The 72,089-nt window shown below is 33.1% G+C and overlaps 2 protein-coding genes and 1 long non-coding RNA gene across 3 annotated transcripts; 1 reads left to right on the top strand and 2 right to left on the bottom strand.

The window, feature by feature from the left end:
- Positions 1–15,665: 15,665 nt before the first annotated feature.
- Positions 15,666–16,198, bottom strand: LOC127149612 (uncharacterized). The gene is made up of 2 exons (XR_007821286.1): positions 16,071–16,198; positions 15,666–15,920 (listed from the first exon to the last, which is right to left on the bottom strand). It is a non-coding gene; the product is annotated as an uncharacterized LOC127149612 (long non-coding RNA).
- On the top strand, positions 16,042–17,423 carry LOC103493034 (zinc finger protein CONSTANS-LIKE 5-like). The gene is made up of 2 exons (XM_008453655.3): positions 16,042–16,809; positions 16,934–17,423. Exons 1-2 carry the CDS (start codon positions 16,186–16,188, stop codon positions 17,276–17,278), a joined length of 969 nt encoding a protein of 322 aa, XP_008451877.1. The 5' UTR covers positions 16,042–16,185; the 3' UTR covers positions 17,279–17,423.
- A 22,119-nt stretch (positions 17,424–39,542) lies between these two features.
- Positions 39,543–40,634, bottom strand: LOC127149587 (uncharacterized). The gene is made up of 2 exons (XM_051085360.1): positions 40,519–40,634; positions 39,543–40,077 (listed from the first exon to the last, which is right to left on the bottom strand). The coding sequence occupies exons 1-2, from the start codon at positions 40,632–40,634 to the stop codon at positions 39,543–39,545; spliced, it is 651 nt and encodes a 216-aa protein (XP_050941317.1).
- Between the last annotated feature and the right edge of the window lie 31,455 nt (positions 40,635–72,089).

Genomic DNA, 72,089 nt, shown 5'->3' with positions numbered 1-72,089 from the left:
GAACATTCTATTATTATTGGTGTAAGACCACATTATGTAAAATAAGTTAAAAATATCTATAAAAGCCAAAAAGATTGATACCTTAGTTTGACAACATTTGTTAAAGCATATATACATATCTTATTAATGCAAAAATATTGCTTTACATTCTCGAAAAAATTTGAAAGAATGAATTGAGAAAAAAAATACACAACAAACAAATAATTAACATAAATAATAAAAAAATTAACAAAAATAAATTAAGATTTAAAAAAAAAATAGTAGAAGATAGCACTTTATATATAGTTAGGTGTTGGTATAGCTCTTGAAATTTTGTTATTAAATATAATTAAATGTAAAATCATTAATTATTTAATTAATATTTATAAACTTAAAAAAAACTTTATGCATTCTATTATTTCATCTTTCAACATTTCTATTTTTTTTTAATAACTTTATACCACTTATTTTAAATATTATTTTTATTAATTTAAACGGACATAATTTTGAAATTCCGTTATTAAATATAATTAAATATAAAATCATTAAGTATTTAATTAATATCTAAAAATTCAAACAAATTTTTTTATATGTATTTCATATTCTAATCTTTCTACTTCTTTTATTTTTATTAAATAATGACAAATTTCACTAATTAATTATAAATACAATAAAATGATATGAAATGAAAATGTCAATTAATTATGTAACTAAGCAAATTCAACTTTAAAAAAAAAGAAAAAATGGAGAAAATTTTGTTTTTTTTCCCTATAATCACATTTATATATAGTATAGATTATAAATGGAAGTGGGCATGGTTGTGATTGTGAAGGTTGAGTTGACTATGTTGATTTGATGAAAACCAACTATCTTTTTGCATCAACATGAACAAAACCCACATATTCAAAACATTCGGCTAACCTAATTTATTTTCACCTACTTGTGTCAAATTCCATTGTTCAAACTAAACTACCTTCTTTGACAAAGATTTGGTCTTTCATCCTCCTCCACAATAAAAAGAAAATAAATAAAATAAAAGGTTCTATACATCCATATATATATCTAACTTAATTGATTCTGATAGATTGTATAGAATATCGGTATTTCATTAATATCTATTGATTATAATCAAATATTACAGCCCTATATATAACTATATTAAAACACAATAAAAGAAAGAATATACAAGAATAATATAATATTTCCTAAGAATAATATTTCTCAAAAATACTAAGATTCATTTTTCCATTTGTACTCTTGATTCCTAATTCCTCTTTTTATTATGTTTCATGGAGTATCTAACTTATTTCTTTAATTTACCAATTTTTCTTTATTCTCTTTTCTTTTTAAATTTATTCATTATTGCAACTTACAACTTACAACTACGTAATTAATAGTTATTACTATCAATTAATAATGTTGTGTTTCTTTTATCCTATAATTTTATTATTTTAAAAGTCTTAGGCAAAAAATTTCATTCACTTCCTTCCTCATGTCATCTATAATATTCTCCATATGGTGAACAATAAATTTTATTTTAAAAAAACTAAAGTTACTTATAACATATATTTTGGTCCTTTACATTAGGATTCTATTAACTTTTTAGCATAACGATGATGTGGCTTTTACATGTAGATGACTAGGTTGTCAAATAAGATAATCACTTCTTAATATTATTTTACATTATAACGAATGTTAACACCAATATGACAGTTCTATATTTTTTACTTGATGTTATTTTGATTTGCAACAATACTCCAATTTGAAAAAAATAAAAAATAATAAAAGGTAAGAGATCCTGGGCGTGAATGTATAAGAGATTTGTGTTTTGAAGAAAAAATAACAAAATAGTTATTAGGTTTATTTAATAAATGTGTTGATTATGTTTTTATGTTTGTATGCATGAAAGATTTATAGAACAAAATTAGCAAGATTTTTGGGTTATTTATCAATTTAAGTAAATATGATAAATCTAGATATTAATCATTTATAAACATAGAAGTTAACATAATCTTAACGGCACCTTTTTTTTTTTTTAATTTGGAAACTAAAATAAACTGTTTTTAAAAGTCTAAGGAGTAAAATAGAACTATATATAAAATTTAAGTACTAAATAGGATTTTAACCAACCAATAATAAAAATGGCCCCTTTTTCCAAACTTAATAAAATAAAAATTAGTGCACTGATATTATTTTGAACTTAGTTGATTTGCAACCTTAAAGAATATGTTTTATTTTTCAAATTTATCAAACTTTATAAAAATCTCTCTCATTGTTTAGTTAGAAAAAAAAAAAAAAAAAAAAAAAAAAAAAGAATCATGGAATTGAAATTAAAAAAGTTTGATCAGGTTGGGCTTCTCATTTGAATAAGCATTTATGTGTTAGGCTTACTATTCATGAAAGCCCAAAATCTTGTGCTAACTTTTTATGTCTCTCTGGATTTTAGCCCAAGTTAACCTTTTCTGAATTAGCCCAAGTTTGGTGTGAGAGTTGCTGAAGTGTTGAAAATTCTCTAATGGAAGGATATTGTTCCCTTTGCATGGTACAAGTAGAACTTATTGCTCAAACCACTGTAAATTGTTTTTTCTTTTTTTTCTTTTCTTTTTTGTTGTTCCTACTTCTCTGTTTTCATTTATATTATACGGAATAATGTTTTGATATATGTAGAAGATTATATTGATTTTGTTATATAAATTAGCAGCGAGTTATGTGATTTTGGAGTTGGGGTTGATAAATCAAGCAATGGCAGTGATTTTCATTTATGAAAATCTAAGTTTCAGTTGATGTGTTCAGTAGTTTATGAGTATTTTGTACCTCAACTCTATTTTTTTGTTTTTCTTTTTTGGTTGTTTTGGTCTATGCTCTCGTAAATCCTTTTTGGGTGGCCTTATTTAAAATTAATTCAATTGGTAGATTAATTTTTACCTTAAATTGACTATTTTATAATTTTGTGATTAGCTACTTTTTTTTTTTTAAATGTTGTTTAACTACTTTTAAGTTTTATAGGTAGTTTGGTTAGAGTAACTAAACCATTTAGTTAGGATAATTAAGGTGGGTGGAGAAATACTAAATATGGCAACTCTTTAAATTGGGTTTTGTTGCCAAAAGATTCCATGCCCTTTTGACGTGTAAACCAAACATGATATTATTTCAAATTCAAAAAAAATCCCACAATTTTGAATTTTTTTTTAGTCATTTGAAGAAATGATTTTTGTTATAAATAATCTCTTCTTCTTCATCCAGAAACAACATAAAGAAAAGACCACAAAAAAAAAAAAAAAAAAAAACTTAGAAATTTTTACAACCTTCCCATCCTCTCTTCTTCATCTAAATCTCTAACCTTCATACTTCCTACTTCTTTTAACCTTCATATCTTCTTAAAAAAAAAACCAAAAAATCTATAACATCCATTTTATCTCTCTTCTAGCAACCCCTAAATCTTCATCTTATTCTCTTACAATACCAAGAATCCAACACAACAAAAAACTCTAACTTAGTTGGAGGTGTATGGTAAGATTTTGATCCCAATGATCCACAACTCAACCACAAGTGAGTTTAGTGTGTTGAGATTTCAACATTTCTTTCTTTTCTTTTTTCCTCTTCTTCTTATTATTTTGTTTATTTTCCTTCAAAGTTCTTTATTTTTCATTATTTGGTTTATCTTTGTTCAAGCTTCCATAAAAAAGTGCAAAACAAAAAGAGAAAAAAGAAAAGAAAAAGAAAGACTAAATAACTAAATATTTGCTTATTATTCTTGTTCTTATTTCTTTACTTTACTTTCTCTTATAATTATTTATTTATTATCTTGGGAGCTTCTTTTTTATAGTTTTTTTATCATTTATTGTGTATTTATTTATACCTTGTTGTCCATCTATTTTTTTATTTATGATTATGTCTTTCCTTGATTAATTTATTCTTAAGCTTTATTCTCTATATATTGTATCTTTACCTTTCTTTTTAATTAGCATTTTTATTCTTTTTTTTTCTTTTATAATATTATTTATTTTTTCTTTAATATTTTCTCATCTTGATTATTGATTCTTTAATATGCTCTTGTCTTTTATATGTTATTTAATATTTTATCTTTCCCCTCTTTTGTGTCAGTTCAATATGTTATTGCTAATTTGTTTAAGTTTGTTAAAATTTTAAATTATTTTTTCTTTAAAAAAAACATTCGGACGGAATGTAGGAAATTTGAGAGTCCGATTTCTTTGAATTCTTAAGGTGAGGAAATCGATTATTTGGAAGTCCAAGATCGATCTCCAATATGTTTTTATTAACATGTCAATATGTTATTTATTATGATGTTTCTTTAGTCTTGTTTCTACTATATTTAATTTTTCTATTAAGCCTCATTTGTTTTCTATTTAAAATTTTCAACTCTTTCTAATTAAAATTCTCAATGTTTTAAAATCCTTATAATTTAAAATTCTCCAAGATTTAAAATCTTTCATAATCTTTTTAATCATTTAGAATCTTTTCTTTTAAAGTTATAATTTTTGTTTTATGTTTTTCAAACGTTCAAAATTTAATCTATGATTTCATAAGGTTTTTTAATCAATCTTTTCTAATAAATTATACCTTTTTTCTCGAACAAAATCCTACATTGGAATATAAAAAATTTGGGAATCTGATTTTCTAGAATTTTTGAGGTGAGGGATCACATCTTTGGGAGTCCAAGATTTGATCCCAAGAAAAAATGATTTTAATTAATATTTTTTAAAAAGTTTCTTTATTAGAAGGCTATTCGTATGACAAACTTTGAGAAATTGTACTAATTTCTCACTTTCTTGAGGTGAGAAGATTTTCTTCAATATAGTCTAATTGATTGAATGCTCTCCGCTTATTTTATGAGATCATTGCTTCAAATATTAGAGTAATAAGGAGTAAAATAAGACATTAGTTTTAAAATAAATTAAAGAATATTTTCAATTCAAGTTTTGAAATTTGGTCACAGTTTTCTAAATGTGTGTTATGAGGTGCTAATACCTTCCTCATACACAAATGACTCACGAACTCAATTTAAGTTTTCACAGACTATTTGTTTCATGATTTTATTTAAAAAGTGTTTACTCTGTTTCGGTGTCCAATCACACCGTAAAAAAGATTGGTGTCGACTCGTATTTTGTTTTAAAAACTAAACCTTTTTAAGGACGTTGGTCGCTCCGCGTCGTCTCGAGCACGTGACGAAAATTTTAAATAGCTAACTTTTGCCATGTTGGTTGGACTGGTCTAAAATTTTTGGTTGGGAATGATTTGTATATGTTTTATGGCTTGATCTGAAATTTTTGTTAGACTGGTTTCGTTGTCTAGGTTAATCTAAAAGTTGTGTTTTTGGTAGGTTTTTAATTTTTCTATGTGTTATGTTGATACAATCCGATCAAAATTCAAATTAGAAAGATTTGATGAAAAGAGAAGATTTTAGTGCTTCTGAATAAGATTGTTATCATAACGCTTAAATGATAGCACTTAAAACGAGTAAATGATAGTGCCTAAAATGTGTTATCATAACCCACTAAACTCAAGATTGCTCATGTATTTTATGCATTTAGGTTATTCCAAACATCAAAGATGTAGAATTATGGACGTAAGGGAGAAACTGAAGCTTAAAATAGATGAACCCGAAACAATTAGCTCAAAAGAATAAAGTGACTAGGCGTTTGGTTCGCGTTGTGGGTCGTGCTAAAAATAGTAGCAGAAGTTTGGACCGATTATAAAAGCAAAAATCTAGGTTTTAGCTATAGGCCATATATTTTAGTTCTGGTGGCTATTTTGAGCAAATGACTACTCGTTTTCTTTGTTTTTTTGTTTTTTTGTTTTTTTGTTTTTGTTTTTGTTTTTTTTTGTCCCCTACCATCTACAACAATAATTTTTAGGAGTTTAGCTTTCTTATCTCAATGAAAGGTAAAGCTAAAATTGGGTAATTATAATGGGTAGCAATTTTAGGAATAATAATTAAGTATATATAAATATTATTTTTTTAAAAATTGCAAATATAGCAAAATCTATCGGTAATAGACTTCTATATTGTTGATAGACTCTTATGGTTTATGAGTGATAGACCAATATTTGCAACATGATCTATCAGTGATAAACTTCTATCATTAATAGACTTTGATAGTTTTTGCTATATTTGCATTTTTTTTAAAATGTCGTTATATACTTAAGTATTTTGAATCTAATTGCTATATTTGCAACTATATCTCTAAAAAAATTTAGCTTTTGAGGTTTTCTCCCATTGTAACCTTGTTGGCTTGTGCTAAATTCTAAATCTTGATTTGTTTCTATTTTGTCTGTAGATTTTCATTTTGAAATTATATTTATAGTCGTGTTTTTTTATAGATTGTTTGGCAAACTAGTCACAATTGCACGATTGATTGTTATAGATCTAGTACATAATTGTTAGGTTCTTAGATCGTCATAATTAATGACACCCTTATAATGACATACCAATAATAAAACACCAACAATGACACTTAGGCTACTACTATAACTTAGTAAAGTTCTTTTTAACTCTTATTTGAACCACTATTTCAACTACTTGTTTCATTGGAAGACTTAGAAATGCTACAATCCAAGGTTTACAATTTCTTTCCTCCTTAAGAATTTTTGTCCTTGAAATTCAGTAAGCCTTTGCTCAAAAGTGTTGAGTACTTTCTCTTTATCTAATCCTCAAATTAACCAAAAACATACTAGAATTGAAAAATAAATGTGTAGTAGTATAAAAACTTTAGCAGTAATTACTTCCATTGCATCCTTTGCCTTCTTTTGAGTCATCGCAAAAACCTTACCTTGTTGTGGAGGCCGACCAACTATGCCCTTTTGTTTCGTATCCCTGGATCTCTCTACTCCAACTAATTGAGAATCATCCCTCTAATTTCCTTACAAATCTATCTTCATCTGTAGACACTCTCTTCTAAGGTATCCTGGTTATCTACGGTAGTAACATTCCTCTATCTTTACCAAGCACGATCCTGTGTGGAATCTACCACAATCTCTGCAAGCAGGTCTATCATGGTTACTTGTCAATGATTTCTTTCTTGTTCGAGACACTATTATTGCTCTAGTCGGTTGATCGCTTGGGTCAACGCACTCTCTACACACTAACTTGTATGAAAGTATGTTCACTATATCAGGTTTTAAAATCTTGTTTACCCGACCACCAGGTGGAAACCAATGTTGCTCTCATCCTTTGAAATTACTAGTTGGTAAATTCCCTTGACTTGTTTCTACCATTGGTTTAACTTTCAAGAAACTCTGCTCCACTCATAACACAGTCTAGACTAACTGAGAGAAATCAATCCATTTGTCTGTTAAAGTAACAAAGGCAAGAATTTCTTGTATTAACCTTCTTTGGAATCTTCTGCATCTGCTGCTTTCTAATGCCACTAACACCTTAGCATATCTTAATAGTTCGATAAACTTTCTCTCATATTCGAATACCGAAAGCGAGCCTTGCTCCAATCTAAAAAAAATCATCTCTCTTTAACTCAAAATAAGTACTAGGATAGTACTTATCCTAAAAAATGCTCTAGCATCACTATGCCTAACCTCGATTGACCCCCACTAACTCTTTGCTTCTTTCTAAAGTGGGAATGTGGCCACTTTAACCTTCAGCTATTCAAAACAATCCAATGACCTTGAAACACTTTTCCAACATCATCAACCATAACTCAGCATCTGTTAGATCCATTGAAACCTCAAACACCATAGCTTCTAAACTATTTTCCCCCTCGATGCTAAACTTTTTCTCAAGATCACCAGATGTTGATCTCATTGTTTGCATAAACTTTAGTGCAAATCTCAAGTACTTCTCATCCTTGGTCTCAATCTATGCCCTTGAGCTACTAGATTTCCCTTTAAACTGTCCTTGGGTAGAATCTAGAGCCCCATCCAGATCCTAGCTACGTTGTCTGTTAAGTCATGTTGGCATGACTTCTATAACAATTCAACTCATTAAACATGTCATAGATGGCAATGACTCAAATGCATAATACTAAACTTTCTAACTCAAACCTAACTCTGGCTAACTCTTATCTTACCCTTTTAACTTTCTTAGGTAAACTCTAATTAAGACTCATATACTTGACTTCGATTAACTCTAGTATACAAAACAAACTTGTCCCCTAGTTCTTCATGAACTTACTCTATCCTCAGGTTTCCCTTAAAGAACTCACACTTGCTCTGTTCCCAAAGAACTAACTGCTCGGATACCAAACTGGCCAAAAGTCGTACATGGCAATGACTAACTTAAGTGAGAATTTTTCGCATGCCTACACGAGAGCGTAAGCTCCACGAAGGTTAACACTACTTCATCCTCAATTCCAATCCTATGAGGTAAAGCCTAGGTTGGAGGCTTATGATTGTGTGTACAATAATAAAATTCATAATAACTTCACACAATAAATTTAAAATAAAATTAAAGAATAAAATAATTCAAGATAAAGAAGAAAATGTCCAAAACCTCAAGGTAGAGCCTTATGCCCCTAATAGAGTCTCCAAGCTGTCAGCACGCGTCTGAGACAACGTGAAGCAACCGACGTCTTAAGAAGGGTCAGCTTCAAAACAAAATAAAAAAGGAGTCACCATCTATCATTTTTACAGTGTGATTGGACACCGAAATAAAGTAAACGATTTTTAAATAAAATCATAAAAATGATCTGCACAAACTAGAGTTGAGTTCGGGAGTCATTTGTATATGAGGAAGGTGTTAGAACCCTACAACAACTGTTTAGAAAATGGTAACCAAATTTCAAATCTTGAGTTGAAAATATTCTTTAATTTTTTTAAAACTAATATCTTATTTTACCCCTTATTATTCCAATATTTGAAGCAATGATCGCATAAAATAAATAGAAAGCATTCCATCAATTAAGTCTATATTGAAGAAAATTTTCTCACCTCAAGAAAGTGAATATTTAGTACAATTTCTCAAAATCCTTCATAGGAATTGCCTACTAATAAAGAAACATTTTTTTTTAAAACATTAATTAAAATCATTTTTCTTGGAATCAAATCTTAGACTCCCAAAGATGTGATCCCCCACCTCAAGAATTCAAGAAAATTGGACTTCCAAATTTTCTAGATCCCGTTCTAGGATTTCTTTAAGGAAAATGATATAAGTTATTAGAAAGATTGATTAGAAAACCTTATGAAATCATAGATCAAATTTGAATGTTTGAAAAACATAGAAAAATTGTAACTTTAAAAGATAAAAATTAAATGATTTTGTTTTCTAAAAAAATGTAGTGAAAGATTTTAAAACTTAGAAAAATTTAAATTAGAAGGATTTTAAGATATTGAAAATTTTAGTTAGATAGATTTATAAATTTTAAATAGAAATGAAAATGAGACTTAATAGGAAAATTAGACAAGTAAAAACAAGAGTAAAGAAGCATCATAATAAATTAAGCAAACATAAAATAGTATATTGAGATTTTAATAGAAACATATTGGAGATCAATGTCGAACTTCCAAAGAATCGATTTACTCACCTAAAAAATTATAGAAAATCAGATTCCCAAATTTCGTAGATTTCGTCATCGGATGTTTTTTTTAAAAGAAAACTAGTTGAAACTATTAAGAAAAGTAAACAACTATTGGAAAGAATATATTAAATGGACCATAAATCAAACACAAACACTTAAATAAGCATATGTACAAGGATAAAAATGTATAAAATAAACAATAATCTATAAGTAAAATAAAATACAAAAAAAGTCACTAGAAAAAGAAAAAGAAAGTAAGAATAAATAATAAGTAAAAAAGGATAAACAAGATATGAAACAACGTACATAAACAAATAAATTTATTATAATAGAAAGGAAAATGTAGCAATAAGATAATAAAGAAATAATTATAAGAGAAGAAAAATGAAAAAAAATAAGAACAAGAAAAATAAACAAATATGGAAAAAAATATATATATATATATATACATATATATATATACATATATATATATATATATATATATATATATATATATATATATATATATATAATATTAAATAACATATAAAAATGAGAAAATACTAAAGAAACTGTAACGCCCCAAAACTTTGAGGTAATTTCTCAACATTATTCATCTTATGTTTTTAAGATTTTCTTTTGATGGGGTCATGTTAATTGTTTTGATCAGAAAGAGAAAAGAGAAAGAAAAGATAATAATAATATAATGTAATATGCTATAATATGCTATGCTATGCTATAATATAATTATATTTTATTATATATTATTACATATTATAATTATTATTAGTATTTTTAAAAGAATCCCCTCATGCCTACCCTTTCCATCTCTTTCTTCTTCTTCTTTTTCGTAACCCCAACCGCATGCCCCCACCCTGTTTCCGATCTTCTCCTTCTGAAGCCGCTGCTGTCGCCAAGGTTCTTTCTCCTCCAGTCGTTTTCGCCCAAGCCCAGTCGTCGTCGTCGTCGTCTCGTTCTCGTCCATGCAAAGCTCGCTTCACCACCCGCATTAGCCTCATTTTCTTCTTCCGCTCAGTTTCGTCGTCGTAGCTGTGACCGGCCGCCATCTCTTCGTTTGTGCAAGCCGCCATCGGTCGCCGTCCTGGTCTGTGAGTCCAGTTCGCCATTGTTGCCGAATTTTAGAACTCATTGTCCTATACTTGTCATTAGATTCAGTTCGTGCGTAGCTTTTGCTCATTATAAGTCTTGTGGTAATGAAAAATCGTGGATTATTTTGATTGTTATGCTTTGTATCTTTTTTCGAATTGCAAGTGTTGCATTAATTGGTTGGTTTGTTTGTTGATCTTTGAAGGTGTCGTTGAGTTACAACGCTCGAATACCTTAAGTTCCAACTAGTTTGATTGAAGTTCAATTCTCCACTACTTTGGCATTTATGTTTACGTGAATTAAACGAGGGACTTTATTGGTGAAAGTGTTTGATTTTCTTACCATCATATTTAGGTTGATTCGTTGGATTTTAGTTTGACAAAGAAACGTAGCTAAACTTCAAGTAAGGGATTTCCTACTACTGGACTCAAATTTGAGATTTGAAACGTAGTAACTGATATAAAAGTTATGTTATAGAGGCTGCATTAGATTTATTGGTATATGTTTATGTAGAAAGCGTTATTGGTATATACTCTTAACTGGTTATAGACGACATGATTGTTAGTGTAGTTTTTATACATTATTGGGTTGTGCTATTGATGAAGTATGGGTGTTTGGCCTGTTATGTGTAGTTCGCTTTGACTGATAGGTCGTGCTGTTGGCTGAATATAGATGATGAGAATGTGACTGATATATGTAATTTTGGTATATTGATGGGTCGTACTATTAGTTGAATATAAATGATGATCTGATTGTCATGTGTAGTTTAAATATATTGATGGATCGCGTTGTTAACCAAATGTAGATGATCTGACCATCAAGGTACTTACATATTGATTGTTTTATTATGGAATTGAATTAGATGGTGTAACTGTGATATATAGTTTAGTTGCATATATTGACTAAGGGTACTATGACTAAACTTAGATTGCTTGACTTATTATGCATAGAGACTGAACTAATGGTTGTGATGTTTTGTATATGACTATCATGGACTATTTAGACTGGACCGAGGGGTAATGTTAGCTTTATCTATAGGGTAGCGTACCTTGCAGGCATGGTGTCCTACGAGATCACCACATGTTGTGTATCCTTCAAGATCACTAGACTGAGATGTGTATCCCTTGGGATCACTAGACTTATATGTGTATCCGACGGGATCACTAGACTGATTGATGCATGCATCCTTCGGGATCACTATATTGTTATGTTGTAGGGTACCATTTAATGGAAGGCTAACTGTTATTACCCCTAATGAAACCAGTAGTGGGTCTCTTACTAGGTATATCTTATACTCACCCTTTTATGTTTAACTTTTTTAAGTAAAGGTAACGTGCAAGGTAGACCGGTGAGAGGCAAGAAGGATTCGTGAATGCCATATGGGGACGTCTTTTTCTTTATGCTTCCGCTAAACGTCTTTAATTTTAATTGTTTTAAGGATTGTTTTGTTTTTGGTTGATTAATGATTTTTAAAAAGGTTTGATAAGTTTTATGTTTGAATAAAGTGTTTTAGTAGTAAAGTAATGACCTCAGCTTAGTTCGAAAAGTTGGGTTGTTACAGAAAAAATAGTCAATGCTATGAGTAGAAAAAAGAATTAAATTAAAAATGCTAATCATAAAGAAATTGAAGATAAATGTATAAATAATAAAGTTAATGAATTAACAAAGGAAAGAAAATAATAATAAAAAAAATACAACAAAATGTGAAGCAATAAAAAAAATATATAAAAATGAAGCTCAGAAGATAATAAAGAATAAATGTAGGAAAAAGGAAAATAGCGAAATAAGAAGAATAATAAGTAAAAACAAAAATAAAAAGGTTAAAATTCAAAACATTAAACTCTCTTGATGTTTGAAGTGTGGATCATTAAGACTTAAGCCCCTTCTATACACCTCTAGCTAAGTATAGTTTTTCTTGTGTTTGATTCTTGGCACTATAGAGAGTTTTCTTTTCTTATTTATTTATTTATTTTTTTTGGAGAAAGATGAAAATTTAAGGGTTGTTAAGGAAGAGAAGATAAAATGAAGGTCGTAGATCTTTTGATTTTTTAATAAAAAAGGTGAAAGCTAAGAGAAGTGAAGGTTATGAAGATTAGAGGTTTGGATGACGAAGAGGGGATGTGGAGGTTGTAAATATATATATATATATATATATATATATATATTGTAACACCCCAAAAATTTGAGTAATTTAATTTTATTATCTTAAGTGTAATTTTGAAAATTTGGGTGTTATTTAAATGTTGAAGTATTTTACTTTATGGAGATTTGATTCTATTGGATAAATTGAAAAATATCTAATCGTGTTAAGTTGGAATTTATGTTTGTTTTGGTTATTTATGTTTTGGTACTATTTGGTTTAAGGAATTAATAATTGTATTATGAAATAATATAGTTATTATGAAAAGATAGTTTGATAAGATAAAGATGATTGGATTGGTTGAGGAGAGAGAACACGTGATTTTATTTAGGAAAAGATAAAAAAAGAGATAAAAAGGGATATTTAATGGGTTTAGATAAAAAAATAGAATAAGTGGTTTTATTTGGAGTAAATTATGGAAAAGATAAAAAGGAAAATAATAATTATTATATTATTATTAATTTTTCTTTAAAAAGGCCATTGGAAAGCGTGAGGCATTATTCACCACTTTCTTCTTCACAAAAGCCCTCATTTTCCTCTCCATCAACAAACCCTAACCCTTGCTCCACCACCGCCACCTCGTTTCTCACCGTCGGCTGCCTCAACCCTACCCAAGCCACGTTAGTCGTCCTCCTCGTCGCATCTTTCTCCGCACTGTTGAAGTCTCCGTCAGCCTTCGTCGTCCCCGTCGCTCGGAACTCACCGATCTCCTCTGTCCGACAGTCGCCGTCAGTCGTCAGCCATCGAGTGGGTTCTTGTCCGAGCCGGTTCGCCAAACCCATGTGAGTTCGCCCGTACGAGTCGTACCCGACCCCCACCGTCGTTTCAATCTTGAGCCGCACGCCATTCGAGCCGCTTTCCACTCCCGAGCCGCGCGCACTTCTTAGCGGAACCGACTAGCCAGTTTTTCCCTCTAGCCGAGCCATTTGAGTTGCCAAGCTTGTTTCCACCCTATTTGACCCATTGTTGGCTTTTACCTATATTTTTTTGGTAAGTTTGAGTGGGTTTTGGTTAGTGCCCAACAAATATTAATTTCAAACTCTAATTAAATAAATTGTTGGATTAAATTGACTAGATTGAGCTGAAAACCGAGCTGGAAATTTGTCCAACTAAGTCTAAATCAAGATCGGCCTCGATTTTTGGGTAAGTTAAATCAACTGGATTTTTGGGTCCTAAATTAACTACAATTTGAGTTATTTTCTTAGCATTTTACCCTTAATGTTTAGGACCTTCCTTGGGAAGCTTGATCTAGCCGTCAGGATTTTATTCCTTGGATTAAGCTAATCTTCATGTAAGAGATTCTACTACTAGACCCTTGAGTTCAATTTAAAGAGACCGCATGTATGAATGGTTATGTAAGGATGATGGCTAGCTACAGAACTTGAGGTTACAAATAGAAACTGATATTGTAAATGTGACTGCTGGATGACTTTATGGTTAGAGCTGATAATGAATTGATGTTATCACCTACGTTTTATTGATACAGTTTTGTGATTGAGGATGATATGACATGATATGATATGATAGGATAGGATATATATGGTATGACATGTTATGGTATGATATGTTATGATATGATTTAATGATGTGTTATATGCATGCTATGGATAGGGTGTATGTTAGCTTTACCTATTAGAGTCGTACCCATAAGAGTGTCCTTCAAGATCACCACTCTTTTTTATGACTGTGTAGTCCGACGGGATCACCAGTCTGACATTGACATAGACATGATTTGAGAGATTCGACGGGATTGCTCACACTTATAACTGCATAGTCCGACGGGACCACCAGTCTGACATTGACATTGACAAGACATGATTTGAGTGATTCGACGAAATCACTCGTAGCCCGATCGTCTTAGGTGTTTCTTTGGGTTCACCAAAAACCAGCTTGTTCCTACATGATCACTGTTTGCACATGTTCGGGAACGTGCCAGTTTAGGGGTACCACTCTTCAGGACTCTAATAGAAGGTTAACGGCACCTAGCGGGACTAGTAGTGAGTCCCTTATTAAGTATATTTTTATACTCACTCTTTCTATTTCTATTTTTCAAGCAGAGACAGATGTAAGAGCAAAGGCAAGCGGCGAATGACCAGAAGTGACCCGAGCCATAGGGATACGTTTGCTTCTGCTTACGTCAAGTGTCAGATTTCAGTGTCGATATTCTTTTCATTTTATTTTATTCTATTTATTTCCTTGTTTTTTTTCCTTAAAAACTAGTAGGACCCGAGATAGGAATTCTGTTTAAATTTATTTTCGTACATTCTACTTATAATTTTACAGTTTTGTTTTATTTTCTATTTACTTTAAATAAATTTTAATTCTTTTCTTTTAAACTAAAGTCCACAACTTAGTATAAGAGGTTGGGTCTTTACATATATATATATTGCCTTTTTTTTTTGTATTGTGCCTCCAATAAATGAAGAAGAATGGATTATTTATAGTAAAAAAAAAGTTTTTTCAAATGGCTAAAAAATTCAAAATTGCTAGATTTTTTTTTAATTTGAAATAATATTATATTTGACATACATCTCATGGCCTGAACCTTTAACAACCAAAACTAATTTTAAAAAGTTATCATATCTAGTATTTCTTCCTTTCCTCTCTCACTAATTGATTTAGTTACTCTAACCAAACTACCCACAAAATTTTAAAATGAGTTAAATAACATCTTTTTTTTCTTTTACAAAAGTTGGTTAATCACAAAATTTATAAAAAGAAATTAAGGAAAAAATGAATATAGCAATTTATGATTTTAAATAGGGCTAGACAAAATTAGATAGCTATCCAAAGGAGGGTATTTTACCATTTTTTTGTTTAATAACATTCACCTATTAATTTTAATCATGTTATTTCTATTTTCTCATCGATGTTTTTACATTTTAATGAGTATAAGAGTAATATAAGAGCTCAATTAGCATTTCCTTGGTGTCTTAAAAAGAATCTACGAAATATAAAAGTAAAAAAAGGAAAACAAACAAAATGTCACTAGATAAATAATAAACATGCTTGATCTAAAAAGCATCAAATAAAGACTTTAAATGTCAACATTGACCTTTTAAATTTTGTTTGTAAACTCGTATATGTGTTTAACAGCGATGGAGGGATTTATCCAAAACCGAAAACAAGAATAGAGCTCTTTATAAATGGCAAAGTACAATCTGTTTAATACCCATAGAAAAATTGCCAATGCTACCCTCTTCAAAAATAACCAAACCGTGACCCTAACCAAAAGGAAAAAAAAAAAGGTTAAATATGTCATACTCATAGCTTTTTATTTAGGTGTTAGAATATATATATATAAAATAAAAAATGAAGATGAAAGAAATTAAAATCCATAGTTGTGGTGTGGCATTCACCACGTACTGTCGTACCACTGGTCGGTGCCTAGATTTTCTTCCATTCTTAAATCCCATAAAGCTTAAATAAACACACAAACTATTTCCCAATTCCACCAATTTCCCATTTCCTCACTCCCAATTCCCGATTATGCACTCCTTCGCCGCCGCCTGGTCCGGCGTTCCCGCCGCTACCAAACCCCTTTGCTATTCCTGCAAGTCCGCCACCGCTGTTCTCTTCTGCCGACACGACACTGCCTTCCTCTGTCTCCGCTGTGATGCTCAAATCCACACCCTCTCCGGCACCCGACACCCACGTGTCTGGCTTTGCGAGGTCTGTGAGCAAGCTCCGGCCACCATCACCTGCAACGCCGACGCCGCTGCTCTCTGCACTTCCTGCGATGCTGACATCCACTCTGTTAATCCCCTCGCTCGTCGCCATGACCGCTCTGCTATTCAACCCTTCTACGATTCGCCTCCGTCTTCCTCTGTCGCTTCTGTCTTTAAGTTCCTTATTCCGACTCAACACCAACACGACGCTGTTCAACCTGATTTGAAATCAGAGGACATTTTCTTCTCCGATATGGATTCGTTGATTGATTTCGATTACCCGACTGCTGGTGATGGTGTTGTTCCTGAACAATCCAATCCAGGAACGGAGTCCACTACGCCACCCACTGATTACTCTACTAGAAATTTATCCGGGTTCCAGCTCTGTAGTACTCGATCTAAACCTGATGCCATGAGCTACCCATCTCAGAATCTTAGCCATAGTGTAATTTTCTTTTCAACCCACTTTTCTTTGAATCTAAAATTCCAATTGATGTATATTCCGTTTTGCTCTGGTGCTCTGTTTTTCTCTGTATTTCTCTGTTTCACTCTGTATTTCTCTGTTTCAGGTTTCTTCATCTTCTTTAGACGTGGGAGTTGTGCCGGATCGGAACACGGCCTCCGACGCGTCGTTTCCGATGGGGCAGCTGGCGGAGAAGGCGGTTCAATTGCGGGGGATGGACCGGGAGGCGAGGGTGTTGAGGTACAGAGAGAAGAAGAAAAATCGGAAATTTGAGAAGACGATTCGTTATGCTTCGAGGAAAGCTTATGCTGAAATTCGGCCGAGGGTTAAAGGGAGGTTCGTTAAACGGAGTGAAACGAACTGTGAAATAGAGAGATTCTACGGCAGCGCCGGCGTGGGGTTCATGGTAGGGGATGGGCAATACGGCGTTGTTCCGAGCCTTAGAGTTTGAGGAGGGAAGTGAGGCCTCTGACGGGAATTTGAGAGATCCTGTTTGTTGGTTTTTATTAAACCTTCAGGGTCTAATTTGGGATTTAATTCCTATGTCATTTTAAATAATTTTCGAATAAAATAATTGATTAAGTGGGTGACTGAAATGTAAATTATGAAAGTTGGGACCAAAATGGTTAACATTCTCAAGTTTATAAATATTTTTTTAGGACAAAGTTTATAACTTGAGATGTATTGAATATGATTTAGATGCTGATGTCACCCCATTGTTTAGCTTTGTAATGTTTTATTTGCCATGACGTCTATATCTTCCTAAACATAATTGATATAATATTAATACACGGTTCAAAACCACACATTATTGGAGTCTTTTCAAAATTATAACAATGCGGCCAAATATTTATACAATATAAAACAATTTTGAAAATAAAAATAGTTCATAGGAACATAGTGAAAAATACCAAAAATATCAAGTCAACCAGGCTATCAACAACACGCGTGTGATATATTTGGTAGATTGGTCGTTTAAATTTGGCTATTGTTTAGTACGCGATGATTTAGATTTGGCTAAATGGTTTTTTTTTAATTTTTTTGATACACAATCGTTTATTTTTTTTACACGATCGTTTATTTTTTCAAGATAGTTTACGATCGTTTAGATTTGACTAAACAATTTTTTTAAATTCTTTTGGTACACGATCGTTTAGATTTGTCTATACGATGATTTATTTTTTTAAACGATTGTTTACTTTTTTTACACGATCATTTACATTTGGATACTCCGATCTAAATGTTTTTTTTTCTAGATTCTTTTATACGATCTTTTAGATTTTGCTATTTTTTTTACACGGTTGTTTAGATTTGGTTACCCAAATTTAAACAAGGTAAAAAAAAAAGGAAAAAAAAAGCGATGGAAAGGAATTGCAGCGAAAAAAAAGAAAAAAAAAGACGATAAAAGAAATTGTAGCGAAAAGGAGAAAAAAGACGGAATGACAAACCTAGAATTTTTAAAAAATGACTAACTTCATGCACTTTGTTACATGGACCATAAATAATTTAATGTTTTGTTACATTTATGAAAATTAATCCAAATTATTCAAGTGTTTTAAATTTCAAGGCATTTAAGTAAATTGCAACAATTTTGTAGTTAAATGGATCTTTATTTAATGATAATATCCACGATGTGTTATCTAATTTCGCTTGATTTATGATTGTTCTTTGATTTTATTTTATTATTTCTCTTTTGTAGGGTATGAGGCAAGATCGAATGTTAATGACAAAAATGAAGCCAAAGTACATAGAAATAAAATTAAATGGCATTAACTAGGTTCAAAAGCTAAAGAAGAGAGTGCTCCAAGGTAAAATGCCTCATTTTTAAGCTAGGTGCACGACATCACGAGTCCACGATGTTAGACGTATTTAAAGAACACAATTAAAATGTGGGCTATGAATATAAATTATAATTTATCACATTGGGCTATTTTATTTAATTAGACATATTATGTGATCTATTTAATTAAGTCCCACGATTTCTAATTGAGTATGGACTAAATGGGTAGAAGTCTATTTTTAGATTGATCAAGATTTAATGGGGATCATAATTGAACTAGTATAAAAAAACTTAGGGCTATGGTCCCCAATATACCAAAATAATAAGCCCTCAATCTTTCTTCTATCTCCCATCAAGAGATCCCACTAAGGGCAATTAGGGTTTTGGTTGAGGAAGACAATAGCCATCTTACAACCATCATTAATTACTCGGAGATGGAATCTGATATGTAACTAATTCTTGACAATTTGGCATGAATGGTCTTAGGTTAATCTATTATATAGATTTAAAGTATTTTATTCTAACACACGACACCACCTTAGAGTGTCGTAACACTCCAAAGTTCACATGTGCAAAGTACATACTATCAACACTAGTGTGCTGTCCGCGTTAGCACTATGTCACAATCACGATCGTGAAAAATTGTCATGAAAAATTGAATACTTGACGGTCATAAACTGTCAACGTACACTATTCTTGATGTTTTTACCAACCGTTAAGAACTTTGTCTTTTTTGACACTGGATTCAATGATAGCTTTTAAAATGTAAAAAATAATCATTCTTAACAGTTTAAAACCGTTAAAAGAGTCTGTTTTTGTAGTAGTGCGACAATATAAAACTAGTGGTTTTAGCCAACTCTTTACACGATTCTCTCTATTTTTTCCTCTCTAGTTTTTACCTATTTGTGAAACTAAATAATTCTCCTTTGATCAACAAGTCGATAATGGGTTAAGGTAGTACTTTCTAGCTTGGGTTCTTAGAGTTTTCCTATTTTGATGTATTCATAAGTTAGGAAGTAGACTATCTTGTAATTGTGGACTCAATTATGGTTTTAATTATGGGATCGGAAGCATTTTGAGCTTTATGATTAATGCTTTTGATTGACGTAAGTTTTGCATCGCTAGCTAAGGTTGTGTATGAATTTAAATAAGCAATAAGGATAGGACAGCTTGCAAGTTAATTTAGACAAGCATTGTTCTATTCACCTTAAAATTGAATCACATGAATGCTTAAGTAGGTGCTTGAAAATTAGATATTCGAACTTAATGCAGTACAATTAATACCAGATTGAGTTTGCATGCTTTTCTTAGTTTCAATCGTATGAGAAACAATCTTTGTAGTTCAGTGATGAGAAATGCATGATTAGATACATTAATTAAATAGGGAATCTGGCCAACCCAAGCTAGGCTCTTTTAAATAATGAATTTTACCTATTTTCTTTATTTTCTTTATTACATGCACTTTTACCTACTTGCAGCAAACCAATTGCAAACCCACCATCCGTTTACCCTCGGCCTGAAAGTTATTTACTTGAAAAATATCATGTGCTTCCTAGGAACGATCTGGTCTTGCCACTAATACTAGGGTTTGTGGTAGATTTGATGTAATCATTTGGTCCATATTTAAATGACAAAATCTGCTGGACCAATATCACTCTAATTTGAAAAAGGAAAGGGTTGCCACATAAAACAAAACATACATCCAGAGAGTGTAACTTGGAGAGAAACTTGCAACATAAACTTACTAAAGATGACAATCGATGATCAACGCGAGTGATATAGCTAACAATCGATGGACAAGATGCAGCAAGATAAAGGCAACCAATGGTCTATTGGCCAGACGACTTGAAGATTGGATTGTGAGAGTGAGAGAGAAAAGTTGAGAAGAGATCTGTGTGCATGAAAGTGAAACGTGATTTGAGTGAGCAAATCTATTTAGTTCTCAAAATTGAGAAGAGGTCTTTGCTAATTTACAAATTCATCTTGAGTGAGCAAATCTATTTTGAGGAATGTATAGAGTTAGGATGCATGTCATCGATTGAAAAAAAATTAGAAAATTAACTTTTCGATGAATACGTGCACTATTTGGTTCTTGATTTTTAAAACTATACACTTTTAGTTCTCAATTTTAGAAAAAATAAATCCATTTAGTCCTTGAATTTTGAAAACAAACTTTTTCCGTTCTTGATCCTTTTATAAATAGGTTTAAAAGATTCCCGTAGTACTTTTTTTCTTTTTCTTTTAATAATGATATGATATGAGTTTTAGAAATTATTCTTCAAATTTTAAATGTTATATAATTATTTAAAAAAAAACAAACAAACAAAACTAAAGAGTACATTTTAAAATTCGGGGACTAAATATGTCATCTTATAAACATGGGGACTAAAAATATTCATTTTTAAAATTTAAGGACCAACTATACATATTCCTTAAAATTTGGGGACTAAAAATATACTTTTCCTTTTTGATAATTTCTATAGTACAACAACTATGGAGTGGTGGTTTGAACATGACCTCAAGGAAGAAGATCGTTATCAATTACTATTAAGCTAAACTCAATTTAGTTTTTTTTACCATTTTTTAATTATTCCTTTATGATTAGTATATTGTTATATTCATTTACAAATTGGGTAATTATAATGGGTAGCAATTTTTAGAATAATTATTAAGTATGTAGCAATATTTTAAAAAAATTGCAAATATAGCAAAATTTGTCAGTGATAGGCTTCTATCGGTGATAGACTCTTATGGTTTATCAGTGATAGACCAACATTTGCTACATGGTCTATTAGTGATAGACTCCCATCGTTGATAGATTTTGCTATATTTGCAATTTTTTTAAAATGTTGCTGTATACTTAATTATTTTGAATATAATTGCTACATTTGCAACTATCCCTTAAGAATTTTGTTGAAAAACTAACTCGTGGTCAATCAATTACATATTTATGTTTACTTTTGTATAATAAAACAACCACATAACCCTATGTCTAAAGAAAGTTCTAACCAATTGTAAATACTAAATTAGTCAAATAATTAGTAATTACTAATAATGTAAAAAAAAAAAATCAAAAGAAAGCTCGTTTTCAAATATAGAAAAATGAATCAAAATATTTACAAAGATCACAAAATATCACAACTTATTTACTATGAATTACGATAGACTATTATATATATTTACCTGTTTCATGATAAACACAGATAATAATCTATCGTCTTCTATGGCAGGTAGATTATTATTTAAACTTGAAATTCAAATGCCTGTACAACTCGAAAGAGATATATAAACTCCCATGCATATCCTAAATATAGATATATAAATAAATAAAGTTCTCTAAATATGCCATAAATTTTAAAAATATTTTAGAAAGTGCATGACAAAAATAGAGAAATTTATCTAGCAGCAGCATTAGTAAGTTAAAATTTCAAAACCAAAACACCTCATATCAAAATAATTATAATCAAATTCTTTTTCAAATATAATTAGGTGAATTAAAATATTTACAAACTATAGGTATAGTAAAATTTTATATTTTATCAATGATAAATACTAATAAAAATATATTATATTCTATAAATATATATTCTAAAAGTTTATTATATTTTATAAATATTTTCGATAGCTTTCATAAAAAATGATTTTGAACGTGTAAAAAGGTTAAGAAGAGTAAAGTGATTTGAAAAGTTGAAAACAAGAATATATTATAAAGCTATAAAAAGAACATATTGGAAATGTGACAAAATTGGTTTGTTGGTAGGTGTGCTTTTCTTTATCACATTTGCCAAATCTTCAAACAATAATATTTTAGGTAAAAGGACATCCGAAAGGACGCCATATCCTTCCAATTTTGGTACACCATTTGGATTTTTCACGTTATGAAATCATTGATTTGGATTAGCCGAAGAAGGAATAGTGCTTTTCACCTTGGAGCTTTTTGAGATTTACATCAACCATTTCTCTCAATCCCTATGGATAATTACCACTTTCAATCAAATAGTTTTAACTCTACAAAATACATTTATTTGAAAACTTTATGTGAACGCTTATATATATATACATTAGAAAATTTTCATGGAGGGTGTGCTGTTCGGACGTGAAGTATATAATCGACAATGATAGTGGAGATGGGCGATCTGTGGAGTGTGTGAAAGTAGGAGAAACTAAGGGCCCGTTTGGTAACGTTTCTATTCTCTGTTTCTTGTTTCTTGTTTCTTGTTCTCTGTTTCCTGTTTCTTCTTTTTTTAGAACAAGAAACAGTAATGCGTTTGATAACTGTTTCTATTTTTTGTTTCTTGAAAAACAAAAGAAACAGAAACAAAAAAAGTGTTCAATAACTGTTTCTTGTTTATTGATTTTCTTCTAGATTTATTTTTTATTTTTCACATCTACTTCAATTAAACATTAAACAAAAATATAGGTTTATCCATCAAACATAACAAATAAAATTATCAAAAGTTTATTCATTTAATACGAAGAAGTATCAATGCACGAATAAAAATAATAACATAAACATAAAATTATATTTATCCTGCAAATGTTACCAAATTTGATTGGCAATATCATTTCTTACTCAGGCAATTTCTCTTTTTAATCCATCAATTTCTACAATCTCATTGTTATTTCGTGACTTCTAGAATTTAATATTAATTTTAAAGTAAGTTATTATGTCTTCAATATTCAGAATTGAAAGAAACAAAACAAAATTTAAACTTTAACTCTTAACCTATGATGCTTTAGAGAAAAACTCACAACGAAAATCCAAATTTGCACAAAGAGAAAGATGAAAACTATGGATCCGACGAAGAGGAACAATCAGGCAAAAACTATGGATCCGACGAAGAGGAAGAGTTCGGGTTGTCGAGAAAGACGGTGAGAGGTGAAGAGGAAGACAGAGTGCAAAGAAAAACGATGAGTAAAAGAGGAAGAGGATGATTATTTGGAGAAGACGATGGAGATAAAAGGAAAAGGAAACCAATAAAAATAATTGAAAAAAGAAAAATGAACCAATAAAAATAATTGAGAAAAAGGAAAATAAAAGAAATAAAAATAATTGAGAAAAATGAAAAGGAAACCAATAAAAATAATTGAGAAAAAGAAAAAAGCCAATAAAAATAATTGAGAAAAATGAAAGAAAAAAAAATAATTGAGAAAAAGGAAAAGGAAACAAATAGAAATAAATTGAGAAAAAGGAAACCAATAAAAGCAATTGAGAAACGGAACAGAAGAAACTACTTTTTTTTGTTCCCAATAATTCTTTATAAAATGAGAAACGTTTCTACTTTTTTTGAGAACGAGAAACAAGGAACATTATCAAACACTTCTGTTTCTTAAAAAATGGAAACAGAAACAAGAAACAGGAAACAAAAACGTTACCAAACGGGCCCTAATTTTGCTAGAAATACTTCCATTTGGGTTTTAAACAATATAAGAAAAACGCATAAAACATGGAAACTAATTAAGCATGAAACATGGTAACTACGATGGATAACAATTTTAAGAATAAAAATTAAATATATATATATATATATATATATATATATATATATATATAGCAGTAGTTTTAAAAAAATTACAAATATAGTCAAATCTATTAGTGATAGACTTCTATCGTTGATAGAATCTTGTGGTTTATTAGTGATAGATTACAACATTAGTCCATCAATAATAGACTTTAACAAATTTTACTATGTTTAACAATTTTTTAAAAATGTTGTTATATATTTGATTATTTTGAATTTAATTGTTATGTCTTCGACTATCCCAATAAAATAAATAGAAAAACGACTATCCCAATAAAATAAATAGAATTAAAACGAGTTAAGGTACTTAAACTAACAAATGAAACCAATTCTTAACCCATGATGCCAAAAAAGAAAAGAAAAACAAACCATGGATGAGAAGAAATGGAAAATGAAAAGAAATTGGAATTTAGGACTAAATGACAACTCATAAAAAGTTGCCAAACTTTATGGTATATATATCGCATAATAGTTAAGGTTTAAGATAATAAACAATAAAAAAAATTCCAATTATTAAATTACAATGAAAAAATACCATCGATGAGAAATCCGAAAATTCTTTTTCCTATTATAACATCGCATTATTAATGTCATTGCAACCATTAATGATGAATAATTTTTGACTTTTTATAAAATGCAGGTACATTAATATTAGTAAGAAAATTTACTAATCAAATAATTTCCAAAATCACATCGATTTGCATCTAAGTTATTTCTATAAATCTTTCTATATATATATATATATATATATATATATATATATATATATATATATATATATAATATGATATATAGGGAATTGTGAATTTTATAGTATATTACTTCATTTTTTTTAATGGGTTTTTTTAAAAAATATAATAAAGCCCAACAAAACATCGAACAATTTTAAAAATAGAAAAATTCTAAAGATCCAAAATAGAAAATATCAAAAAATGTCACGTGATTATTTGGCACCCAGCAATGCGTAATATATTTTGTAAATGGTCGTTTATATTTGACTATTTTTTCTGACGCGATTAATTTTTAAGATTTTTTGGTACACAATCGTTTAAATTTGAATAATCAAATCTAAATGATTCTTTTAAAAAAAAATTATTTATGATCGTTTAAATTTGGATAGTAAAATCTTAACAATTATTATTTCAAGACTTTTTTGGTATATGCTCGTTTATTTTTTTTGTATACAATCATTTAAATTTTATCGTTTAAATTTGGGTAGCCAAATCTCAACGATTTTTTTTAAGATATTTTTTGTACACTATCGTTTGGATTTGACTATTTTTGTACACTATTGTTTAGATTTGGTTATCCAATATACAATGATTTTTTTTTCACCATCTTTTATATTTGACACACCATCTTAAACAATCAAATAATAGTTTGATTTTTTTAAATAGATCTTTTATATTTGGTACATGATCTTGAACAAAATAACAGTTTAAAAAAATAATAATAAAAAAATTACAGAAGAAGAGAAATAGACAATGAAAAAAAAATTCCAAAAGAAAGAAGATGAAAGGAAGGGATAACAGAAATATTTTTTTAAAAAAATGCAGAAAAATAGAAAAAGACGACAGAAAGGAAAAAAAAATTGCAATCACAAAAAGACATACAAAAGGAAGTGCAAACTTAAATATGACCAATTTTATAGACTTTTTAATTTTGTTTGGAGATGTGTAAAGATTTCGTTGGTTTGTTATTTTTATGAAAATGATTTTTTTTTTTTAATTGGCCACGATGTTAGTTTGTTTTTGTAATGTTTTCTATAATTAATTACAACTTTAACTATATTTAAAAGTACTATTAAATGGCTTCTATCCCTCTTTATTTTTGTAAATATGTGATACAATGATAAATTGATAATAGAGTAAAATAGCTTCTTTGCATCCATGCCTCGACCTAAATCAATACTTTCAAAAACAGTAAAAAAGAAAAAGAAAGAGTGCATGCCTCTAAGTTATCGCAATGAATCATGTATCCAACCAACTAAAGCATCAGTTTAAGTAGTTCGATAAACATGATATACCAAAATTTCATATTAGTCTCAATTTTTAAAATTTTGTTTAATTAACGTATAGTCGGTTTAGCTTCAATTTTGTACAACCATGGAGGCAACCAAATTCCTTGCACCCAAACGTCTACACCCAAATACTGGTGTTTTATCAACTTAAATTCAAAGGACTACCTCCATCATACAATTATCAATCTAAGTCCAAAATTTGAAAAACCTCATTAATTATTATACATGAATTGTACCCATATAGATAAGATGGATGAATGAACTAATTCAATGTAAAACCACCTATACACACAAATGGATATCTGATAAAGAGACAAATTGTACTTCTCATTGCCCAAACATCTCACGATGTACATTCCATTTTCATACAACATATACACATATTTTTCTCTATTCTTGATAGATATAGTATATAAGTTTTATTTGTTTGACCATTTACCAAAAAAAGACAGTAAAAAATTACATCATAGTCTATTGCTTATAGACTTTGTTATATGAGACACTTGCAAAAGAGGCAAAACAAGTTATAATAATTAAAATTATAGCACACAAATTTATTGTTCGGAAAAATGGCAAAAAAAGAAAGGTACAACCCACATATACAAAATGTAAAATGTCACAAATGTCATCGTTATTAAATATATACATTTGATACACATGATATACACTTGATACACTTGGCATACATTTGATACTTCTATATAACCTTTGGACCTTGATACACTTTGTAGATACCGTATTTTGTCATTTATTTATTTATTTTATTTACTTACTTTACTTTATTTTATTTTATTTTTATTTTACAAAATTGGATTTGAATTTAGAAAAAATTTCATAAATATAACAAATTGGTAAAATATTTATGACTCATGTAACAAAATGGAAAAACCCATGAAGGTGGTTGTTAAATATTTCAGGTTTGCCTTCCTTTTCATCATCTTTCTTAGGACTTTTTTTATTTCCATCGTCTTTCTTAGGACTCTTTTTATTTTCATCGTCTTTCTTCTCTTCTTTTTTTTTTCAAACCGTTATTTGGTTTAAGATCGTGTATCAAATATAAAAGATCTATTTCTTTTCAAACTGTTATTTTAGTTGTTCAAGATCATGTACTAAATATAAAAGATCTAAAAAAATATCGTTTAGATTTGACTTTTAGATTTGGGTAGCTAAATCTAAACGATCGTGTACGAAAAACCAAATTTAAACGATTGTGTACAACAAATAGCTAATTCTAAACAATCTTGTATTAAAGAATCTTTAAAAAAATCGTTTAGATTTGGGTAGCCAAATCCAAACGATTTGTGTATATAAAATAAACAATCGTGTACGTACCAAAAGAATCTTGAAAAAAATCGTTTAGCCAAATCTAAATGATTGTGTAATCAAATTAAACGATCGTGTACAAAGAATCTTGAACAAAAAATAAATCGTTTAGATTTGACTGCTCAAATCTAAACGATCAAATGTAAACGATTGTGTACCAAACAATAACACACGATCGTGTATCAAGTATATTATGCGAGTTGTTAACAGGGGCATTTTTTATATTTTTCATTATGGGTCTATGGGCTTTTTTCGTTTTAAAAATTCTTCTATACAGTGTAAATATTTTATCATTTTGTTGTATTTTTGAAAATACCCCTTGAATTTAAGATTTGAATTTAATTTTTCTAAAAACACTAATAAAATAAGAAAACAAAACAAAATTAAAAAAAAACCATTAATCTCACGTTTTTCCCTTCATAGTTTCCCTCTACAACTCTCTCATTTTTTTCTTCCATGATTTTTTTCTTTCCCTTTCACCACTCTCCCATCTTCTCGATTTGTTTTCAATTGGGAAGGTTAAAAAAGAAGCGAGGAACCTTTTCTCCCAAATTGGTCTTCGAAGGTATTTCTTTTTAATTTTTTAGGAATTGCCTTTCTTTTATTTTCCCAATTGAATGTTGTTTCTGATTAATTTCAATAAATCTATATAGTGTTAGATTTGTTTTGTTTGAATTTCTTTAAATTGATTTGATTGTGGCTTCAAATTTTTTAGATCTAGAGTTTACGGTGAATTCAAATTTATTAGATTTAGGGTTTATTGTGGAGTATTTGAATTTTTTTTTTGTTGATTTTAGTTTAATTTGGCTTTTATTCGTTTTTTGTTTACTGTTTATTAATTTTGCTGAGTCGATGACAATTTTTGTTGGATTTGATATTAATTGGTCATGTGATGTTAATTAAGTTGTGTGAATGACAGAGTTGGCTGGATTTGATATTATTTGGCTATGTGATGTTAAGTAATTTATTAGGCTTAATTGGACATCATCATAGAAATATCATCACCACACAAAAAGGGGTAGAGAGATGAGAGAGCTTCTCTCTCTAAACATCAAGCCGGCGTTTACGATTCCCAAACTTTAGAGAAACTTCAACAGATGCCATGGCAAACCTTTGCGCTTCCCTTGAAGGAAATTTATTTGCTCACCAACCAAAATTACTCCAGCTGATCCTCCCGGCAACTAAGAAAGATTTTGACAACCTTTGGCTATTAAGGTACACCCAACAGCCTTCTTACTCACAAATTTTCCTTTCTGTTTCTTTCTTCCACTTTCAGAATGACTTCACTTCGACACCTCCCTCGATCCTGCACTATTGAAAAAAAGGATTTCGTCCTTTCTTTGGACAATCGATCACGAGAAATTAAGCTGCTTATTACGGAGGTGGGGCCATACAAATCTTTCTCTATCGCTGTCACTATGGAATCTTTGGAATGACTTAAGTCCACCTTCAAAACTTTATTGGATACACCTCGAACGACAAGATTTTTCTTGGAAAAGCGATTTGAAGAATATTGCCTGTGGGTCCAAAAGACATACAATAGAAAAGGGTACATTGCTGAGATTTACAGAGTGGACGACAGAGGAAGAAAATGCTTCATTCTTGTTCCTGAAGGGACAGAAAAACCGGGTTGGACTCACTTTGTTAGTCTTCTACATGACAAAAAAGAAGGTTCTACAAAAGTCAATTATACAACACTGTTGGTTGACAAAAAGAAGAAAAACATATATTCCAGCTCCGATTCTGATTATGATAACAAGAGAAGATCATACGCTGAAGCTGTTATCAAAGGAAGCTCATCTGTCGAAGATGTTCTAAACTGGTCCACAAATGCAAATATGGGGGAAAAAAAGAAAACAAGGAAGGGACTTGCTGAAATCGACATCGATTGGAACAAGACCGTCGTCCTAACAAGAAGATACTTTCATGAAAACTGGAAGAAAATTGTTGAGAAGCTAAAAGATCAACTTGACATTTCTGTAAGTTACAAACCTTTTCATGCTAATAAAGCACTGATCTTTTTCAAAGATAACGAGCAAGCAAATCTGATTTGCAAGAACAAGGGATGAGCTACTGTGGGGCGATTCTACGTTAAATTCGAAGAATGGAACCAAAAAACACATGCATCGCCGAAAATAGTGCCAAGTTATGGTGGCTGGATAAAGGTACATGGGATACCATTGCATGCTTGGAACTTAGAAAGCTTCATTCAAATTGGTGATGCCTGTGGAGGATTCATTGATGTGGCGCGTGAAACCAGGGAGTTTACAGATCTCCTTGAAGCTTCTATCAGAATTAAAGACAACTATTCGGGTTTCATTCTGGCGTTCATCAAGCTGTTCGATAAAAAAGGGCAAAGTTTTATAATCCAAGTCATTGCACAAGCTGAAGGGAAATGACATCTTGAAAGAAACCCTAGTATCCACGGTTCTTTTACTAGAGAAACGGCAAAAATATTTGACGAATTCAATTTCAACTGTGAATCTTATTATTTTGAAGGCAATCTAGCTATCTGGTCCGAAAAAACCTTGTCGGACTTGATCGAAAAGGAGGAATAGAAAAAACAAAGAAACGGCTTGATTCCAGAAATGAATAAAAAAATTGGCGCAATGATGGAAAATTTAAGTTATGACAGCGACAGTGACTCAAGTGAGAAAAGAAAGATGGAGATAGAAAGGGAAGACCTGACAGTGACAAGAAATAAAGGAGGAAAAATCTTTTACAAAGGTGAAAATTCAAAATCAGCAGGCCAAAAAAGAGGAAAAAGAAAGGTTTCCTTTGACTCCCCTAAGAGCAAGACTTATCTCTATGATCCTAAAAGTGCCCCACAGGCACCAATAAGGATAAAAAGCCCAGTAGAAAGCCCAAAGAAAAAGCTCTTGAAGAAATACGAAAAAGAAAATCAAGGAAAAGGCAAGCAAATTTACAAGAAAAAAGCCCACCTTTAAAGCACGAAACGCCAAAGGAGAACAAAATAAAATACAGTGGGCTTAAAATCCAACCCAATGAAGTTGATAACAGGCCAAAAGCCATCAATCTCATGGTGGACCTGGGGCCTTTGTCCCTCTTTTCGGATGAGTTTCTCTCTAGTCCAGATCAGCTATCCATCTCTCAATCTCCAACATATCCAACACATTTAGACATTATCAAAGATAGCCTCGGGCAGATGTTAAACTCCAAAAATGAAGAAAAAATTGAAGAAGAAGCTGGAAAAGAAACTAGTGAAGATAGTAATTTCAAAGAGCAGCTGATAGATTGGCTAAAGAAAAATAATCTTAAAATTGCTCTAGTGGACTGTGATTTTAGCTTAAATGTTGTTTCCAATGTTTACAAGGGTAGCTCTTCTGCAGGTGTTTTTGAAAAGGGGCAATCTAGTTTTAAATGAAAGTTGTAAGGTGGAACACTAGAGGGTTAAAATCTTCCTCCAAAAGAGTTCAAATAAAAAATCTTGTTTCCCGTTACCATCCTGACTTTGTTATTTTGGTTGAAACTAAATTAAATACTATCACAAGAAACATTGTAAAATCTTTATGGAATTTGATCAGAATTAAATGGCGTTCCTTAAATGTTGTTGGAAACTCGAGGGGCATTCTAATTATGTGGGATGATCTTAGATTCAATGTTACAGATTTCATAGAAGGTAGCTTCTCCATCTCTATCAAAATTAATATGCCAAATGGGCCTCCAAATTCGGCTTGGTGGCTCTCGGCTATCTATGGGCCTACAAATCGTAGAAACAGAAACAACTTTTGGTCGGAACTTTTGGACCTAAATTCATTATGCTCTCCAAATTGGCTTTTAGCTGGTGATTTCAATGTAGTGAGATTCACAGCTGAGACTTCAGCCCAAAATCCGAGCAATTACAGTATGAGAAAGTTTAATACATTCATCTCTGACACCAGCCTTATTGATCCTCCTCTCATAAACGCCAAATATACTTGGTCCAACCTCAGAGTTCAACCAGTGCTTTCTAGAATTGACAGATTCCTATACACAGCGGGTTGGGAAAATTTGTTCTCTGTTCACTATTCAAAAGCTCTCTCCAGAATAACTTCGGATCACTTTTCGATTCTCCTTGAGTCTTCTAAGATTAGTTAGGGACCTCCACCTTTCAGATTTATAAACCAGCACATAAAGGAAAATTGGTTTAAATACAACATTGGCAATTGGTGGAAAAATTTGAGACAGACCGGTCATCCAGGATTTTCTTTCATGCAGAAGCTTAAAAAATTATCTTTCTCCATAAAGACAGAGTACAAAAAAAAAACAATAAATATAATGAAGAAGACAAAAGAGCTTGGATCAAAGAAATTGATGAAATTAACAAAATTGAAGCTGAAAGTAAAATTTTCGAAGCTCAAAGTAAGCGCAGAACTTCCTTAAAAGCTGAGATCAACCAATTCGACTACAAAGAAGCTCAAATTTGGTACAAAAAAAGTATAAGACTTTGGAACTTAGAAGGAGATGAAAACTCTTCCTTTTTTTCACAGAATTTGCTCTGCAAGACAAAGAAGAAGTTTCATATCAAATATTATCTCTAACAGCGGAGATTCATGTTCTACCAATGAGAATATCGAAAAAGCTTTCCTGGATCATTTTGAAGAAATTTACAATGGCAGTAGTTCTGATTCCCCCTGGCTCATTGACAACCTTGATTGGTCCCCTATTTCCTCCAATCATATACATAATCTGTGCTCTATGTTCTCTAAAGAGGAAATTCATTCAGCCCTTACCTCTTTCACAAATAATAAAAGTCCGGGGCCATACGGTTTTACAATGGAATTCTACAAAGCAACCTGGCATCACATAAAAGAAGATATCTGTAATATCTTCAAAAAGTTCCACGACAACTGTATCATTAATAAAGCTGTTAATGTTACAAACATTGCCCTGATTGCTAAAAAAGATAAATGTTCGGTGCCAGCGGATTATAGGCCTATTAGCTTAACTACTTCCCTCTACAAGCTTATTGCAAAAGTCATAGCAGAAAGGCTAAAAGAGACTCTCCCACTTACTGTTGCGGAAAACCAAATGGCATTTGTCAAGGGTAGACAGATTACGGATGCCATTCTAATTGCAAATGAAGCTATTGATTATTGGAGAGTCAAGAAAATCAAGGGGTTTGTGATCAAGCTGGATCTTGAAAAGGCTTTTGACAAAATTAATTGGAGCTTCATTGACTTTATGCTCCTGAAAAAGGGTTATCCCATTAAATGGAGAAGATGGATTAAAGCTTGTATCAGTAGCGTCCAATACTCCATCATTATCAATGGCAGGCCAAGAGGTAAAATCCAACCTTCCCGCGGCATTCGACAAGGAGATCCAATCTCCCCTTTTATTTTTGTCCTTGCTATAGACTACCTTAGCAGGCTGCTTGATTCTTTGGGCGATAAAATCAAAGGGGTTATGATGAACAACAATCTCAACCTCACACACCTCCTTTTTGCAGAAGAAGGGGTTAGGATGACATCCTCCTCTTTGTAGAAGATGATGAAGACCCCCTCAACAATCTAAGATATGTCATCCATCTCTTTCAAATGGCTTCAGGCCTAAATGTCAATTTAAGTAAATCCACCATCTCGCCCATAAATGTTGATGCTGCCAGAACTAACAAAGTTGCTTCGTTATGGGGTGTTTCCACAAAATTTTTCTCCACGAACTACCTGGGAGTGCCTCTTGGTAGAAATCCCATCTCGAAAGCTTTTTGGAACAATATTGAAGAAAAAATTAGCAAAAAACTATCCAGCTGGAAGTACTTTTTGCTTTCCAAAGGTGGGAAAATTACCCTGATAAATTCTACCCTTTACAGCCTTCCCACGTACCAGCTCTCGGTTTTCAAAGCTCCTGCTTCCATTTACAAAAGTATTGAAAAAACCTGGAGAAACTTCCTCTGGAACAGATCCATTGATTCCCAAAAGTTGCACCTGGTTAGATGGCCGGTGGTCACCTCTCCAAAAGAGAGAGGGACTTCGTATCATCCGTATTAAAGATACCAACTTCACGCTCTTAAATAAATGGTTATGGAGATTCATTCAAGAAGATTCCCCCATTTGGAAGAGAGTTATAGCAGCTAAATATGAGAGCTCAATTCAGGGAGATATTCCTTACAACAGCAAATACAGTAGCAGTAGATCCCCTTGGCACTCTATCAGTCAAGGCCTGGACTGGTTTCAATCACAGGTTACCTGGAAAATTAAAAATGGCAGCAACTTTTCCTTTTGGCACAGTCACGGGCACTCAAACAGTCCTCTATCAATGCACTATCCAAGATTATTCACTTTATCTACAAAAAAAAAAATAGTTCCATTAATGACATGTGGAACTCTGAAGCGCTTGACTGGGATCTCAGCCCAAGAAGACCTATGAGGGAATGAGAAGTTACTTTGTGGACAGAGCTAAAAGTCTCTTTAAATGCTCAAATTTGTGCTGATGGTAGAGACACTCCAATGTGGAATCTTAATGTCGATGGGTTATTCTCGATTGCTTTGGTTAAAAAAGCTATCCACCTAACTGACCCCGGAGTTATTCCTTTCCCAAGCCAACATATTTTTACTAATCTTTGGAAATCCAGCCTACCCAAAAAGTGCAAATTCTTTATTTGGTCCCTGCTATATAACAGCATTAACACAGCAGACCAACTTGTTAAAAGAATCCCTAATCTTTGCTCAAGGCCAAACTGGTGTGTTTTGTGCAGAAATAGTGAAGAAGACAGAAACCATCTTTTCATCTATAACTCCTTTGCTAAATTCATTTGGAATCAATTTGCCTCCCTCTTTAACAGTAATATAGCTCTCCACAGCCCCAAGGAACTCTGTCTACATATTTGCAGGTGGAAACAAAAGAGAAAAAAGAACATCATCCTCTTCAACACCATTGCTTTTGCACTCTGGAATATTTGGCTGGAAAGAAAGGATCGAATCTTCAATGGCAACGAAAAGACTGCAACAGAAATCTGGAAAAATATAAAAGCAATATCAGGGCTTTGGACCAGTAGATCAAGACTGTTTTCCAATTACCAAGCTTCCTCTTTAGCTCTGAACTTACACGCATTTGTTTAGTTTCTTTGCCTGTCTTTTTTGGTTTGGGGGCTGATCTCTAGCCCTCTTCTTTGTTGTTTGCTTTGTATCGCTTGGCTCTATCTTCCTGCTTCTCTGTACTATTGTTGCTGATTATATAATAAAGCGGAAATGATGAGGGTGCTAAGGGGGTATTCACCTAGTGGAGATGCTCGGGTGCACCTACTGACCCACCGTTTCCTATTCAAAAAAAATTGAACATCATCACACCCTGTATTTCACATATTTCACATATTTCACATTGCTTTGCTATTATTATTATTATTATTATTATTATTATTATTATTATTATTATTATTATTATTTATTTTCTAATTCCATAATTAAAAAAGTGAAATTGTTAAAAATAGTAAAATTGACAAAATATTTATAGCAAAATTTTAGATTTTATCAATAACAAATATTTGATAGACATCGATATTCTTCTATCAATGTCATTGATGGACAGTGGTAGAAATTGATCAGTTTCTATCGTTGATAGAATCCAAAAATTTTACTATAACTTGTAAATATTTTAATTTGTATTGTTTTTAAAAATGGTCATTACAAAATGAATAACAAAAAGTCCATTTGTTTTTTTTTTTATTTTGTTAATTTTATATGAATCTAAATTTAAGTTGGGGAAGAAGCAATGTTTCTTTATATGGGTTTTATGATTAAAATTCCATAATTAAGTACATGAAATTTCTTCATTTGAAAATTAATTAATAAATTGTCTTTTGAAAAACTATATAATAACTCTATATTTTAAAATGGGATTGAGTAGTATTTTCTATTAATTTATTAATTTTTAGATACATAAAATTTTTCATTAAACACCTATGATGAAGATCAAAATATCAAAAGTTTGATATTTTAATATTCTTGAGGTGAATAAAAAATCATCATTTGAAACAAAAATAAACTCCATTTTTTAATGCATCTTATATCACCCGTAATTATCAATTCATGCTTAGCTTTTCTTCTTAGATGTGGATTGAGAATCATGGGACATTTAAAATAACCAAATAAAGTTTATTTTTGAACCTTGGTAATTTGGTTTAAAAGATAAAATTTGGTAACCATTTTTTTTAGTGTTGTAGGATGATAACACCTTTCTTACACACAACTAACTCCCGAACCTAAATCATAATTTACATAGATCCATTATTTTTTATTTTTTGGGTGACCAATCACACCTTAATATCGTTCGGCGACTCTGAACCTATTTATTTATTAAGCTTAAATAGACAATAACGTCGGTCGCTTCGATTCGCGATCATGTTGCAACACACTTGATGCACCATGGTACTCATTGATAGACTCCATAGCCTTTGATACACCTAATACTCCTTGTTAAACTTGATTATTCTTAATACACTTGATACCTTTTAGCCTTGATAGACGACTTAAACGCTTCACTTATAAGTTTGATACACTTGATGCACTGCTAATAAATTTGTTATGTTTCATGATTAGTACACTCAATAAATTAGACACGTTTGATGCACGTGATATGTTTGATATACCTAATGTACTGCAAATACACTTAGGATCCATTTGGAGGAAGGGTAGAGTTATGAGGGTTAATCTTATACATCCTAGGGTTATGATAAAACTAGTGTTATGATTATATGTGTTTGGGGAAGATTTTTATTATAGATAGTGTTATGATTATATATGTTTAGGGGAAGGATTATGATAGGTAGTGTTATTATAATATTTGTTTAGGGGAAGGATTACGTAGTGTTACGATAGTATGCGTTTGGGGGAAGGATTATGATAGTAGTGTTATGATTTTTTTTTTAAATGTATATCCAATAAACAAATTTAATATATTTATTTTAATAAATCATATTATGAAGTAATTTTAGCCCTAAAAAATCATCTTTTCTTTTTTTAAAAAAATTATTCTGGGTCTTTAAGTTTTCTTGTGCTTTAAAAAACTAGTCTTCATTCGGTAATTTTTTGTTTTCCCAGCCATTTTTATTTAAATTATTTTTTACAATTTTTTATAATATTTATTAAATTTAATGTTTATTTTTGGACCATTAACCAAAATAATGTTATTTTGCAAACTTATTACCAAAATATGGTTGTTTGCAAACTTATTACCAAATTGTTGCCCCTTTTTTTTTTAATTTTTTTTAATAGGGCGAGTCTTGGCCCTTGTTGTTTTAGAATCAAGGATTTACATAGGGCGAGTCTGAGACTCGCCCTTCTATATTTTTTTAAAAAAAAAAATCAAGTAGGGCGAGTCTATATTTAAAAAAAAAAATTGCACAAGACTCGGCTAAAAAAATGTAGAAAATTTGGTATGTATGTTGGAATTAATATTTGGAAGATTGTAATGAATAAATAGAACTTTTTATTTTGCTATTCAACAAGTGGGTTGTGTCTATTATTTAGCTCATTCAATTAAGTCAAAATTATAAATCATTATTAATTGAATCTTACATATGTATATATTCAATAGAAAAAATATATATTTGTCGTTCAACATGTGAATGAAAATTTTGAAGAATTAGGATTTAATCAAAACCTTGAATATTTATAATTCTTTTTTGGCTCGTTTTGGATTTCGTATTATAAACTTAGATGATCTGGTATACTCTTCATGAATCTCTTCACCATACAAAAAATTAAAATATATTTTTCTATTAATTTGAGGCCGTAAATTTGTAGTAAGTACTTTTGATTGTAAAATAATTAAATATGAATCAAAATGTTTAATACAATAATTTAACAATTTTCATTCAAAGAAAAAAAATCAATGTGTTCCACAACCTGGACGTCGACGATTTCTAGCTGGTTGTCGTCGTCGACTTTGAACTCTCTGTTGTTGTATTTCCTCCTGATTCTCTTGTTGTTGTTGCCCATCCGATTGCCCGGGTACTGCTGCATTCTCTTGTTGCTGTAGCTCATCTGATTGCTCGGGTACCGCTGCAGGCACTTCGTAGTACAAATATTCATTATGTTCTCCACGACCACGCCCGTGACCATGCATGTATGAAGACGATGGATCGCTCCCTAAATCATAGTATTGTTGCCCAAAGTCCGTTGATGATTGACCTGCCTCTGAATTGTAATATCCTCTTCCAAAGTCTGACGATTGACCGACTCCTGAATCATAATATGTCGTTCCAAATGTTGGCATCATCATTACTGGACTAACGTAATTATGCTCGCTTTTTGTCTGTGTCATTGGAGGCACTTCTTCCCCGTGTTGGTCAACTTCTTCCAATTGATCGGGCTCTTGCACTAGAGGACGTCTCCTCTGAACAGGAGCAGGTACAATAGGGACATCGTACATATAGTGGATGTTCTCCATGTACTGCTCGTTATTGTTGCATATATTTAGAACCTGTTGTGGATCATCTGCAACATTCCAAAGTCTAATATTGTTTGATCTCTGTAAAATATTAAAATGAATTAGAAATCATTGAAAATAAATTAACACTAAAAACAACTATACAATTTTTAAATGTATACCAGATGACTCATAGCAGCTCCTGGTTGGGTGATATAGAGCTTGCTAATGTTTTTGTACCAATGGATGTATTCTTAAGTTACATCCATATCAAACTGCTCAATTAGAGGTCCCGTAGCAGTAAACCTTCTGCGATTATGCCATCGCATTACTAAATGAGCAACTCTATCTGACCAATCAGCAGTCCTCAAGTCAATGTTGTGCAACAGTGGTTCAGTATTACAGTCACGTGGAACAGCTTGTTGAATACCGAACTGTCTAAGTACTCTATCAGGATGATGCCACTCACCAATGTAGAAACATATGAGAGGACTAATCGTCCGCCATATGTTGTGTCCGTTCGTACAAAAATGTGGCAAGCTATCTATGACAGTTTTATATGGCTCCCAGACAATCTGAAACAAATTGTATGAAACAAATAACGTACCTATACTGAGAACTTAAAAAAATATGGAACTTGAAATTGAAGTTCAGCATGACGTACCTGACTAGGTTGAAGAAGATCAAACATGTACCTATATTGAGAGACTACATGTGTAGCCGATCTTGTCACACAAAATTGATCTCTCCATCTGTATTGTTGAAGTAATATTTTAGATTTTAATTGAACTATATATAAAAAGTTACTGTTAATCTAAATTAAATTGAAATAGTATACCTTGAACCATAAGCTCGACCGTGTAATTGATTAGCATTGACATGTAGGAGTTGCGGAGCCACTATTGGGAATCGTTCCCAAGCCCATATTTGTAACAATATTAGTGGCCCAGCTATTTCACGAACACCTTGTTTAGATGCCTTGCATAATTGTCTATACAACCATGCCAAACAGGCTCCACCCCAAGAATATCGCCCCGTGTGGTGCAGATTAGCTAAGAATGGTAGAAACATTAGGTGCACATAACGAGTTGATTTATCAGCAAAAATACTCCCACCCACCAACTGTAAAATATATGCCCGTGCATAACGTGTGATAGTTTCCTCATCGGCATCGTTAACCAATTCATGAAACTCTGCCCCCAACCATGTTAAACTCAATCTCTGCCCCCTAATTTGTTCAGGAGGTGGGATCACACCAAGTAACTCTTGGCAAACATGCAACCAATCATCATGCATCTGACCGATAACGGGCTTGCCATCAGTCGGTAATCCCACCAAAACTTCCACATCCTGTAACGTAATTGTGCACTCTCCAACTGGCATGTGAAATGTATGTGTCTCCGGTCTCCATCTCTCCAAAAGTGCAGTGATTAGATGCCAGTCTAACTGGATGAACCCCAATCTAGCAAGCCCATAAAATCCTGAAGCACGTAACAGTGGAAGTATGTTGCGGTGTAGTGGGATAGTACGTTGGACAACTGCCTCACGTCGTCTACAGTTTATCTCGGGCGTATTACGATCATCCCACACAGTTTCTGATCGGTGAATGTTCTGATCATGTAAAACGTCCGGATCAATTGGTCCTCGGTTTAATGCCATTATCTACACAAAAAAATTACAAATCAATGTCATTAAAGAAAGATGTCTAACTATCAGGTGCCTGTCTCCTTAACAAAGTACAGCTTCGTCGGTTATGACCAAGTTGACTACAGAATGAGCATCGTTGTTGAGCACTTTGTTCTGTCCAATCCATCTCGTTGTGATAACGTGAAGTCTTTGGTCTACCTGATTTTCTCAACAACGATGGATCTGGCAGTAAGACAGGCATACTTGTAGGTGTTATCCAATAATCTTCATGCGGTACAGGTTGAAACTGAGGCGCATAGCATGCAGCGTAAGTTGATATTTTATAATAGTCTTCAACAAAGTCTTCATAGTTCATGTTAAATCGTGAACAAACCGCCATAAAATGCGAGCATGGAATACCAAAGGCTTGCCACTTGCTAAACGAACAGTACCGCTCAGAAGCACTTAGTCTCAATATTTGGATATTTCCTCCTTTAGAATTTAATTCGTGACGTCCAGTTTTTACATGAAATATGCCTTCAGATCGATCATATGATTGTACTTCATGCTTACTGGATCTTACAGACCATTTTAATATTTTCTGAAGTGCGTACCTGAAAATTGATGCAATTAGTATAACATGCACATCATAAAATCTATTACCAACTGTGAAGTTGAAAAATCCATACCCGGTATATTTATCTCCACGTTCCAACGCAACTTTTATTTCCTCTCTCCTTTTTTCAAAGTAACTCACACATTTGAAGAATGTAATTTGAGCTATAGCATTTATCGGCAACATTCGAGCTCCTTTGAAAACTCCATTCATGCACTCTGATAGATTTGTTGTCATCCACCCGTATCGAAATCCTCCGTCATGTGCTTGAGTCCACTTCTCTATAGGAATGTCATCAAAAAAAACTCATGCATCTACTGTTTATTCTCATTAGATTCTGAATGGCTTTATCAAACTTTCGAATTTGAAATTGACACTCGGTACGGTAAGCATAATTCTTTAATAGTGTGAATTTATATCTTTTGTAGAAATTACTGACAACATGGCGTAAACAGAATCTATGATGACAATTCGCTCATGTCCATCCATTATCCCGATTGTTAACCGCCGATATAATGCCAGCATGTCGATCGAAAAGTAAGCATATCTCGTCATGGGTCACAATTTGTTTTAGATGTCGTAAAAACCATCCCCATGAATCTGCAGACTCTTCTTCAACAACAGCAAATGCTAATGGTAGAAGATGACCATTTGAATCAATAGATGTAGCAATTAATAACTTTCCTCGATACTTGCCATACAGGTGAGTGCCGTCGATTTGAATAAGTGGCCTACATCTACTAAAGGCTTCTATACATGGACCAAATGCTTATTATTATTATTACTATTATTATTATTACTATTATTATTATTACTATTACTATTATTATTATTATTATTATTATTATTATTATTATTATTCTTCTTCTTACTATTACTATTATTATTATTGTTATTGTTGTTGTTATTGTTATTATTATTATTATTGTTATTGTTATTATTATTGTTATTACTACTATTATTACTACTACTATTATTGTTATTACCATTGTTATTACTATTATTATTACTATTAGTATTGTTATTATTATTACTATTATTATTGTTATTATCATTACTATTATTATTGTTATTATTACATTTGTTTTTCTTTTTTGTTTTTTTTTTATCAAGCAAAAGATAATATTTTTTTTGAATAACATAATTTAATTAATTAAGGCACATTAAGAATTTTATTTATTTTGGCATCTTCTCTCTAAGTTATGTTGTCTTTCTTTTTATCAATTAAACAATTAAACTAAAAGAGAACAAATTGTTGTTCAAAATGTCAAAACACCATTTCTTGGTTCTCCCTTTTTCTCTAACCTTATTTCAATCATTCCTATAATTCTACATGTATCTATACCTATATAATATCATCCCATTCCTTTTATTTACATCGTCAAAATATAATTAAATTCTCACCGTGGTAGATATTAAACTTTAATTAGTGGTAAAAAGTGAGAGCCTTCAATTGTATCATGGAGAAAATAAATATTTTTAATATGGTTTTATTTGATATCCAAGATTTTCTTTTTTGATTATCAATATTATTTAATTTGGAAGATTCATATCATGAAATAAAATCATAGTCATGCATAAGAAATTAAAATATAAAGTGTAAAAATCAATATATTATATGTTTGTTCGTTTTTTTCATGAAAATAAATTTAAATGTGACATACTTTAAATGATAAATAAATTTCTAAAATATCAATATCTTTATTTTATAGCAAAGATTGTTTCGATTACTCCTCATATTTATAGAATATATTTCATTTTATTTGCCCATAAATAATAACTATCAATCTTTTTAAATAGTTTTTTTTGCTTGTAATTTTTTTTTTACATTTAACTTTTATACCATGAAAGTTTGATTTCTACATAACTAAATGCATTTTAAAATGAATTAAAAATAATAACATAGAAGGGTTATCCTAATTTATTTAATTTTAGTCTACGTGCCACCGTATTTGATTAATGCTTGCTTTTGTTTTAGGGGATAAAAATATCAAGTTAATGATTTTTGTAAACTAAACATACATATTAAATAAATTCGACAATAACACAAAATCTAATAATATAATACAATAACATATTCAAATAAAAATTACATTTACAAATAAATTTCATACTTAGATTTGTAGAAGAGGAAATATATTTGTGATGGAGAAAAAGAATGGAGGATATGTGATAAGATCAAGTCTTTTTTACAACACCTGAGAGGAGGTTGAGAGGAGAAGAAGAAGGGAGAAATTTTTCGTGAAGGAGAAGAAGAAGGGAGGATATGTGAAGAAGAAGAAGAAGAATGGTAGATTTAAATGGTTAGCAAAATCCTCTACACCATACGATTTTCTGCCACCATCCAATCTCAACCCTTCACTTTTCTCCTTCTTTTCCTCCTTTTTCAGGTGACGGGTTGCATGACATGCTTTTCCTGCCACTTTGGTTTTCAACCCTTCATTTTCCTGCATGCTTTTCTCCTTCTTCTCAGTGTTCTCTTACATAGGGCGTAGCATGCTTTTCCTGCCACTTTGGTCACGGGTTGCATGCATTCTTTTTTTTTTTTTTAAATGAATGAGGGCGAGTCTTGAAGACTCGCCCTCTTTTCTACTTTTTTCTTTTTGAATAATGAGGGCGAGTCTTCTATCTTTTTTATAAAAAAAAATATAGAAGGGCGAGTCTTCAAGACTCGCCCTATTAAAAAATTAAAAAAAAAAACAACATTTTCGTAATAAGTTTTGGAAGAACATTATTTTGGTAATATGTTTGAAAAAAAGCATTATTCTGATAATTTATCCTTTATTTTCCCCCCAAACTTTCAATGTTAAATAAAATTGAAATTTCTAGTTAAATTCTAATTCTAAAAATTAAGACAACCCTTTGATTTTTTCTTTTTTTTTTTTGTATTTTCTCAAATTTTGATTCAGTAATAGTAAAAAGTAATAACAAATTATCGATGCTTGTTTATGCAAATAATGTTTAGCAACTTAATTTTTATTTTAAAAGATAAACAAAAAATCTTAGTTGGTTAATCATTTTGTTAGTTTTGAAATAAGTCATGTTTCTTAACTACAAGAATGGAATTAATAACCAAAATTTGAAAATAATAGTAATAACTAGTTTTTAAAAGCTATATTTTTTTCAAATTTCAATTTAATTTTTTAAAATATTTGTAATGTAGGTAATTAGTTAATAAAAAATGTTCATAATCTAAATTTTTATAAAAAAATAAAAATAAAAACCAAATGATTATTCATATGAACGGGTCTAAATCTTTTACTTTCTATTTTCTTATAAAAAGTAATCTTATAAAATTAATTTTCATAAGTTTCTTTTTTTAAAATTTTACTATCCACCCTATACTAATATTTTAAAATACAATACCGAGTTTAAAAAAAAAACTAAAACTAAAATTTTAATATTTTTCTGAGAAGGAAAAATAAAATCTCGCTAATGCAAAAATAATAGAGTTGTGAAAATTTAAAAATAAAGACAAAAGGGTGTTATGGGTTGTTGTAAAGGGGGTTGAAATGGGATAAGAGTGATTATGATATCCTAATCCCCCTTTTAGGCTAACCCTCCCCTAGAACAAGGAGTGTGGAATTGTGATAATTGTAATACTTCATAATCCTCCTTCCAAACAGTCTCTTGGTATTCTTCACTGATACACTTGATAAGCTTGAAGTCCTATATATATACTTGATACATTATTGATATATACTTGTAAACTTGATTAATATACTTGAATATGATTCACACTTTACTGATATGTTGATATACTTTAATAATATATTCTTGATATACTTGATAATGATACACTAAGTTATATCACTTATGTACTTAATAATACTATAATAAATTAAACTACATAAAATTTGAAAAAATGAAAATGAGGTAGCAAGTATATTAACCAACTAAATATACATATAATATACAATATACAAAACACTAATATACAAAACTGATACCAAAGTAAAACCAAAACAAAACCAACGTAAAAAAATAAAACAAAGTCATTTGAAATCAGATTCAACTCAAAAAACACATTGAAGAAAGTAAATAAAAATCACAAATGCAGTTAAATATAATTACTTATATCAACAACCCTTATATTCATATTGTAATTAATGTACCATTGATATCCTAAAATCAAGATTAAGATAGAACAAATCATTTTTTTGTATAAAAAAGAACGACAAGGGCCTTAAAAAGTGGGAGAATAAGTAAGGGATGATTAGGGCTTTAAAAAGAAGAGAAGAAATTGGTTATCTAAGGATACACTACTATAAAATTGGGTTTACTTAATGCTTGCAGTTTAGAAATACTTGACGTTTTTAATAAAAACTATCATGTAAAATGAAAAAACATCAAGAATAACAAGAAAGCTTTAAAATGCACAGTTTTTCAAATTTTTTTCTCAATACTTGACAAGTTATGAACATCAAGTATAATTTGAAGTGCTTGACAATTTTTTAAATGTCAAGAATAACTTATTTGTACAAATAATTGAATAGAAAAGAAAAAAAAATAAAAATAACCCAGTTTGTAGTAGTGGTAGTTTGGGAATAATAACAAATTTAAGATGAAGAGTATTTTAAAAAGTGAGAATTTTTCCATTGTAGCTACCTAATTTTTTTTGACATTATTTAAAATCAATTTAATTGTTAGATTAATTTTTGCCATAATTTGTTTTATTTTTAATTATGCGATTAACTACCTTTTTCTTAAAAAAAATGTCATTTAACTACTTTTAAGTTTTGTAGGTAGTTTGGTTAAAGTAACTAAACCATTTAGTTAAGGTAACTAAGGGAGGTGGATAAATACCAAAGATGGTAACTTTTTTGAATTTGATTTTTGTTATTAAAGGCTCTATGCCATTGCTAAAGTTGGTATCATTTTCAAATGCAAAAAATCCCACCATTTTGAATTTTTAGCCATTTGAAGAAATTATTTTGACTATGAATAATCTCTTCTTCTTCATACACATAACACAACATAAAGAAAAGGCCATACAAAAAATCCTAGAAATTTTTACAACCTCCATATCCTCTCTTCTTAATCTAAATCTCTAACTTCTATATCCCCTGTTTCTTTTAACCTTCATACCTTCTTAAAAAAAGAAAAGAAAAGAAAAGAAAATATATACAACATCCATTTTATCTTCTCTTCTAATAACCTCTAAATCTTTATCTTTCTCCCTACAATGCCAAGAATCCAACGCATAAAAAAACTTTAACTTAGTTGGAGGTATAGAGTAGGATTTTGGTCCCAATAATTCACACATCAACAACAAATGTTGGTCCCAATAATTCACACATCAACAACAAATGAGTTTAGTGTGTTGAGATTTCAACTTTTCTTTCTTTTCTTTTTCCTCTTCGTCTTATTATTTTGTTTGTTTTCCTTTAAAGTTCTTTATTTTTCATTATTCTTACTATTTTAATTATTTTATTTATCTTTCTTCAATTGTCCATAAAAAATGCAAAAAAAAAAAAAAAAAAAAAAAGACTAAATGATTAAATATTTGCTTATTATTATTGTTTTTATTTCTCTATTTTTATTTCTCTTCTAATTATTTATTTATTATCTTGTGAGCTTCTCTTTTATAGTTTTATTTATTTATTTCATACCTTATTGTTATCTATTTTTATTTATTATTATGTGTTTCCTTTATTCATTTATCCTTAAGCTTTATTTTTTTATATATTGTTTCTTTACATTTTTTTTATATATAATTAGCATTTTATATATTTAATTCTTTTTTTTCTTTTTATAGCATTTATTTTTGGTTCATTAGTATTTTCTCATCTTGATTATCGCTTCTTTAATATTTTTCTCATCTTAATTATTGCTTCTTTAAAATGTTCTTGTCTTTTATATGTTATTTAATATTTTGTTTTTCCCCCTCTTTTGTGGTCAATTTAATATGTTTTTGCTAATAATTTTTAAGTTTGTTAACATTTTAAATTATTTTTTCTTTAAAAAAATCCAACGATAGAATCTAGGAAATTTGGGAGTCTAATTTCTTAGAATTCTTAAGGTGAGGAAATCGGTTTTTTGGAAGTCCGAGATCGATCTCTAATATGTTTTTATTAAAATTTGAATATGTTATTTTATGTTTGCATAATTTATTATGATGATTCTTTACTCTTTTTTATTTCTACTTTATAAGCCTCATTTTGTTTCCTATTTAAAATTTTCAACTCTTTGTAATTAAAATTCTCACTGTTTTAAAATCTTTCTAACTGAAAATAATCCAAGTTTTAAAACATTTCACAAAACTATTTTTTTAATCATTTAGAATTTTTTTTCTTTTAAAGTTACAAATTTTTTTATGTTTTTCAAATGTTCAAAATTTAATCTATGATTTCATAAAATTTCTTAATCAATCTTTTCTGATAACTTATACCGTTTTTTCCTAAACAAAATCCTACAATAGAATTTAGAAAATTTGGGAGTCCGATTTCCTAGAATTATTGAGGTGATGGATCACATCTTTGGAGTCAAAGATTTGATCCCAAGAAAAAGTGATTATAATTAATGTTTTTAAAAAATATTTTTACTAGAGGGCTATTCCTATGACGGATTTTGAGAAATTGTATTAATTCTTCACTTTCTTGAGGTGAGAAGATTTTCTTCAACATAGTCTAATTGGTGGAATGTTTTTCACTTATTTTATGAGATCATTGCTTCAAATATTGGAGTAATGAGGGGTAAAATAAGACATTAGTTTTAAAAGAAATTAAAGAATATTTTCAATTCAAGTTCTGGAATTTGGCCACTACTTTCTAAACGGATGTTGTGGAGTGCTAACACCTTTTTCATACACAAATGACTATCGAACTCAACTCTAGTTTTCGCAGACCATTTTTTAATAATTTTATTTAAAAAGTTTTTACTATATTTTGATGTCCAATCACATCGTAAAAAAGATTGATGACGACTCCTATTTTATTTTAAAAACTAACCCATTTTGAGGACGTCGGCAGCTCCGCGTTGTCTTGGGCACGTGACGACATCCATATTTACAAAATTATAAAACAATGTACTATATTTGCTATATTATATTCTTAAAAGGCTACCAACTGCAATTTTTCTTATTATATTTATAAATTGTTTGGTAAAATGTTGCTATATATACGAATACTCTGAACTCATACTATATTTTTTGATAAATGTCTTAATTTCCCTGACATTTTTTGTTGGCAAGTAGAGAATATCTCTATCTCACTTTTTCTCTTAAGAAAATTGGTCATCTCTTTACATTTCTCTCAATAAAAAAGTTATACTATAAATATTATAATATAAAGAATAATATATGTCATGTTCATATATTACCCTAAATGTGGTGCATGTGTCTCAATATTATATACAATTAGGTAAATAGTGTCATTCTGTGAGTTTTGTGAAAAATACAAATATTAGTGAAAAATTCCATAATCTTAGAGATACACAATAATTTTGGAAGATTTATTTTATTTTATTATTTTTATATATTATATTATATTTCCTCGATATCTGTGTTCCCGTTGCAACTCAATTTTACAACGATTTTCTTATTTTCTCAAATAAATTGATTATTATACTAATGGTAGAAACATTATCTTTAAAGTTGTTTTTCTAAAGTCAAGAATGGTACTATATATAACTTTTAAAAGTTCATGGATAATATTTGAAATGGGTATTAACTATTTGTATTTACTATACTGATAGTGTGAGTACTTTTAAAACTTTAAACAAAACACTAATTAAGGGTTATTACCCAAGACTAACCACCATAATATTTTTGAATTGTTTTTAAAAGTTTAAGGATATGTTTAAAACGTTTCAAAGTTCAAAGATATTTTTTATACAAAGTACAAATTTTGGAGTATTTTGTATAATTTAGCTTTATATTTATTAAAAAAAATATATATATAACCAAAAAGGACATCAACTCTATAATTAGTTTGAACGATCTCATTATTTTTTGCAATAGAAGGGAAGTTGGGGCAAATTTATGGCTTCAGATAATAGTTCAAGTTTTAGATTAGTTAAGTTATTTTCATGTTAATTTATGCATTTACTTATAATTTAAAGAATTTACCAATAGTAAAAATGTCAAGCTATTTATAGAAATAACAAAAACATTAAAACATTATAGATACTGATAGACTTTTATCAACCTCTAACGATGATAAACCTATATAAGTTTCTATAATTGATAGTATCAACGGTAGACTTCTATTAGTTTTCTATCATTGATAGACACTAAGATAGACTTCTATCAGCTTATATCAATGATAGATTTCTATCAGTTACTATCACTAGAACTTGGTCATTATCCACTCTAACTATTTTAGAGTGAACTAAAAGTAAAGAGATGTTTGTACTTTATTTGAAAGGAATGCGATTATAACTTCTTTATTCATTTAAGGTTATTTATAATTATAATATAAATATAACAAGGGCATGAAATGCTCACAGATTGCATTAGGGTTCAATAAAACAAATCTTTGTTTCATCACCGAAACGAAACACCAAAAGGGTTTTCAAAATTAAAAAAAAAATACAGAGAGAATATAAATAGGGGAAGATTGAATGTGCATTGAAATCAACTGAAAACACTTACAGTTTACCGCGACGAAGCACCGGATGGAGAAGGGCATGACGGTGAGTCCTAATATCAACCTTAAACTTGAATCACACACGAAGACTTCGAATGGAGCATGACGATTTCAAATAAAGCATGGTGAAGGTCTTTCGTTTTCGAAGGAAACAACAATTTCGTGAACAAGCATGTTGTTTGCTAGGGTTTCTTCTCTGCAATGCAGACTAACAAGCAAGGGCGTGAGATGCTCACAGATCGCATTAGGGTTCATTAAAACAAATCTTTGTTCCATCAGCAAAACAAAAAACCAAAAGGGCTTTCAAAATTAAAAAAAAAATACAAAGAGAATACAAACAAGGGAAGATTTAATGTATGTTGAATTTCAAAAAAAAAAAAAAAAAAGTTACAGTTCACCGTGATGAAGTACCGAATGGGGGAGGGCACGATGGTGAGTCCCAATGTCAACTTAAACTTGAATCGTGCATGGAGATTTCGAAGACAGTGAGTCCCAATGTCAACCTTAAACTTGAATCGCGCACGGAGATTTTGATCAGAGCACGACAAAGGTCTTTCGTTTTCAAAGGAGACGGCCATTTCGTGAAAAAACTTGTCGTTTCCTAGGGCTTCTTAACCTTTAGGGGGTTGGTAGGTGTTTTAGGAATTCAATTTGCATGTTTGTTTTTTTTTATAAGTATTTTTTCAATTTCAAAATTTTGAATTTTGAATTTTAAGAGTTCCTCTGAGAGTGCTATCATATGGGGACGAAGAACCTATTAAGTTAGTTTCTTTTTTCTTTATTACTGAAAATTAATAAATATAATATAATTCTAAAATTTAAATTTAACTTTTCTTAAATATTATATACGAAAAAAAATACATTATAAAGGGTTTTTTTTTTTATTTGTATAGTGAAAAAATTAGGGCCCGTTTGGGGTTAGGGTTGGGACTGTGGGCTTAGGTTAGCCCAACCCTAACCCCCGTTTGGGCCGAAGGTTAAGGAAAGGTTTCCTTAACCCGTTTTCGTCTGCCACAAAGAACACCGATTCGCGTATTCTCCATTTTCGTTAATCCGGTTTCGTCGTTCCCCTCAATCCGTATTCCATTTCCGTGTTCAAACCGTGTTAAATCTTCTCCTCCATTCATGTTCATCAAAAATATTTTTGTTTTTCTGTTCTTTCTGTCATCTTCCTCAAGGAATCGAGTTTTCCTTCTTTCGTTTTGTCTTCTCCCTCAACGAATCGAGGGTTTCTATTCGTCTCCATTTCGTTTTGTTTCGTCTTCATTCTTTAATCCATTTCTTTCGTTTTGTTTCGTCTTCTCCCTCAACGAATCGAGTTCTCCTTATTATTTCCTTCTATGTTGTTTGTAATGAAATCAACTTCTCCTTCTATCGTTTTATCTTCTCCCTCAATCCATCTGCATGCAAAATCCATGGATCCTAACCCACATTTTCTGTATATTTTCTTCCTTCATTCGGTCGTTGCGTTTTCGCGATGAAACCCGATTTCGTTACGCCGAATCTCTCTCTGCATCTCTCTCATCCATCTCTCTCACTCCCGAAAGGTTTTCTGTGTTTGTTGAAGTTGACCGTTCAACGTCATTGGCTCCAAACACGATTTCCTTTTGGAATCTAGGATTTTGCCTCCTTATTTACTTCTTGTCGCTCGCGGTTCTATTGTTGCGGTCGGGTGTTTCGCTTGCGATTTGGTGATTCCCTTCACTGATCAGACAGAAACTTCACACGTTGTTGTCTACCATTGGATGCCGATGGAGCTTGATAGGGAGGTATTAGAGTCTTTTGAATCCAATTTTTTTTAAGCCGATGATGAGTTACAATTTTCAATTGAAACCGATTTCTTTTGGAATTTATGTATTTGTTTGCATTTTGTTGTGTCTTCTGTGTTATTGGTTTAGCTTTTGTGGCCATGTGTTTTGTATTATTGCGGCCATGTCTTCTGTGTTATTGCTTTTACTTTGGCGGCCATATGTTCTGTATTATTGCCGCCATGTCTTCTGTGTTATTGCTTTAGCTTTTCCAGCCATGTGTTCTGTATTGTTACATTCTTGTATTCTTTTCATACTGTATTGTTTACGTACCATTGGTGTTGCCTCATTTCTTACTCACAAATTTTGTTTCAAGTTCTTTACACAATTTTCTTACATACTATTGTTTATTCCATCCTTTCGGTTCAAAATTGTGTGGCTGCATACTATTGTCTCTTCCATCTGTTTACATTGTATGGTTTCTGTATAGCTTCCAGTGTTGTCTCTTCCATCTGTTTATATTGTATGGTTTTGGTATAACTTTCAGTATATAGGCTTTGACTCTTTGGACTTTGCTATGCTTTATGTCAGTTGTAGCAGAGAGATTCCCTGTCTTTTATTGATGGATAGGTTGCAGTCCATTACTTTCCTCTTTATTTTTTGGTTTGTCTCCATTAAAGTCCTCCCAACTTGTCCCATCTTTCCCCTATATATAACCATGTTTCCTCTTTTCATTCACAGCATTGTTGTCTTTCTTTGTATCTTCTCTCTGGGTGTAACTTATCTTTTGTAAGTTATCTTTTTCTTTTTCTCTGATTCTGTTCATTTACTCTGCCTTATTCTTTTGCTAATTCTTCATTTGTTTGCTGATTCTTCATTTAAGTTACCATATATGTTTTAATTTTCGGTTTCCTATATGTTTCTATTCTCCTTTTCGTATATGTTTATGTCCTCCTTTTCTTGTAGGTTTCTGTCCTCCTTTTGTGTTATGTTTTTGTCCTCTTTTTCCTATATGTTTGTCTCCTCTTTTTGCTATACCTTTCTGTCCTCATTTATTTTTTATGTGTTAACTATGATGGAATTCCATTCATTATTTTGAATGGTTTCAAAACTCTAAGGCTATGAATTAAAAAAAAAACTTCTTTTTGATTTCATTTGGATGTTCATTATTAATCGATTTCCCCATTCAACGTTGATTTGGGTTAAGATTTGTCGTCATAAAAGGTATGTATATGTAATATTTTTTTTAGACCTTCTATATCGTGTGTTATGTACAAATATTAACCATCTTTTTTGTGTTATGTAGGCCATCGCGATTCACGAGTTTACTATTCGAAGAGGTACTATTGTAATGGTCGTTTGTAGGCTTTGTATACTGTACTTTTTTCTTATTTTTTTTTTTGGGTTTTGTATAATTTTATTATGAACATTTTGTTTCGGTTTATAATGTGTATATAGAACATTTTCTTAAATTTTGTTAAATATTGTTAGTTATTAACTTCCTCTTTTTTAACTATCTTCATTTTTTGTATATAGTAAGAACAATTTGTATTTACAAAATATGCAATTAATTAACAACATTTTCTATTTAACAAAAATTGAATTAATTGTCCAATTAAATGTTAACGACAATTCGTATTAACTATCCAATTAATTAACAACAATTCCTAATTTAAAAAATATAAAAGCTTTTCTACTACCTAATAAGTACATTTAACAATGTTTTTTATAAGTAGAAAGTTATAACTTTATTACCAATAATTCTAAGTAATATAAATAATTTCATTAATTTTATTGACTTTGAAAACAAGTGTTTAATTAATTGAAATATGATCATAAATTTGCATATCAACAACTTTTTACTATTACTGTTTTTCAATATGATCATAAATTTGCATATCAACAACTTTTTACTAATAGTGTTTTTTCAATATGATCATAAATTTGCATACCAACAACTTTTTACTAATAGTGTTTTTTCAATATGATCATAAATTTGCATATCAACAACTTTTTACTAATAGTGTTTTTTCAATATGATCATAAATTTACATATCAACAACCCTTCCCTAATAGTGTTTTTCCAATATGATCATAAATTTTGATAGTAATTAAATTAAATTAATGGAATACACATTTCATAAACTTGGAAAATATGTCTTTAAGTACTATTGTTGGGTTTTTTTAAATACTATCGTCTCGAGTACGTACGTTATGTATCATGGAAATAGTTAATTACATGCCTTCCATTTTCAACTTCTTTAATTTTATGTATCATTTTCAATCTTCTAGTCACTCATAATCTAGTTTCTTTGTTCTATGTTTATGGTTTTAGTAAATAGGGATATTACTAAGTTTAGGGATCCTTTCACACTATATATCGATATTGTACTAATTCACTTAGTACATGTTTTTTAGGAAACTTTACATACATTGTAATGGATCAACAAACACTTATATAAACAAAACTTTACATAGAATTAGGGAGCTTGTGTACTTTCGCATGATACACGAGCCAGATCTTGTGTGTCGGCAGAGCACGCGGATGGATAGGCAAACATTCGCAATTCTATGTCATTTACTTAGAAATGTGGCTGGTCTTTCGTCGACTGAGATTGTCGATGTTGAGAAAATGGTAGCAATGTTCTTGCACGTCCTTGCTCATGACGTGAAGAACCGCGTCATCCAATGGGAATTTGTACGGTCCGGTGAGACAGTATCTCGACATTTTAACATCGTATGTTGGCTGTTCTTCGACGGTACGAGGAGTTGATAAAGAGACCTGTTCCGGTAATAAATAACTGCAATGATCAACGTTGGAAGTGTTTCGAGGTGGACATAATAGAAGTTCACTATATTTGACCTTTCCGTACGTCGCACTTATTTTAACGTGTTTATTTCAACCTGCAAAATTGCCTTGGAGCTTTAGACGGGACGTACATAAAGGTCAACGTCCCCACAGGAGATCGACCTACATTCAGAATGCGTAAGGGAGAAATTGCCACAAACGTTCTGGGAGTGTGTGACACGCAAGGGGATTTTGTTTATGTCCTCACCGGTTGGGAAGGATCCGCAGTAGACTCGCGGATCCTACGTGATGCCCTTTCACGAGAAAATGGACTACAAGTGCCAAAGGGTATATCTTCTTTATAATAAAACACCGCCGCTTCCTACTTACATATTTAAAGGTCTTAAACGAATGATTTAATAACAGGATATTATTATCTGTGCGATGCGGGATATCTAAACGCGGAGGGATATCTAAACGCGGAGGGGTTTCTCGCCCCGTACAGAGGCCAGCGGTACCATTTGCAAGAGTGGCGTGGTGCTGCAAATGCGCCAACAAATGCAAAGGATTAGTTCAACATGAAGCACTCCTCGGCAAGGAATGTTATTGAGCGCACGTTCGGTGTTCTCAAGAGTCGTTGGACCATTCTTTGTGGGAAGTCGTACTATCCCCTACAAGTCCAGTGTCGCACCATACTTGCATGTGTCTTGCTTCACAGTTTGATCAACAGGGAAATGACATATTGCGAGGATGTTGACGACGTGGACGAGGGCGACGAGGTGTAACGCTCCGAAAATTTAAGGTAAAATTTTTTTTCTCGTTTTATGTAAAGTGCAAGTTGATATAATAATAATATAATATTAATTATATTATTATTATTAAAATTTATTTTATTTGTTATAATATTAATATTATAAATATTATTATAAATTAATATTATAGAAATATTGTTATTTCTAAAACAATAAAATAAATTATTATTTATTTAATATTAATATTATTAATATATTATATTTATTACTTTATTATTATTATTATTATTTATATTTAATATATATATTATTATTTAATTTAAATTATTAATATTATATAATTATTAAGATTTATATATATATATATATATATAATAAATTTTTTTTTTAAATCAAAACCCTAAGTTCGCGCCGCCCCCCCCATCGAATTTTTCTTCTCTTTTCCGTTTCCCTCCTTCCTCACGCCGCGGCACCGATAAACCCGAGCCCCATCCATTTCCTTTTCTTCCTCCATCGCTTTCTTCCTCGTTTCTGCATCGCCGCCGGTTCCTCCATCTCCGTCCGTGTGGTCGTCGTCTGCCTCGGCCACCGTCGTCCGCCGCGGCTCCCCATCGTTTCGGATCCCCTCTCGGCTTCATTCGCCCGACGTCGCCGCACCACTCCGTTTCTCTTCCGCCTTCGTCTCCGCCACCATCCCTCTCTTCTTCTCCGTCCCCATCGTCGAACGCCTCCCAGCGTCGTTTCGCCACCGCCGCCGTCGCCGGAAGAGAGAAAGCCCTCAAAACCGTGCTGCCCGTTTCGTCCAACCCGACCCGGTTCCAAGCTGACCCGAACCCGTTTCCGATCCGAGCCACACAAATCCGGGTGAGTCGAGTGAGCCGAGCCGCGAGCCGAGCCGAGCCGAGACCAAGCCGAGCCGAGCCGAGGTGGAGCCGAGCCGAGCCGAGACCAAGCCGAGCCGAGCCGAGGTGGAGCCGAGCCGAGCTCCTTGTTTCGCCAAGCCACCTAAGCCTTCCTTCCTCCGCTCCGGGTCACGGTGAGTCTTCGGTAAGGATTGTTTTCGATGAATTCTCTAATGTTGCTACATCCGATTAGAGTTTGAATATTGGAATAAGATATGGCCCTACTTTTCTCCCTTGAAGGTAGTACAGAGTTGACGCTTAAGTTCTCGGGTTCCGCGGCAGGCCTGGTTGGAGATAGCTTCCTTTCCTTGGGTAAGTCAACGGATGTCGCTTCCGACCTTTTTAAACGACTCCTACTAAAGTCATCAACTAAAACTTTCGTGTTTCGATAGGTGGATCTGTCGAGCGTAGTTTTCGATCGAGGGGCATAACCGAGTATCAGGTAAGGGTTTTTCCTACTACTGGACCCCGAGTCCAGGCTGAAACCGTAGTAATCCACAGGGGGTTACACGTTAGTGACTGTACTGAATAACTGTATGCGTGTTGACTGTTAAGTACTGATATTATATTTTGTCTGATGTAAATATACTGTGACTGCTATTTGTGGATTGAGATTTTATGTTGATGGACCTTAAAGTTACGGTTTAGTATGTAGTAAAACACTGGTCTGGATGAGGTTCATGGAGTTTGGACGGGAAAGGACAGTGGGTCCTGTTTTGGGTTGGTTAGTCGATTGGACCTAGGGTTTCCCTATTGGTGTACGAATCGGTAATGCATACAGCAACTGAGGGTGTAGATGTTTAAACCTATACTATCTGACTGACAAAGCCTATGGCGGGACTGTAATATGAATGCCGTTGGGTTGTGGCTGATGTAGACAGTGTAGTTTGGACTGAGGGGTAACGGTTAGCTTCATCTATGGGGTAGTGTGCCTTACTGATATGTGTATCCTTCGGGAGCACTAGACTGATATGTGCATCCTTCGGGAGCACTAGACTGATATGTGCATCCTTCGGGAGCACTAGACTGATATGTGCATCCTTCGGGAGCACTAGACTGATATGTGCATCCTTCGGGAGCACTAGACTGATATGTGCATCCTTCGGGAGCACTAGACTGATATGTGCATCCTTCGGGAGCACTAGACTGATATGTGCATCCTTCGGGAGCACTAGACTGATATGTGCGTTCTACGGAACCACTAGACTGTTATGTAGGGTACCCCCGAATAGGAAGTTAACTGTTGTTCCCTAACGGGCCCAGTAGTGGGTCCCTTACTGGGTATGTTTATACTCACCCTTTTTCTTCTTTAACTTTTCAGGTAGGGGTTCAGCGAGGGGCAGACCGACGAGAGGCAGGAAGGATGCGTGAAGGCCATATGGACGCGTCTGGTTTTCTTATCGCTTCCGCTATGTATTTTGTCTGAATATTTTGACCTGTAATTTTGAACTGGTGACTTGATATTTTATTTTGTAACTTTTTGATCTATTTAAAATAGGGCCCGAAACTGTCTTTTGTAAGGTTTCTAATGTTTTAATGAATCGTATCTGGTCCGTTTTAAATTTTAAATTGAATGGTCGAGTTTTGGTATTTGGTAGTAACCTCAGCTTAGTCCGGAAGAGTTGAGTCGTTACAGTTGGTATCAGAGCCTAAGTTTTAGGTTCTGTAGACTGACTTATAATGTGAGTCCGTGTTTTGTGTCCTTATGGCTGAAACGATCCTTGCCGCTCGTCAGGTACGCTCTCATGAAAGTATATGTATAACTCTACATGCATTACCTTACCTAAGTTAAACTGCAAATTCAATTACCATTTGTGACTAAAGGAATCATTGGTGGTTGTTAGGGAAATGCCACCAAGGAGAGGTGCACGAAGGGGTGGCCGAGGAGGCCGAGGAAGGGGAGCAGGACGCGTTCAGCCTGAGGTGCAGCCTGTAGCCCAAGCCCCTGACCCGGCTACGCCAGTTACTCATGCAGACCTAGCCGCCATGGAGCAGAGGTTTAGAGATATGATTATGCAGATGCGGGAGCAGCAGAAGCCTGCCTCGCCAACTCCGGCGCCAGCTCCAGCGCCAGCTCCAGCACCAGTTCCTGCTCCAGCTCCGGCTCCGGTACCAGTTGCGCCCCAGTTTGTGCCGGATCAGTTGTCAGCAGAGGCTAAGCATCTGAGGGATTTCAGGAAGTATAATCCCACGACGTTCGATGGGTCTTTGGAGGACCCCACCAGGGCTCAGATGTGGTTATCGTCCTTAGAAACCATTTTCCGTTACATGAAATGCCCTAAGGATCAGAAGGTTCAGTGTGCTGTTTTTATGTTGACTGGCAGAGGTACTGCATGGTGGGAGACCACAGAGAGGATGCTAGGTGGTGATGTGAGTCAGATCACGTGGCAGCAGTTCAAGGAGAGTTTCTATGCGAAATTCTTCTCTGCCAGTTTGAGAGATGCCAAGCGGCAGGAGTTCCTGAACCTAGAGCAGGGTGACATGACAGTGGAGCAGTATGATGCGGAGTTTGACATGTTATCCCGCTTCGCTCCCGAGATGATAGCGACCGAGGCGGCCAGAGCTGATAAGTTTGTTAGAGGCCTCAGACTGGACATTCAGGGTTTGGTCCGAGCTTTCAGACCCGCTACTCATGCCGATGCATTGCGCCTGGCAGTGGATCTCAGTTTACAGGAGAGGGCCAACTCGTCTAAGACCACTGGTAGAGGTTCGACATCGGGACAGAAGAGGAAGGCTGAGCAGCAGCCTGTTCCAGTGCCACAGCGGAATTTCAGACCAGGTGGTGAGTTTCGCAGCTTCCAGCAGAAACCTTTTGAGGCAGGGGAGGCTGCCAGAGGAAAGCCGTTGTGTACCACTTGTGGGAAGCACCATCTGGGCCGTTGCTTATTCGGGACCAGGACCTGCTTTAAGTGCAGGCAAGAGGGTCATACAGCTGATAGATGCCCGTTGAGACTCACGGGGATTGCGCAGAATCAGGGAGCAGGTGCTCCACATCAGGGTAGAGTCTTTGCTACCAACAGGACTGAGGCTGAGAAGGCAGGCACAGTAGTGACAGGTACGCTCCCAGTGTTGGGGCATTATGCCTTAGTTTTGTTTGATTCGGGTTCGTCACATTCTTTTATCTCTTCCGCATTTGTGTCGCATGCCCGCTTAGAGGTAGAGCCCTTACACCATGTTCTGTCAGTATCTACTCCTTCCGGGGAATGTATGTTGTCGAAAGAAAAGGTGAAGGCATGCCAGATTGAGATAGCAGGCCATGTGATTGAAGTAACGCTGATAGTTCTGGATATGCTGGACTTTGATGTAATCCTGGGTATGGATTGGTTGGCCGCTAACCACGCCAGCATAGATTGTTCACGTAAGGAGGTAACGTTTAACCCTCCCTCGATGGCCAGTTTTAAATTTAAGGGAGGAGGGTCAAAGTCGTTGCCTCAGGTAATCTCAGCCATCAGGGCCAGTAAACTCCTCAGTCAGGGTTCTTGGGGTATCTTAGCGAGTGTGGTGGATACTAGAGAGGCGGATGTATCCCTGTCGTCAGAACCAGTAGTGAGGGACTATCCAGACGTTTTTCCTGAGGAACTTCCAGGGTTACCTCCGCACAGGGAGGTTGAGTTTGCCATAGAGTTGGAGCCGGGCACGGTTCCTATATCCAGAGCCCCTTACAGAATGGCCCCCGCAGAATTGAAAGAACTGAAGGTGCAGTTACAGGAATTGCTTGATAAGGGATTCATTCGACCGAGCGTGTCACCTTGGGGTGCGCCAGTTTTATTCGTTAAGAAGAAGGACGGATCGATGCGTCTGTGCATTGACTATAGGGAGTTGAACAAAGTAACCGTAAAGAACAGATATCCCTTGCCCAGGATTGACGATCTATTTGGCCAATTACAGGGAGCCACAGTGTTCTCTAAGATTGATCTTCGGTCGGGATACCATCAGCTGAGGATTAAGGATGAGGATATACCGAAGACAGCATTTCGATCCAGATATGGACACTACGAGTTTATTGTGATGTCTTTTGGTTTGACGAATGCTCCGGCAGTATTTATGGACTTGATGAACAGAGTGTTTAGGGAGTTCCTAGATACTTTTGTGATCGTGTTTATCGACGATATCTTGATATACTCCAAGACGGAGGTAGAACATGAGGAGCATTTACGTATGGTTTTGCAAACACTTCGGGATAATAAGTTGTATGCAAAGTTCTCGAAATGCGAGTTTTGGCTGAAGCAGGTGTCCTTTCTGGGCCACGTGGTTTCTAAGGCTGGAGTCTCTGTAGATCCAGCTAAGATAGAGGCAGTCACTGGTTCACCCGACCTTCCACAGTCAGTGAGGTTCGTAGCTTTCTGGGTTTACCAGGCTATTATCGACGGTTTGTGGAGAACTTTTCTCGTATAGCTACTCCTCTTACTCAGTTGACCAGAAAGGGAGTTCCTTTTGTTTGGAGCAAGGCATGTGAGGACAGTTTCCAGAACCTTAAACAGAAGCTAGTTACCGCGCCGGTTCTTACTGTACCTGATGGTTCTAGCAGTTTCGTGATTTATAGTGATGCTTCCAAGAAGGGTCTGGGTTGTGTTTTGATGCAGCAGGGTAAGGTGGTCGCTTATGCGTCTCGTCAGTTGAAGAGTCATGAGCAGAACTACCCTACACATGATCTAGAGTTGGCAGCAGTGGTTTTTGCTTTGAAAATATGGAGGCATTATTTATATGGTGAAAAGATACAGATATTCACAGATCATAAGAGCTTGAAATACTTCTTTACTCAGAAAGAATTGAATATGAGACAGCGAAGGTGGCTTGAGTTAGTGAAGGATTACGATTGTGAGATACTGTATCATCCAGGCAAGGCAAATGTGGTAGCTGATGCTCTTAGTAGGAAGGTGTCACATTCAGCAGCACTTATTACCCGGCAGGCCCCATTGCATCGGGATCTCGAGCGGGCTGAGATTGCAGTGTCAGTGGGGGCAGTTACTATGCAGTTAGCCCAGTTGACGGTACAGCCGACTTTGAGGCGGAGGATCATTGATGCTCAGAGTAACGATCCTTATCTGGTTGAGAAACGTGGCCTAGCAGAGGCAGGGCAAACGGCTGAGTTCTCGTTATCCTCTGATGGTGGACTGTTGTTTGAGAGACGCCTCTGTGTTCCGTCAGATAGTGCGGTTAAGACAGAATTATTATCTGAGGCGCACAGTTCCCCATTTTCCATGCACCCAGGTAGTACGAAGATGTATCAGGACCTAAAGCGGGTTTATTGGTGGCGTAACATGAAGAGACAAGTAGCAGAATTTGTTAGTAAATGCTTGGTGTGTCAGCAGGTTCAAGCACCAAGGCAGAAACCAGCGGGTTTATTACAACCCTTGAGCATACCGGAATGGAAGTGGGAGAACGTGTCCATGGATTTCATTACAGGGCTACCGAGAACTCTGAGGGGTTTTACAGTGATCTGGGTTGTGGTGGACAGACTTACTAAATCAGCGCACTTCGTTCCGGGTAAATCCACCTATACTGCTAGTAAGTGGGCACAGTTGTACATGTCTGAGATAGTGAGATTACATGGAGTGCCAGTGTCGATTGTTTCTGATAGAGATGCCCGTTTCACTTCCAAATTTTGGAAGGGTTTGCAGACTGCTATGGGCACGAGGTTGGACTTTAGTACGGCTTTCCATCCACAGACTGACGGTCAGACTGAGCGTCTGAACCAGGTTTTAGAGGATATGTTGCGAGCGTGTGCTTTGGAATTCCCAGGTAGCTGGGACTCCCACTTACATTTGATGGAATTTGCTTATAATAACAGTTATCAGGCTACTATTGGCATGGCACCGTTTGAGGCCCTGTACGGCAAATGTTGTAGATCCCCGGTTTGCTGGGGTGAGGTAGGTGAGCAGAGATTGATGGGTCCTGAGTTAGTTCAGTCTACTAACGAAGCGATACAGAAGATTAGATCACGCATGCATACCGCTCAGAGTAGGCAGAAGAGTTATGCAGATGTGAGGCGGAAGGACCTTGAGTTTGAGGTAGGGGATAAAGTATTCTTAAAGGTAGCACCTATGAGAGGTGTCGTGCGTTTTGAAAGGAGGGGAAAGTTGAGTCCCCGTTTTGTTGGGCCGTTTGAGATTCTGGAGCGGATTGGCCCTGTAGCTTATCGCTTGGCGTTGCCTCCATCACTCTCGACAGTCCATGATGTGTTTCACGTTTCTATGTTGAGGAAGTACGTGCCAGATCCATCCCATGTAGTGGATTACGAGCCACTAGAGATTGATGAGAACTTGAGCTATGTTGAACAACCTGTTGAGGTGCTTGCTAGAGAGGTGAAGACGTTGAGAAATAAACAAATTCCCCTAGTTAAAGTCTTATGGCGGAATCACCGGGTAGAAGAGGCTACATGGGAGCGTGAAGACGACATGAGATCCCGTTATCCCGAACTGTTCGAGGAATAAAACTTTCGAGGACAAAAGTTCCCTAAGGAGGGAAGAATGTAACGCTCCGAAAATTTAAGGTAAAATTTTTTTTCTCGTTTTATGTAAAGTGCAAGTTGATATAATAATAATATAATATTAATTATATTATTATTATTAAAATTTATTTTATTTGTTATAATATTAATATTATAAATATTATTATAAATTAATATTATAGAAATATTGTTATTTCTAAAACAATAAAATAAATTATTATTTATTTAATATTAATATTATTAATATATTATATTTATTACTTTATTATTATTATTATTATTTATATTTAATATATATATTATTATTTAATTTAAATTATTAATATTATATAATTATTAAGATTTATATATATATATATATATAATAAATTTTTTTTTAAATCAAAACCCTAAGTTCGCGCGGCACCGATAAACCCGAGCCCCATCCATTTCCTTTTCTTCCTCCATCGCTTTCTTCCTCGTTTCTGCATCGCCGCCGGTTCCTCCATCTCCGTCCGTGTGGTCGTCGTCTGCCTCGGCCACCGTCGTCCGCCGCGGCTCCCCATCGTTTCGGATCCCCTCTCGGCTTCATTCGCCCGACGTCGCCGCACCACTCCGTTTCTCTTCCGCCTTCGTCTCCGCCACCATCCCTCTCTTCTTCTCCGTCCCCGTCGTCGAACGCCTCCCAGCGTCGTTTCGCCACCGCCGCCGTCGCCGGAAGAGAGAAAGCCCTCAAAATCGTGCTGCCCGTTTCGTCCAACCCGACCCGGTTCCAAGCTGACCCGAACCCGTTTCCGATCCGAGCCACACAAATCCGGGTGAGCCGAGTGAGCCGAGCCGCGAGCCGAGCCGAGCCGAGCCGCGAGCCGAGCCGAGCCGAGCCGAGCCGCGAGCCGAGCCGAGCCGAGCCGCGAGCCGAGCCGAGCCGAGCCACAAGCCGAGCCGAGCCGAGACCAAGCCGAGCCGAGCCGAGACCAAGCCGAGCCGAGCCGAGACCAAGCCGAGCCGAGCCGAGGTGGAGCCGAGCCGAGCCGAGCCGAGCTCCTTGTTTCGCCAAGCCACCTAAGCCTTCCTTCCTCCGCTCCGGGTCACGGTGAGTCTTCGGTAAGGATTGTTTTCGATGAATTCTCTAATGTTGCTACATCCGATTAGAGTTTGAATATTGGAATAAGATATGGCCCTACTTTTCTCCCTTGAAGGTAGTACAGAGTTGACGCTTAAGTTCTCGGGTTCCGCGGCAGGCCTGGTTGGAGATAGCTTCCTTTCCTTGGGTAAGTCAACGGATGTCGCTTCCGACCTTTTTAAACGACTCCTACTAAAGTCATCAACTAAAACTTTCGTGTTTCGATAGGTGGATCTGTCGAGCGTAGTTTTCGATCGAGGGGCATAACCGAGTATCAGGTAAGGGTTTTTCCTACTACTGGACCCCGAGTCCAGGCTGAAACCGTAGTAATCCACAGGGGGTTACACGTTAGTGACTGTACTGAATAACTGTATGCGTGTTGACTGTTAAGTACTGATATTATATTTTGTCTGATGTAAATATACTGTGACTGCTATTTGTGGATTGAGATTTTATGTTGATGGACCTTAAAGTTACGGCTTAGTATGTAGTAAAACACTGGTCTGGATGTGGTTCATGGAGTTTGGACGGGAAAGGACAGTGGGTCCTGTTTTGGGTTGGTTAGTCGATTGGACCTAGGGTTTCCCTATTGGTGTACGAATCGGTAATGCATACAGCAACTGAGGGTGTAGATGTTTAAACCTATACTATCTGACTGACAAAGCCTATGGCGGGACTGTAATATGAATGCCGTTGGGTTGTGGCTGATGTAGACAGTGTAGTTTGGACTGAGGGGTAACGGTTAGCTTCATCTATGGGGTAGTGTGCCTTACTGATATGTGTATCCTTCGGGAGCACTAGACTGATATGTGCATCCTTCGGGAGCACTAGACTGATATGTGCATCCTTCGGGAGCACTAGACTGATATGTGCATCCTTCGGGAGCACTAGACTGATATGTGTATCCTTCGGGAGCACTAGACTGATATGTGCATCCTTCGGGAGCACTAGACTGATATGTGCATCCTTCGGGAGCACTAGACTGATATGTGCGTTCTACGGAACCACTAGACTGTTATGTAGGGTACCCCCGAATAGGAAGTTAACTGTTGTTCCCTAACGGGCCCAGTAGTGGGTCCCTTACTGGGTATGTTTATACTCACCCTTTTTCTTCTTTAACTTTTCAGGTAGGGGTTCAGCGAGGGGCAGACCGACGAGAGGCAGGAAGGATGCGTGAAGGCCATATGGACGCGTCTGGTTTTCTTATCGCTTCCGCTATGTATTTTGTCTGAATATTTTGACCTGTAATTTTGAACTGGTGACTTGATATTTTATTTTGTAACTTTTTGATCTATTTAAAATAGGGCCCGAAACTGTCTTTTGTAAGGTTTCTAATGTTTTAATGAATCGTATCTGGTCCGTTTTAAATTTTAAATTGAATGGTCGAGTTTTGGTATTTGGTAGTAACCTCAGCTTAGTCCGGAAGAGTTGAGTCGTTACACGAGGGGGACTCCACGTACACGACGACCACCGCTTCAGAAGACATTCACTATATTGAGACAACAAACGAGTGATCTCAGTGGCGCGACGAACTAGTCGAATCAATGTTCACCGGTTGGCAGTTGCGTAACGCTTAGATAAGACAATTTTACATTACAAGTTTTCGATTGTAAGGTTGAAATTCTATCATGTCTAAAATGTTGTGTAGAATGTAATATCGGGTGTTGCATATGAAATGTACGCGTGCCATGAATTTGTATAATGCCTTTTCTTTTTAACTGTTAAATTGTGAAATTACTTACGTACTCCATGTATTTTTCCTAATTTCTCATTCTCAGTATGTTAACCTCAAATCGTGCCCCGAGACATGTCTGGACGAAGGAGAAGGAGGGCACTCTTGTGGAATGTTTCATGGAGTTGGTCTCAATGGGGGGATGGAAATCAGATAATGGTATGTTCCGCCCAGGTTACCTTGCACAGTTGGTACGCATGATGGTGGAGAAACTACATGGATGTGAGGTCCGAGCAACGACTGTAATTGATTGTAGAATTAAGACACTGAAGCGAACATTCCAGGCCATTATCGAAATGCGGCAGCCAGCGTGCAGTGGCTTTGGGTGGAACGATGAAGAGAAATGTATCATTGTGGAGAAGGAATTATTTGATAATTAGGTTAGGGTAAGGAAAATAATATAAACGTCACACGACGTTCACAATGTACATTTACTTAACAATTTTTCAATCAGTACTCATACATGATATTTTTTCTCCGCAGTCGCATCCTGCAGCGAAAAGACTCCTGAACAAACCATTCCCGTATTACGACGAACTTACATATGTCTTCGGTCGCAATAGAGCGACCGATCGATTCGCTGAGACATTCGTGAACGTCGGGTCTAACGAGCCTGGTGGCGGATATGACAGATTTGATATGGGGGATGGAAACGAGGAGTTCCCGCCCGTGTACAGCCAGGGGATTGACCTCTCGCAGAACGATGTACGTGCATCCCGACCTTCTCGCGCTTCAGAGAGTAGGACCGGATCGAGTGGATCCAAGAGGAAGAGGGAAAGTCAGTGAGACTTCGATGTTGAAGCGATACATCTGGCGCTCGACCAAACAAACGAGCAACTCAGACAGATTGCAGAGTGGCCTTCACGCAACCTTGCAAATGACAACCATGTGCGCACGGAATTCTTCCGCATATTGCTTGAGATGCCAGAACTTACGAGTTTGGATAGGGCGTTATTGCAAAGGAATCTTTTGTCTCGTATGGACGACCTTCGGGGTTTCGTACTCATGCCTGAGGATGAGAGGGAGGGATTTTGTAGAGTCCTCCTACGAAACATTACGAGATAGTTTATGTTTCTACGGACTTGGGTGGCTTATTATTTTCTTACCTTTTTTTTTGTATGATGTTGACTATTTATGCATTTCCTATTGTACATAACTATTTTTTTCCTTCGTAATATTTTTTAAATTAAGGAAAATAGTCACAATTTCCCAAAAGCGTTATAACGGCTATTTATATAAGTTTAAAATAGGAGGACATCACTATCGCCGATTAGATATACGAAATAATTTTTTTGTCTTTCTAAAAAATGAATTGTAATAAATTTGTCACAATATGTTCAGAAATTAATTTTACATTGGACAACTGTATGTACTAATTTAATAACATTACACATACAACAAATTATTTGCAATAAGACGGATTCGACGCTTCCGTAAAAAAGTATGCAATAATTTTTTTTATCATATTTACAATCTAATTTAAAAAATATTATACCACATAAAAAAAATTATAAACCCAACCCATATAACAATTTTCCCAAATAAATTTTATCATAAAATCCACATAAATCTACCCACCTAACCATTCCCCCAAACACATCTTATCATAAAATTTCCATTAATCCTCCCCACCTAACCCTTCCCCCAAACACATATTATCATAAAACTACATTTCTAAACCCTTCCCCCAAACAAGGGTTATGATAAAACTAGGTATAACATAACACTAGTTTTATCATAACACTAACTCTTCCCTAAATCAATCCTTCCCCCAAACACACCCTTAGATTTTGTTTAAAAGATACCCATAAATTTTCCAAAGTTATAAAAACTATATTTAAAATTTTAAAAAGATGTATAAGAAAATTTCGGATGTTATTATATGAACATAAATTATTAATAATCTATTCTTTCTTCATTTTGCCCGCTTTATTCAATGCTCTAAAAATTTTTTGGATTAAATAAAAACTCTCGACTTCCCTTTTTACTAATTGGTTGACATGTTTTTATCTAAATAAATAAACAAAGGTATTTCACTTCAGTTAATGTGTATAAATAATACAAAAAAAAAAAAAAAACAAATATCAAAAGTACCATGGACTTTAGGACTTGAATGTTTTAACAAGGGAGTCCATCATCGTGCATGTGTTAATAGCTAGTTGAATGCTTTTTAGAGTTATTTTTGCAAATTATTAACTTCTACTTGTGTATTAATGGTAAGAGTAATATTTTTAATTTAAAGTTTAAGGATTGATGTCTTAAATTTTTATTTTGAACATGCAAAACACTAATGGGTTTCATTCAAAATTTTCAATAAATTCATTTTTCAACTAATTTCAAAGTTTAAAGTTATTTTAAAACATTTAATGTTGATGATATATTCTTTTTTACATAAACTTGTGATATTTTGCATAATTAAGGTCTTGTTTATCAATCCATAATCGAAATTGGTGTAATTATAATGGATTTCATTAATGGACTAATCACGATAAGTCTCACTTGCTAACACATTTAATTATTTTTTATTACGTTTACATAGGTATTTTGCAAACTTAAAATCGATTATAATTGAAGTTGTTTATTTTGCAACACATGCTATCAGAGTCTTCTTAACTTCACTGTAAAGGATCATTAGTAATAATATCTATAAGGGTAAAATATTGCTTTTGATAAACACTAATAAATATCTATCAACGATAATATATTATATACATAAACTAAACTGATATATGTATGTATATAATATATATATTTATACATATATTGATATATGTATGTATATAATATATATACTCAAATAATAAGATCATTAATATTTAACGGGATAATCCAATAGCCTGGTCCAAGCTCAACCTAAGCTTGATCCAAAGAGCCAAGTCTAAGGGTTGGTCATGGGCTTGACAATTGAAGGTTGGGTCGACCGAATCCAAGCCTAAACATAGCTTTAGTCTTTGAGCTCAATGTAACGGCCCAAATTTTTCAAAACCAAGTTGAGATCATTACTAATATAATTATCTTAATTTTCTTAAAACAATAGCGGAAGCATAAACCAAGAAGTTTCCATATGACCCGTTGCGAGTCATTCTTTGTATTCCTCGCTAGCTTGCCTTTCCCTTTACTTTTGCCTAAAAAGTTAAAACATGGAAATGATGAGTATATACAGTATATACCATGTAAGTAATTCCCCTACCGAAGCCTTTTAGGTAAGTTGTTAAACTCATCCCAACATAGGCTAATGTATGAATGATAACATGACATAGGTAATGACCCTGAAGGATCACAAATCATAAGTAATGAACCCACAATAAAACATAGCATAAGTAGTGATCTCGAAGGAACACAATCATGGGCATAGGTAGAGATCTAGAAGGAACACAAAATATAAGATGTACATAACCTAAGGAGAGTTAACAATCTGCTAATCTTAGCATGCATTCATCAATCAATAGGCTTTAGCATAATGTTATAGTCCATAGTTTCCCGATGTAAATAATATCCATACAATACATACCATATACTTTTGTACATTGTACGATAACATGCATATATGGTACCATAACTAGAAAATATAATTGTCTACTTTTGATTGTTCAACTCAGGGATATCAAGTAGAAAAATCACTTACCTTAAGCTTAGAGTTTAAGCCGTAGTTGCAAAATAATTCCCAAATCCAACCTACCCATAACAAATTTAATTGATAATTTTATTGCCAATAAAATTACCAATAACAATTCAACTTCAGTTCTACAATTTGCTTACCCAAGTGGAGATTGAAAACTAATTTCCAACTTTGAGGGAGGTCTACAAATTAGATCCAAAAAGTCTCCAATTGGTTTCAATAAGAAAAACCCAATTTAATTCAAAAATTAAAGTCAACTTTAGAACCATAATGTGTATTTCAAAACCCATAAAAAAGATCCAAAAACACCCACTCAAACTTACCAAACCAAGATCGGCGAGTAGCATCGATAGACCCATGACCGGGATAGAGGAGCTAAGCAGTATGGACGTGGCTGCGGTCGGGTGGGGTTGCACAGTGAAAGGCGACGACTATAGTTTCTTAACGAAGAAGATGATGAACTTTTTTTACACGAAAGCCTAGGTATTTGTAACCATATAATAATAATAATAATAATATAATACTTATCCTTTCACAATATATATACAATACAAATACATATATTTTTTTATTCCCATTTTTTCTGACAATTATAATTATGTTCCATCATATAATTAACTTTATTTTTTCACATTGATTATTTATACAAAACCAAATAATTAATATCCAAATTCTCAATTAAATATACATACTCTTATATATAAACTTAATTAATTTCAATTTCATCGAAACCAACTTTTCCTTTCAAGATCCCAAATCAACTCAAATACTCAAATTTCTTTTAATTAACCAAATCTTCTCCAATAAATTTAAAATTTTAGTTTCAATCCTCAAGATAACACTCAAATAATTTAAGATAAACTATAAAAATTCCCTTAGAATTTAGAATAATGTTACAACTTGAGCCTTGACATTTAAGGTAGAGTCGAGCCAAACTACATCAATGGCGAGGGTGAACTAGGGAGAGCTTAAGTCATTCACCACTAATAGCTAGATACTTAGGGGATTTTAAGTCCTAAAGAGAGAAAGTCTCGTCATTTTAGGGAGTCTGGGTGTTCATTGAATTAGTTCTATAGTTGTCACTATAATTTTGTGAGTATACAAATAAGTACAACATTGAAATTGTTTCACTCTATTATATTATTGGTTTATCTTCACTAGACACCTTACCCCTAGAAGTAAGTATTATATCACCGAACTAGGTTACCAATTTCGTGCGTTACTATTGTTTCTCTCTGTTATTTTTAATATTGTCTATGTACTTGCTGTGACATACTATGCAACAACTTTATTTGTGTGAAAGAACCACTTTACAAAATTTCATAAATAAACTATTTTGCCACTAAATTGCAATACTAAAGTATCACAAAAATGGTATCTAGTTAGCTTCACACACTCATCCTGTTATTAGATATTATGAGATTGACAATATTTTTTTCTACACGTTTAGAGATGTTATCAAAGATGACATTCCCTTGTGAAGGGATGAAAGCTCTACACAACGGAAGATTTTAGAAAGACCAAACTTAATTTTAATTGAGAAATTAAAAATATCAATACATTGACAAAATTACAACGAAACAACAATCGTAAAACTATGGCTAAGAATGCTTTAGAAAAATTAAATCTAATTTAAAAAATATTATAGAGAAGAAAACTTTACTCTCTCGTTGTTGTCTTTGTATCTACACATCACCGAGTTTGTTGTTAGAACACCACCACCTGGCTACTTTCATATCCTCTGAATAAATGAGGCTTTTGGCTTGTGGAAATCGATTGGATTGGGAAAATATTTTTTGCAGAGAAAAACTCCATTTGGTAGATAAAAATTCTTTTGTAGAATTAGACAAAAAAAAGCCTTAGGTTATGCGTTCTTTTGTAGATCGAAGAAGAAAAAGATAAAGAGAGAGAATAAGAGATATGTGGTATCATCCCACATTCCACTAAATAACTCCTACGTAAGAGGATTAAATAGTTAGTAAAATTTAATTTAAAATAATTTAAATTAAATTAATATTAAAATAAATAAAACATAAAGTTAATAATTAATTAATCATATTGAATTAATATTTCCTTTAAACCACATTTAAATGAACATGTCTCACATAGGTTATTTAAATTAAATTAAATTAAATTAAATTAATAATTATTAACCTAAATATCTTATATTTAATTTAATGCATATTTGAACCATATTTATGTATATATTTCTCTCATAACTTATAGTTTTAATGAGTATCATATACACATTAAATTTTAACCTATAGTTGTAATATGAATCTAATTACAAATGTTTATTACCTTCCGAATATAAAAAGTAATATATTTAGTGCAGGACAATTGTTAGAGAAAAGCTTTGAAGTCTAAATGAAAAACAATTGTTCATATTTGATAGAAAATCATGAGAGACTTGTTAAAGTCTTCATGACAAAAAACCGAATGTTTCCTTTGAATAATTGTAATGATTTTCCAAAATATTTGAAGACATGCTATGATGATGTTTCTTGGCTATGGCATTTATGGTCTAGACACCTCAATTTTGGAAGTCTAGAAGACTTATCAAAGAATAAAATGGTACGAGGGTTACCATACATACACAAGTTCAACCAAGTATGTGAACGGTGCCTACTCGAAAATCATCATCGGAGTAGTTTTCCTGAGTCTATTTATTGATAATTTTTCTAGAAAAACATGGATGTCAAAAAAGCAACCCATAGTCACATTATCAACATGTGAGTCTGAGTATGTTGCAACAACTTCATGCATATGTAATGCAATTTGTCTAAGAAACTTAACAAAGGAGTTGAAGTTTCAGATGGAGGATCCAATATGAAAGATTTTTGTTGTGAATAAATCGACCATTGCCTTGGCCAAAAATCCAATATTTCATGGGAGAAGCAAGCACATCGATACAACAATTTCATTTTTCATTTTTGATTGTGTTACGAAGAAAGAAGTGGAACTTAAATATGTCAAGTCATAAGATCAAGCAACGAACATTTTCACAAAACCCATCAAGTTGGAGAGTTTTATCAAAATGAGAATTTTATTAGGTGTAACAAATTAAATTTTAGAGGGTGTTGAGAATAAAAAGGTTGATATTATTAATGAGAATTTGAAGGATTATAAGAATTAAATTGATTTGTGACTTTTGGTTTTTATATTAAATTGTGTCCATTGAGTTGTTTGAGAGTTTTTAGAAGTTATAAGAGTTAAAATATTTATTGTTTCTGTTACGTTTTTGACAAAAAAAAAATATTTAGTTTCTTTTAAAAGAACTATTTGAAAAATACCTTACAATTTTTTTGGGAATATTTGTTGTTCCTTCGGTTGGTGGTCTTTATCTCTCTCATGAAATTTTTTTTCCAACAAAATATATATATATATTTTACTTCATCAACAAGATTCTTCAAGATCTTTGACCATAATCCTTAAAGACTGATTTTAACCGAAAAATCCTTGAAGAATACTTTTCCAATTATGATTCCAAGTTCATCAAACTCTATCTATAAAAAAGGAACTTTCATTCTCCTTCGAAGCATCGATTCAAGACGTATACAAATAAGAGCTATAGAAGGATCATTATCAAAGGTAAGTCTACCTTAAAAAACAAATATTTTTAATGAAGACCATATAATTTATTCAAAGACCGATTCGAGATATATGAAGATAAGAGATTGAAAGAAGACCAAATAATTGAATGTGTTCAATTATAAAAATCAGGGGGAGCCTGATAATTTTCATTAGGATCAAATATCAAAATCAGGGGGAGTTTAGTTGTTTAGTAAATAACAGTTACTAAAAGAGTACCAATCTAAGGAGAGTGTCATCTATATTAATGTAGTGATATTGTACTCATTTGAATCTTAATGAAAACTATTTATTTAAGGCTTTAAAACTCTTCATAAGTAGGTGATATTCACCGAACTGGATTATCAAAGTTACAATGTTCTTTTTACTTCATGTTACCTTCAAAGTAAAATAATATATTTTAATTTTTCAATTGGTACCAAAGCAAGGTTCCATAAAATGGATCTAATTAAGGAAGGAGGATCTATTGCTTGACCACCTGTCCTTGATGGCACAAATTTTTCTTATTGGAAGGCTCGCATGATTGCATTTCTTAAATCCATTCATAGCAAAACTTGGAAAGTTCATTGTTGTTACTGGATGGGAACCTTCTAGTGTAACAATAGATGGTAAAACAACTGTTAAACCAGAAGTAGAATGGACTAATGCTAAAGATCAAACATCTTTTAAAATTTCTCGTGCACTAAATGCTATCTACAATGGAGTTAACGAAAATGTGTTGAAATTAATAAAGATAT

This window comes from Cucumis melo, chromosome 5, assembly GCF_025177605.1.
Source record: "Cucumis melo cultivar AY chromosome 5, USDA_Cmelo_AY_1.0, whole genome shotgun sequence".
NCBI classification, from domain to species: Eukaryota; Viridiplantae; Streptophyta; class Magnoliopsida; order Cucurbitales; family Cucurbitaceae; genus Cucumis; species Cucumis melo.
This window is presented reverse-complemented; position numbering and strand designations above follow the sequence as displayed.

Excerpts from the sequence above, each read along its gene's own strand:
- LOC103493034 (XM_008453655.3), top strand. The coding sequence starts at position 16,186 with ATGCACTCCTTCGCCGCCGCCTGGTCCGGCGTTCCCGCCGCTACCAAA. Across the intron at positions 16,810-16,933 it reads CTCAGAATCTTAGCCATAGT|GTTTCTTCATCTTCTTTAGA; the intron begins GTAATTTTCTTT and ends TCTCTGTTTCAG.
- LOC127149587 (XM_051085360.1), bottom strand. The coding sequence starts at position 40,634 with ATGACGAGATATGCTTACTTTTCGATCGACATGCTGGCATTATATCGG. Across the intron at positions 40,078-40,518 it reads GATTCTGTTTACGCCATGTT|GTACGCACTTCAGAAAATAT; the intron begins GTCAGTAATTTC and ends ATCAATTTTCAG.